Below are 72,089 nucleotides of genomic sequence, written 5' to 3'. Positions count from 1 at the left end.
GGTGCCCCAACTTTTACAACAGCACTTTATGAAAAATTCTAAAGTGAGAGTTAGAAAATCTGCAAAAGTACATAAAATGAAACAAAGACTGCTCCCCCTGATCATCACAAGGACAAGGCTGGATAGGATCTCCAAACGGGCTAATTTTGCCACGAAGGCACAGTAACCTTCACATTGTGCCTACTCTAAAGCTAAACAAAAGGGACCTCTCTCAGTTTGTGAGGGGTAAGGACACATATAGCGTGTGGGCTCACAAGCTTTGAAGGATCTGTATTCATTTAAGACACTTTGCTTAATTCAGATTTCAGCCTATTTACAGTACAATACACAAAAAACGAAGCTTTATTTTCAAATTGTCGCCACTTTTAATAATTACTGGAGCTGTAAAAAGGTCCTCCAAACCCAGTGAACAAAAAGTTCTGAATACATAGTTGATCCAGGGGATGGAACGACCCCTGTCTAAGCCAAGGCAATCCTTTATTATATCCCTGCATAGGAAAGTTGCCGGGTTTTACCATTCTCTAATCCACAACAGTAAGGGAGACAGGCTAACCCTAACCACAATATTAGGTTAAGCTCTGAATACATAATGAAACTTGAACTAGATAGAGGTTCCTGCAGCAGTTGCCGACAAATGAGGGATTCCTCAGTGTAAAGGGACCAGATATTATAAAATTCCTAAATATCGGTCCTATACATAGCAGCAGGGATGAACTGAGCATTGTAAGTATTTAGAAGAAGGAGAATAGAACCCTTCATTCCCTCACTAGGTAAATAAAATAGTGCACCAGCCGGTCTACTCAATGTTAGATGTGCTTGACACTCCTGGAGCTTCCAAGATCCCTTCAAATTAAAATTGACACCTAATTAGCTAAAACCATTAATGCTACAGAGACGAGCCCTTAATTATGAGCCTGGTGATATTACTCTTGCCTGGTCCACACGCATTTGTGTGTGACTTCCCATAATTAGTGGTCATGTCCAAACTACTCATAAAAGAAACGAAACGGTCAACAACATCCGTAGTGTGTTTGGAGTACGTGCCAGCAGCCCCATATCATCCACATATAAGAATGCCGGGATCTGAGTATGAGCCATTTTGGGGGCATCCTCGGTAGTCTGGATCAACTCGGAACATAGTTTATTTATACAAAAGGGCAAAACTAATGGAGCCATTATGCAACTCAATCAAACCCTTGTTTGAGGGTAAATTCAGTAGTCATATCCCCATGGGCATTCAAACGGACTCTAGCTCCAAGGTCTTTATGAAGCATATGCAGGAAATTAACTACCGGTAGATCCATCCCCAAGTCCAGTAACATCATCCACAGTTTGGTTTGGTTCATGCAGTTGAAAGCTGTGGAGGGATCCATGAAGGCCAGGTACAGTGGGACATGTCCAATCAGCGTGATTTTACTGAGTAGCAAACTCAGATTTAGACTTTGCTCCACCGTATCCACCCCCGACTGAAAACCAAACTGGAATGGGCACAGGCAATTATTTTCTTTAGGACAGGTGGAAAGGCGATGAAATACCACCCTACCAATAATTTTGACAGAACTGTCAATTAGGGAAATCGGTCTATAACATTTTGGTAAAGCACGGTGGCCCTTTTTAAATATGGGGACAATGGTAGTAGGGGCCCAGAAACGGGGAGTCTTAACATTCAGTGAAGTATTAAATTTGTTGGTAATCATTGGGCCTCACAGATCCACTTTACATTTTATGAGGTCCATTGGTACCCCATTGCTTTCCACCCCCCAACCCCCCGAACACTGCCGTAAGACCTTATCCACTTCCCATATGGAACCAAGAAGGGCTTTTGTAATTGGTTTTACAAATTTTATGAGCTATTTCATTCTAGGAAGGCAAGGTTCATGCTACACATCACATCAGCCTTTGTACCCCGTGTGTTAGACCTGGCATACTGGGCTTGGTTTCCCCTGTTTTTTTGCCTCTACTTCCTGTATTTTTGATTGTGTGCTGGATTTCTTTTCTCAGTTTTTTAGGACTCTGGACACTTTTCCACTGCATACCAGGGCTAAAGTGCAAGTGCTCTCTGTCTAAATTGGATTGATGATTGGTTTATCCATGATTTGGCGGCTCCTTTGACCTCCTGGTCAGCGTCTGTTCACCCTCCTCTGTGCAGCTCCACCAGTTTGCTGCTGCTGCCTCTGTCATGAGTGAACTGAGTCTGCCTGACTCTCAGATCGAGGCCTACTTCTACCTGCAGGTTCCTGTCTGAACTGCATCCCTGGTGGCCTAGGGGGCATCTGCATGTATGTATCTTGCTGTCTCTCTTTACTTCTGCTTTTTACATCTGTTTGTTTTTCTTTTTTAATTTTTTCTTTTCTTTCTTTCTTGTCTCTCTCCTTTCACTCTCCCTGCGCCCCTGCGGCCCCTCCCTCCCTGCAAAGCGCCCTCCATACTCCCAGCTGACTGGACCCCCCACCTCCCTCTCCTTCTTAATGGCATCCGCTGCGCACTGAGAGGGTGTCTCCTCTGAACACCTGGTCAGCATCTGTTCGCCCTCCTCTGTGCAGCTCCCCATGTTTGCTGCTGCCATTCCTGCGAGCTAACTGAGAGCCTCTCTGACTCTCTTTTAGAATGCCCACCACCTGCCTGCACCTCATCCCTGGTGGCCCAGTGGGCATCTGCATTTAAGTATCTTGCGGTCTCTCTTTACTTCTGCTTATTTTTCTGTCTTTTTAGTTCATTTGTTCTCTCCTTTCTTTCTCTCTGCTTTCCCAGTCCCTGCGTTTACTGCACCACTACTTCCCCCGTGGCCCTGCCCCCCCCCCTCCCTGTGAAGTGCTTAAACCAGCTGACTTGACCCCCGCCTTCTGGCCCTTCTTAATGGCGGCTGCTGGTGTGCACCAAAGGCAAGCCCGTCTGTGCCTGGGCTACACCCAGCGCCACGATACCTGGCCCTCCGACCTTCCATCGCTGCAACGCGAAGACCCTCCACGCACTGAACACAGGACAATCTGCCACCTGCCATCGTGCATCACCCAGAGACGCCCATGGACCATTCCCCTGCCTCCACTGCCACCGCACCCTTATTCCTACACCAAACACCGGAGCATCTTAGCTGCATCCTCCTCAACATTTGCTACATCCACATACACGCTGAATAACTCTGGGACCTACTGGCTCCACCCACCCGAACATCCCCTTTTTCACTGAAACTTGGACAAACCTAACATCTGCACCGGACATCGCTATCCCCAGCTACTACCAACTGCTCCGCAAAGACCGGCCTTCTTGCTAAGAGCGAAGCCTGGTCATCATACACAAATCTGCCCTCCACTTAACAACCAACACAGAAGAACACTCCCCCCGTTATGGAGCACCTCAATTTCCAGATACACTCCCCACCCAAGTCAACCTTCAGCAGTACACTAATCTACAGGCAACCCGGCCCCCGGCCAGCCTTCAGCGACTTCATTTTGACATCATTTCTCCTCACGCTCTTGCCTCCTCAAACTACTTCCTCCTCCGTGACCTCAACTACCACATTGACAACAGTGATGACACCAGCACCGCTACCCTGCTCGACAACCTCACCACAATAGGACTAAAACAACAGGTCACCTCGCCAACACACATCGCAGGACATGTGCTCTATGCCATTTATTTCCACCAGCAACAACATCACTGTCAACAACACCTCCACACTTCACTGGATCCATTTTACCATCACGTCACTGACCATCCACCTCCCAGCTGACTGGTCCCCCTGCCTTCCTCCCCTTCTTAATGGCAGCCGCTGGTGCACCAAAGACAAGCCCGTCTGTGTCCGGGCCTTGCCCAGCGCCAAGATACCTGGCCCCCTCCGACCTTTCATCGCAGCAACGCGAAGACCCTCCATGCGCTGAACCCAGAACGACCCGCCTCCTGCCATCTCACATCACCCAGAGACGCCCATGGACCATTCCCCTACCTCCACTGCCACCGCACCCTTACCCTACACCAAACACTGGAGCGTCTTAGCTGCATCCTCCTCAACATTTGCTCCATCCACAAGCACGTCGTATAACTCTAGGACCTACTGGCTCCACCCACCCGCACATCACCTTCCTCACTGAAACTTGGACAAACTCAGCATCTGCACCGGACATCATGCTCTACGCAACCGACATCTGCGGAAAGGCCCTACCATGGATATGCTCCTTCCCGTCGGGCTGAACACAGAGAGTCAGACTTTCTCCTTACTTGTCAGAACCTATGGAGATCAGCTGTGGAGTTCCACAGGACTTCTCCCTAAGCCCCACACTCTTCAAAATCTACAGGTCGTATCGGCAGTCCGCATTTCGGCCAGCCAGTCCTGCCGTGGCCACAACTTGTTTTACCTCGACCGCAGCGTGGCTTACGGTCCCTGTCATTTTTAGTACCTGCTTGCTGGACTTCTTTTTTTCTCTTTTTATTTTCTTCTTTTTTCTTTTTCTTCTTGTGGCCATATTTTCTTCTTCCCAGGTGTCTGTGTTTCCTTCCCTGCATGCATTTAACTACCTTTTTTTACAATGCCAATTTTTCCGTTCACCTGTATGTGGTTTTCCCAATCCAATATGGTACCTTTAGTTCTTCCTGCATGCCACTTCCAGTTTGTCAGCATATAAGCACAGAAGGCATTCTTTTCCTTGAGTGGCAAACACTTCCATCCTGGTGGTGCTTCTCGCTCCAGCTTCTGTGTTTTTGGACCTATCCTGTTTATTGCCTGCAGTTTTGTTGTTCCTGATCCTTTATTCTTGTCAGCTTTCCTTTTTGCCTCTTTTCAGGTGTTCCTGTAATCTGAGGTTTTTTACCAATTTGGGGTTTTTCCTCTGGGACTTCTGGGAGATTACAGCCTGCTAGGCATTGTATTGTCTGCCACAGACGGTAACCCAGAAAAAACCCAAAAGGGGGCTGGGTAAAGACTTGTTACAGAACTATGGGCCAGATGTATAAAAAAAATTGCACTCGCAAACGGCAAAATCGGCCGTTTGCGAGTGCAAAATAGTGGTCTGCAATGCATCAAAGGCATCCGCAGACCACAAAATAGAAATCGCAAAAATTGCGATTTTTTTGCATTGCGACCAGGATTTTGCTAATCGCAATTAGCGATTCGCAAAATCCAGGTCGCAAGGCAATTCTGCAAAAAATCGCAAATTGCGATTTTTCGCAGAATGGTATCTTGCACATGCAAAATACCATGGTCTGCAACCAGGTGGTAACCTGGTGCAAAAATTAAAAATGCTGTAAAACTGCATTTTTAAATGTAACATGTAAAGCACACATGCCCTTTTGGCATGTGTGTACTTTACATGTTTAAAAAAAAAAAATTGGGGTGCAGGAGAGGGGACCTTAGGACCCCAGCACCCTGCCCTTTTGCATTTCCAAAATTGCGATTTCTGGTTCAGAAATCGCAATTTTGGAAATGCAAAAAATGTGCAGCTATGGGCCAACAGGCCCATAGCTGCGAATGGGGCCAGTATCGCAATTTGCGATTCGGTAATTGCATTTGCGATTTTTAAGAAATCGCTATTGCCGATTCGCAAATGTGATACATGGCCCTTTGCGAGTCGGTAATAGCGATTTCTTGAAAATCGCAATTACCGAATCGCAATGGGCCAGAATCATACATCTGGCCCTATATTGCCCCCTCTGGGAACAAATTAAACAACATATACATCTATTATACTTTGCAAGCAGCATAGGTCCATACTAATTTGGAAAACATCCTTTATTTTATATACAAAAATATATTCCATACTCATATAAAAGTTCTAATTAAATCCCCTATCAAAACATCAAAAAGAAGAAGGACAGTAAAAAGTGCAAAAAGATCAAGTGCTCGTGATTAGAAAAAAGAAAAAGAGCATAAATGTCACACCTATCAATTCAAACACAGAAAATTAGAAGAAAAGCTTGTCGGTCAGCATTGAATCATTTCTATGATTTCAACAGTACTGAATCCTCATTACAGTCCTTCCTTCATTGTACGAAAAAAAATCACATCTAGGCACAACCACCATCGTCAACGTTTCGACCCTCTCTGGCTATCGGGCTAATTCCAGGCTCACACACGGGTCTTCTTCACGACTAAAATGATAGGGGACCTCTAAAACAATCCAAAAAGAATTAATCAAACTACTTAAACCCCTCATATTTTATGGAATATCACATTGCTGCAAAACTATCCTCAACAATACTCACGCTTAGTGCAACCTCTTTCTTGAGGCACCACTCTTTTTTGAGGCACCAATCTTCTCCAACAACACTTCTCCTCGCCTCAAATCTACAAAATATAATCATATGACAGACTATCTCTGTAAATCAACTCACCTAAATCCTAGGTTGTTACAACCAAATTCAACCAAAAACACACTCTTACCCAAAATATATAGGAATATTCTCCTTCAGTTATATTTCCACCAATTTCATTCCATAGGTCATTTCCTCAACTTTAACTTTTTCTTAAAAGTAAAAACAAAGACCTCATTTTTACATATTCATATAAACTATCTAACCTACAAATTCTCCAACCTATAAACATTACACATTCTATGGATATTATAACTCATTATTTATTCCCTCCCAGGGATAGCATACATCTCACTTAAGTTGTTCTATTACTTTTCTCTCACGTTGGCAAGTTCTCCAAAAATTGTACTACCAAACCCAATTAAATACTCCCAGAGAGATCTCAAATGTGACTTATCCAAAGAATCAAATCCATTTAGTATGTCAGCAGCTAGTTAATTCTACATAGCTTATCCAAAAAATCCAATACCTTTAATACGCCAGCAGCTCGAGGTTTCTGTGTCCACCAGGAAGTGCCGAGAGGTGTTCCAGGAGGTCAGGGGGCATACCATCACCCCTGCAGACATCCAACTTTTCAGGTAAGTGGCCCCGTCTCGACATAAAGCCAAACCACAACATACAGGGCTGCCTGGGCAATGGATTCCCCAAAGGGTACTTTCAAAGGTTTAGCACAGGCTTTACCAGCTGATCAGGATGCTCCATCTTTATTAGATTTAACTAGGGCCCTAGCGGGATTACAGAAGGAAGTTCTTTCTTTAAAGCAAGAAAACCTGGAGTTGCACACTGAACTACAGCGGTATAAACCACAAGACACCCCCTGTTGACGAGTCAAACTAAAACAAAGATCTCCAGTACTACAGTCCTCTCGGTTTGACCCGTCTAATCATGTTCCTAGACTTGATTCAGGCCCAACGGCTTCCACCACACAACCCATGCAGGTAATGGTCACAACACCAACCCCTGTGCCCTTAGCTCCTCCAGATAGGTTTTTTGGAGATAGTACCAAGTTCAACATTTTTCTTAACCAGTGCCAGTTACAGTTTTTGTGTCGGGCAGCTGCATTCCCTAACGATGCTGCAAAGGTAGCTTTTATTATCTCTTATTTGGGAGGCAATGCAGCTAATTGGTCTATTCTGCTGGTAGAGCACAAAGACCCTATACTGTATAATTTCAACCGGTTCAAGGAAGCCTTGTGGAAACTGTTCACCAAACACCTTTTCGTGCAAGCCAGTGACAATGAGTTGTTGAATTTGCGCAGGGAAACAAGGATCTACTGTCCTATATCACATCTTTCAATCAGTTGGTGGCGGAGACTGAGTGGCCCGAGTAGAAGAGGACTTCCCTCTTCTTTCGTGGCCTTCGGGACGATCTCAAGCATGTTCTAGCCCAAATTGTGGAACCTCCTATGGAGTGTTCAGAGTTCATTGACCTGGTGGTATTGGATCGCCGCTTGAGTGAACATAAAGGAGAAAAATTCCAGGGTGACACACGCTTAGTGGTGCTCAAAACTGAGAAAAAGGAGTCCACCATTCCCACTCATGATACATGATACACCTGAGCCCATGCTAATTGGCAGTGTGCGGGGCCCACTATCTAAGGAAGAGAAAAAACGTGGGAAAAAATTGAAACTGTGTTTATACTGCGGTAAGGCAGGGCATTTTGCTCGGGAATGTCCTAAAAAGCCTACTGCTCCAAAGAAAGCCATTGGACCGGTAACAGGGCCTGGATTCTCTCTTCCTGACCAGGCCGAAAACGAACTGGCTCGATAACCTCTGAGACCATTTTATCGAGCGCTTCTTTCAATATGGTCTCACATCTTCTGGCTAATACCACCAGACCAGTACCTCAACACCTAACTCTTATTGTGACGTTAGTATTGTCCCCTCAGATTAGTAAGGTCATTCCCATATTGCTTGACTCTGGGGCTACCGGAAACTTTTTAGACTTGGGTTTGGCTAAAACCCTAAATATTTCGACCGTCAGAAAAGACGTCCCTGAACCAGAGCGGTGGATGGCTCAGAATTGACCTCCGGGCTTATCATTTATCAAACAACACCATGGTCCATGCTTTGTACAAACAACCATACAGAACAAATTCAGTTTGACCTCATAAATACCCCAGTATTTGGAGCCATTTTGGGGGTACAATGGCTTCAGTTACTCAATCCCAAAATTGACTGGGCTGCAAGGACAGTGACAGTAGACTCTAAACATTGCTGGCACTCCTGTTACCAAGACAAACCATTACTGGTGACACCCTTGCATTGTGGGTCCACACATAGTACAGCTATCAAGCCGGATAACACACTGGCCATTCCTGCACCGTATAAAGACTTCCTTGATGTCTTTAGTGAACAGAAGGCCACCCAGCTGCCGCCACATAAGTCATACGATTGTCGCATAGACTTGATTCCAGGGGCAACGCTACGATGTAGTAGGGTGTATGGTCTTTCTGAGCCTGAGAATCGATACCTGCAAGACAACCTGGATGATCTATTGGCTAAGGGTTTAATTCGTCATTCAAAATCACCACTATCGTCGTCTTTGTTCTTCGTGCCCAAGAAGAATGTCGAGCTGCGCGCCTGTATAGATTATCGCGCAGTGAACAAACTTCACTTCAGTTGATCCCGATACTTTTAGATCAGGTACGTCAGTCGACGATTTATACTAAACTCAACCTCTGGGGCGCCTACCACTTGATCCGAGTGATAAAGGGGGAATAAGTGGAAGACAGCGTTCCAAACTAAATTTGGACTCTTCGAGTACACAGTGATGCCCATCGGGTTGTGTAACGCGGCTGCAGCATTTCAATTTTTCATCAATGAAGTGCTGCAGGAGTTTCTGGATATCTGTGTATTTGTATACATAGACAATATTTTGATCTATTTGACTTCCACTGAGGAACATATAGGGCATGTAAGAGCAGTTTTACAATGGCTTCGTGAGCATCATCTCTTCGCTAAGCTGGAAAAATTTGTTTTTCACGCTACAACTGTAGAATTTCTGGGATATGTGATCACTCCCGATGGAATTTCCATGGATAGGTTAAAGGTACAGGCCATCCTGGATTGGGTAGCCCCAAGATCCATCAAGGAAGTGAAACAGTTTTTGGGCTTAGCACATTTTTATCAAAGATTTACACCCCACTTTTCTACCGTGGTATCTCCCATAACTCGTCTCCTACGAAAGAGGGTTAAGTTCCTCTGGGATGCAGAAGCTGAGAAAGCCTTCCAACATCTTAAAAAACACATTCACTGAAGCACCCATTCTCCATCAACCCGACTCGGCTCAGACATTTTTCGTGGAAGCAGACGTTTCCCTAATGGCAGCGGGTGGTGTCTTGTCTCAACATGATCCTGAGTCTGGGCATTTCCATCCAGTAGCTTACTTCTTAAAGAAATTGCTACCTGCAGAGCAAAATTACATGGTGGCGGAGCGGAACCTTCTGGCCATCAAGCTTGCCTTCCAGGAATGGCGTCACCACCTACTAGGAGCTAGACACACCATAACTATTTACACAGATCACCGTAATTTACAGATTTTTCAAGCAACCAAGGCCCTGACACCTCGTCAATTACGCTGGCTTCTATTCTTTAATGAGTTTGACTTCGTAATCACTTATAGGCCCGGTACTACACAACAAAAGGCAGACATGTCATTTAGGATGGGTTTCTCCTCTGATGTTGCGCTAGAACAAGTCAGAAGCATTATACCGCCAGAAAAAATCATGGCTGTGTGCATTTCCCAAGAGTTCCTTGAGTAAATACGGGTAGCCCAACACAAGGTTCCCTGTTCAACTGATGTGTATGAAAAAGAGGATTTACTATACCATGCTGATCAGTTGTACGTCCCTACCAAAGAATTACGGGATACAGTGTTACATTGGGGACATGATTCTGTACTCGCAGGTCACCCTGGTGAGAAAAAGATGTTCGATCTCTGTCAAAGATGGTTTTGGTAGCCCACACTTGTGCAGGATATCAGAAGCTACGTCCAGACTTCTTCCACCTGTGTCTGGGCTAAAGCCCCATATACTCCAGCCACAGGATTGTTACTTCCCATGCCAATTCCGGTGGCCCTATGGCATACCATAAGTATGGATTTTATTTCTGATCTCCCAGCTTCCAATGGACACACTGTTTTATGGGTGGTTGTAGATTACCTAACTAAATGGCTCATTTTGTTCCATTAAAATGCCTCCCTACGGCTTCCAAGCTCTCTGATTTGTTTGTCCAACACATTGTACGGCTTCATGGGTTGCGCACCACAATTGTTTCCGATCGTGGCCCCCAGTTTATATCACGGTTTTGGCGTAGCTTCTGTTCCTCTGTTGGTATGGAAGTCCGCTTGTCTTCTGCATATCATCCACAAACGGATGGGCAGACGGAACGTGCCAACCAATCGCTGGAGCGAATCCGGAGTTGTTACATTGACACGTGGTCTACTGAGTGAGATAAGGCTTTAACTCTTGTTGAATTTGTATATAACAACAGTGTCCACATGGCTACAGGAGTATCCCCATTTTACTGTTTGTTTGGTCTGCACCCAAGAATGTTACATATAACTAGGTCCCAAACATCCACAAGAGTCCTATCAGTACAGAAACACCATAAAGAGTTACAGGGGATTTAAAAACAAGTACAACACCATTTAAAACTCTACCAAGCTCAAGTAAAAAGCAAGCAGACAAAAGAAGGAGACCTGCTCCCTCTTATCAGATAGGAGATCAGGTGTGGCTCTCATAAAAAAATCTCTATCTTGCAGGATCTAGAAAACTAAACCCCCGAATTTTAGGCCTTTCCCATTGCCAAAATCATCAATCCTGTGGTAGTAGAACTGACGTTGCCAGATGATTTCAAGGTACACCCCGTTTTTCATGTGTCGTTACTCTGTCCCTAGTCCCCTGATACCCCCGATGACCCACCACTTCCCCCGGTAAAAGTACACGGGCAATGGGAATTTGAAGTGGCCAAAATTCTTAACTCCAGGTGCGTCCGTGGTGTTCTACACTATTTATTGGCTTGGAAAGGCTATGGGCCCGAGGACAATTCCTGGGAACCCACATGCACAGATCATGCTCCACATCTTACTAAAAAAATCCATCTCCTGCACCCTTCCAAGGCCCGCCCTTTGAAAGGGTCCTTGGTGGGGAGGACTGTCGGGAAACCCCAAGGTGCCTCCTGCGTTATCTGTCAGCATCCCCAAGGATTAGGGTTAAATCACATCTCTGTTCTTCATGGTTCTAAGTAAACATAATGTGCTGTGTTACACAATTGGTTTTATCAATGCTTGTTTGCTAATGTGAGCAGGTGTAGACATGTGCTTCTAATTGGGTGTGGTGACTCATCCACATGTGGAAACTCAACTGCTTTCCTGATTGGCTATAAATAGCAGAGTGAAGCATGCCACTCTGCTTGGCTTTGTTTTGCTCCCTGATCTCAGCATCTGACTTGGCAGTCCAGCCCCTGCTGTCATCCTCGTATTCAGGACTTATGAGACAATTCTTTTCTTCATTCCTGTAACAGCTGACACCAGGCATTCCTCCAGCACTCCAGAAAAGACTGCAGCTAAGTGACTAGTATTCTCCAGGGAGTTTGTTCTTTGAGCGCCACGCTTTCCTAGAAAAGCTGGTGTATTTCAGACCTCGTATTTTGGCTTATCTTGAAGAGACAAATGCATTTCTGAACATTCTACATTATTATTGTAGTTACTTGCCTAAATGTGCTTCAGGATATCTGCTTGAGCTCAAGTACTACAAAAAGTGACAGTGCAAATTTAAAAGAGCACTTACCTGACTTTTCTTTCTCTAATAGCATAACTCTTGGATTTAAATTGTGTCATTCATGCCTGTGTTTCAGGTTTGAGGAATTTGCTTTTTGAAGGGTTTTTCACACACACAGTGAAACCAAACCAAACTGTGCCACCCTAACTTTTTGAACCCAGAGTGGACATATGTATTTCTTGGATTGTTTTAGTTTAACCTATGCATGCAGGAAAATTATATGTGATATAATGAATGCCCTTGTTTGTCTTTCTTGTGCATAATAAGTGCAACCACAGTTCTAATTGTAGTGTGCAACAGTGAATCTCTGTGAAGCCAGCCCTAGTGTTGCAGTACTTATTGTTATGGTATTCAGTTTGGGCTTTTGGTAATGCAGTGTTAGTTATTGTGCCAACAGTTAATATTATCCAAGAAAAGTGCAGGAGCATACCTGTGTTCTTCTACCTCTCCCGTGCCCATATCAGAAAGAGAGATTCAGTTTCAAGGAATTTGATTGCACTAACTCTACTATCACTCTGTCAACCACAACCTGCCCCCCTGAAGATACAGGGTGCCTGGCTGGACCGGCAAGGTGTGGCAGTGTTTTTTCTTTTTTTCTTCCACTCCCCCTTTCCTTTTGGGACACCTGCTGGGGTTTTTGTGTCCACCAGGAAGTGCTGAGAGGTGTTCCAGGAGGTCTGGGGCACACCATCGTCCCTGCAGACATCCTGCTTTTCAGGTGAGTGGCCCCGTCTTGACACTTGGTAGTTGCTGATGACTCTTTATTGTCAAACTATTCAGCCTTTATTAAGGCCTTTAAACAGATGTTTGAACGACCTGGACTGGAGGCCGCAGCTGAAGAAGCTTTATACGATATACAACAGGGCAATCAGGATGTCCTGAATTATATAACCTGTTTCAAACAGCTAGCAGCTGAAACCACTTGGGTTGGATGCACTTTTGTAACTCTCTTCCATCGAGGACTACGAGACTAAATAAAGGATGAATTGGTGTATTCCACTCAGGTAGAATCTTTGAAAGAACTGATGGATCTGGCACTAAATGTAGAGTACTGTTTACGAGAACGTAAGGTGGAGAAACGAAAGACCATGGTGCAGTCCCAGTCAGGAGCATTTCGCCCCTCAGTACATCACCCTGATGAAAATCGGTCAGAGAACCCAGTCTCTACAGAAGACGAACCCATGCAAATAGATATTGCTCGTGGACCTTTATCTGAATCACAGCGAGAAAACAGACGACATAAGGGCCTGTGTCTTTATTGTGGCAATGCGCGACACTTGATTCAAATGTGTCCTATTCGTCCTTCCAGACCTTCAGGAAATGCCAACTCCCATCCCCTGTGAGAAGGAAGGGGACGGGAGGTTTTGAGATACCTTCTATCTGCTCTTGAAAAGAAAATTCCACAGCTCTCTTTCTATTGTTTGTAATCCTACAGTGCCCTAATAATCAAGAAGAACAAGTCTTTGTGTTATTGGATTGCAGAGCAAGGAGATTTTTTTTAGATGAGAAATGGGCTAAAGAAAAAGGAATGCCGTGTGCCCCTAAAGAGATACCAGAACATGTCCAAACAGTTGATGGCTCTCCTCTAACCTCTGGACCAGTGGTTGATACCAGTCCTACCCTTTGTTTGCAATTCAGAAGACATCAGGAATACATTACTTTCGACTTGATATCTTCCCCTAATCATACTATGATTTTGGGCATTCCTTGGCTAACACAGCACAATCCATATATTAATTGGGAGACAAGAACTATTTCACTTTCATCCCAATTTTGTCAACAACCTTGTTGTTCGATGGACTCTTATTGGTCCCCTAAGGGTCCCATCCTAACCCCCAAAGAAGCCAGTGGTACCATCAAAAGGATGCAAAATGTGCCCAGCTGCCATCAAGAATACTCTGGCATGTTCCAGAAACCTATAAATCCCATTTTGCCTGCTCATCGGGAATATGACTGTACCATTCTCTTGATACCTGTGGAAGTGGTTCCATTTGGAAGAATGTATTCCTTGTCTGAAATAGAAAAGAAGGTACTAAAAGAATACATAGATGAAGACATACGTAGGAAATTGATTTCTCCCTATCCGTCACCCGCCAGGGCTCCTCTTTTCTTTGTGCCAAACAAGACTAAGGATCTACTCCCCTGCATTGATTTTCGAGAGTTGAATAAGATCACCATCAAGGATAGGTATCCCCTAAACTTTATTGAGGATGTCTTAGAAGCAGTCCAAGGACCCAAGATATTAACCGAGTTGGATCTGCGGGGTGCCTATCATCTTTTACGAATTAAGGAAGGTGATGAATGGAAAATAGCTTTCCGTACTCCTTTAGGCCATTTTGAATACTGCGTTATGCCTTTTGGCCTCACCGATGCACCTTCCATTTTCCAAATATTTATGGACTCCGTGTTCTCTGATCTTTTGAACCAAAGTGTCGTAATATATCTAGATGACATTCTGATATACTCTTGTTACACCAAACAACATACTAAGCATGTTGTTCAGGTTTTAGAAAAACTATGACAAAACAATCTGTATTGTAAACCTGAAAAATGTGACTTCAACAAGACTGAGGTACAATATCTTGGTTTTCGTATCAATCAAGTCGACATTACCATAGATCCAGAAAAGGTACAAGCCATTCTTGACTGGCCCTCTCCTTCTTCTATTAAGGAGACTCAGGGGGTTATTCCAACTTTGGAGGAGTGTTAATCCGTCCCAAAAGTGACGGTAAAGTGACGGATATACCACCAGCCGTATTACGAGTTCCATAGGATATAATGGACTCGTAATACGGCTGGTGGTAAATCCGTCACTTTTCCGTCACTTTTGGGACGGATTAACACCTCCTCCAAAGTTGGAATAACCCCCTCAGTGTTTTCTAGGGCTATCCGACTTTTATAGACAAAAAGGACTTTGCCCAACAACAAGGCCTTATAACCCAGACCATCAAAAAAGAAAACCTAAAGAAGGGTTTCACTTGGACTGAAGATGCATTAAGGGCCTTTCAGACTCTTAAACATGCCTTTACTCAAGCCCCGATATTACGTCATCCTGACACAACTAAGAAATTCTTAGTGGTCACTGATGCATCGGACAGAGCCATTGGAGCTGTATTACTACAAAGACAGGATGAGGATGGCTTAGAACATCCTGTCTTTTATATATCTCATGTATTGACAGATGCTGAATGCAACTGTTTTGTGTTGGAAAGTGAATTGCGCCTGCAAAGAATGGAGGCATTTCCTGATGGGTACTAAGGAGACATTTGAAGTCCGAACTGATCATCATAATCTACAATGCCTCTGCAGTTTTCACTGCAGATGGGCTTTTTTTTTCAGCCAGTACGATTTTATAGTCACATACATTCCTGGGTCCCAAAACCTTGTGGCAGATGCTTTATCCCGCTGTTATCCAGAAAGCAGGATTACTTCTTCCCCACATATCATAGAACCATGTCATATCATTGTAGTTGTACAATCATTTTGTGACCGCGTGAAATCAGAATATCAGAATGTACCTCTGGAAGAGTGGAACACTCTAAATCCTCCCTTACAAAAGAACCAGGAATACTATTATCACCAAATAACCTTGTTTTGTCCTACTAAGAAAGTTCAAACAGAAGCCTTGCAAATGTGTCACGACTCTCTTATTGCTGGACACCATGGAATCAAGAACATGCAGGAACTGCTCCTCCCTTCCTTTTGGTGGCCAACTATAAAGTCTGACGTTGAAGCATATGTAAATTCTTGCCCATATGTGCTCAAACCAAGATACCCCGAACTGAGCCAGCAGGTTTATTGATGCCCTTGCCTGTTCCATGGCATACGCAGTCCACAGATTTTATATGTTCTCTGCCATCTTCTGCAGGACACCATGTCATAATGGTAACCGTTGACTTGTTTACCAAAATAGCTCATTTAACAGCCTTGAAGAAATTACCCACAACTAAGGAAATGAGCCAAATCTACATGCAGGATATATTTCGCCTACATGGCCTTCCACAAGTAATAATTTCTGATTGAGGACCCCAATATGTCTCCTGTTTTTGGAGAGCTTTTTGTAACTTTGTACATGTAGATGTTGCTCTCTCGTCTGGTTTCTGTCCTCAGACCAATGGTCAAATGGAATGCCTAAATCATGGGCTACAACAATATTTATGCTGTTTTGGTAATGCTACTCAAAGCAATTGGTCCTCATAACTTCCATTGGTTGAGTTTTCCTATAATAGTACAGTGCAACAGGTTCCACTCCATTTTTTTCCACTTATGGTTTCCATCCTATGGCTTTTCCTAATGTCACTCATAAACATTCCACTGTTCCAGCAGTTACCTCATTTGCTCGAAGTCTTCCCCATGTACAGGACTTGATACATACTAATCTGTTAGCTATAAAGCGTAATATGAAGGAGTAGCTGATACACGGAGTAGTCCTGCACCATTTTACCAGCCTGGGAATAAAGTATGTCTTCTATGTTTCTGCCCTTTCCTTTGTCCCAGAATAGGTTCAAGCCCCATTACTATGGAATACTGCATGTGTTGAATCCAGTCTCTGTTCGACATCGTTTACCATGGACCTTGAATGTTTATCCAGTTTTTCATGTGTCTCAACTCAAGCCTTTTGTTCTTGATCCATATCACGAACATGCCCATTGTCCTCCTCCTCTTTTGGTTGATGGCCATCCTGAGTTATGAGGTACAGGAGATTTGTGATTCCCGCATTTTTTAGAATCCTCTTCAGTTTTTGGTTCACTGGAAAGGATATCCCATAAGTGACTGTTCTTGGGAGGATGCTTCCTCTGTCCATGCTCCCTGCATGGGGCGCAATTTCTTTCAACATTTGTCCTGACAAACCTGGAGCTTTGGGAGGGGAACCTACTGGGACGCCGCGGGGACCCGTGGCGTCCCACTTGCAGGCCGCGGTCGGTTCGGTCTGCATTTCGGGCGGCCGGTCCTGCCATGGGCCACTTTTTGGGCCACAACTTGTTTTTCCGACCGCTGCATGGCTTAGAAGTCTTCTCTTGGGCTCTGGGTCATGCCATGTTCGCTTTCAGTCCCTGTAATTTTTCTTACCTGCTTGTTGGACTTCTTTTTTCTCTTTTTCATTTCTTCTTTCTTTTTCTTCTTGTGGCCATATTTTCTTCTTCCCAGGTGTCTGTGTTTCCTTCCCTGCGAGCATTGCACTACCTTTTCTACAATGGCAATTTTTCCATTCACTTGTATGTGGCTTTCCCAATCCCAGATGGTACCTTTAGTTCTTCCTGCATGTCACTTCCTATTTGTCAGTATATAAGCACAGAAGGTCTTCTTTTCCTTGCGTTGCAAACACTTCCATCCTGGTGGTGCGCCTCGCTCCTGCTTCCCTGTTTTTGGACCTATCCTGTTTTTTGCCTGCAGTTTTGTTGTTCCTGATTCTTTATTCTTGTTAGCTTTTCTTTTTGCCTCTTTTCAGGAGTTTCTGTAATCTGAGTTTTTTTTCCCCCAGTTTTGTGTTTTTCCCCTGGGATTCGTTCTGGAGGTTATGGCCTGCTGGGCATTGTATTGTCAGCAGCACTGTGGCTACTGGAAAGGGTCGCCCTAACCTTGGTCAGTCTGGAACAAGTAAGAAACCAAGTGGTGCCCTGAGACTGGCAGACTACAGCGGTAAGAAGCGTGCAAACCGTGACAAATGGCCCCTCTCGCATTAATCGTCAAGGACCACAGACTGAACATCCTGTCCCATGCCGACAATCTCGTTGACCGAAAACCCCACTACTGCCAAGAAGAATTTCCACAATGGGATGAAAGCCGCACCGCCTGGATGAAGGACAGTTGCCTCAAGCTCAACTCGAACAAGACAGAGATCCTCATACTGGGACCATCCACATCAGCCTGGAAGGACAACTGGTGGCCATCGACACTCGGCACAACCGCCCTAACAAACCATGCATGCAACCTCAGCATCATCTTGGACTCATCGTTCACTATTACCCGCCATGTCAACTCAGTCACATCCTCCTGCTTTCACACACTTCGGCTTCTCCAGAACATCTACAAATGGATCCCAAATGACTGCCGCAAAACCCTAACCCATGCCCTGGTTACCAGCAGACACGACTATGGCAACACCATCTATGCCGGTACCACCCAGAGGAACCTCAAGAAATTACAGCACATCCAAAATGCCTCAGCCAGACTCATCCTGTACATTCTCCACCGCAAACATATCTCCATTCACCTAAGAGATCTCCACTGTCTTCCTATCGAGAAGGGAATTAACTTCAAGCTCCTCATCAACGCTTACAAGGCCCTCCACGACCTAGGACCCACCTACCTGAACCACCACATCACCTTCTACTCCCCTGCCAGACCTCTCCGCTCTGCCCAACAAGCACTAGCTACCATACCCCGCATACAGAAGACCTCGGATGGTGGAAGGTCCTTCGCCTACCGTGCGGCAAAGAGCTGGAACACCCCTGCACTTCAGGCAGTCATCATTTCTACCCCAATTCAGGAAGGATCTTAAAACCTGGCTGTTTGACTGAAGCTCAGAGGACAAACCCCCTTAGCGCCTTGAGACCCTTAGACCCTTACGGGTGAGTAGTTGCCTTTCTAAACCCTGATTTGATTTGATGATTGGCATATTTGATTTGCTAGTAAGTCCCTAGTATAGTGCACCATGTGTGGCCAGAGCCTATAACTCAAATGCTACTAGTGGGCCTGAGGCACTGATTGTGCGACCCACATGAGTAGCCCTGTAAACATGTCTCAGACCTGCCACTGCAGTGTCTTTGTGTGCAGTTTCAATCTTCCAGTTTGACCTGGCAAGTGTACCCACTTGCCAGGCCCAAACCTTCCTTTTTCTAAATGTAAGTCACCCCTATGGTAGGCCCAAGGCAGCCTCCCTATGTGCAGGGTGCAGTGTATTTAAACGGTAGGACATGTTTTACATGTCTTGGTAGTGAAATACTGCCAAGGCCTATCCCTCCCATAGGTTAACATGAGGATTGCCTTTAAATATCTTTTAAGTGCAGTTTTCCATTGGGAGCAGATAGAGGTAAGAGTTTGGGGTCTCCGAACTCACAATTTAATAATACATCTTTTGGTAAAGTTGTTTTTTAGATTGTGAGTTTGAAAATGCCACTTTTAGAAAGTGGGCATTTTCTTGCTTAACCATTCTGTGCCTCTGCTGGGCTGCTGAATCCACGTCTGGGTTAGACTGACAGTTGAGCTGTTTGTGAATTCACTCTAGATCATAACACAAAGGAAGCTGAGGTGTGTCTTGCGCATCCTGTTAGGTCTTCCTGGGTTAGAGTAAGAGGGAGGAGCTGACACCTGTAATACAGTCTCCAACCCCCTGGAGGGTGGCTGGGGGAGGGCAAGGAAGAGGCAGGGCCTTGAGTACTACAAAGACTTTCCTTTGATGTTTGCATACTTCAAAGGCAGAAGTAAGTGTAAGTATTGGACTGTTGACCCCTCAATTTCATAACATGTCTGGATCAAGAGGAACCGCTGCCACAGAGAAGAGCTGTGAGGAGGAGTACTGTCCCTTTTCTGTGTGTGCTTTGCTGGGTTGGTCTGCAGTTGCTCCTTCTGCCTTTGAGAGGACAAAGACTGGACTTTGCTGTATATCCTGCTTGTGAAGTTTTTCCAAGGGCTTGGACTGAGCTTGCCTCCTGTTAAGAAGTCTCAGGGACAGCAAAGACTTCACCTACCAGCCTCTGGGTTCCCTTGCTGTAGACCCCGATTTGCCAAGTGGTGCCATCCTAGTCCCTGGGACCTTGGAAGGAGAAGCTGGTAAAACCTGAGTAAAAATCCACGCACCGGAGCTAAGCTGCAGAAAATTCAACACACTACTTACCTCATAGCTTTAAAATCGACGCATTGCCCACATCACAGCTGCAGAAATCTACACATTGCCAGCTCAGTGCGAATTCATAGTTGCTGTGCGTTTGGATTTACCAAGCATCGTCCTTGGGCATCAAATCTTCAACATCAGCGGACAGACCTGAGGCTGCTTGTCTGGAAATTGAAGCATCCCTTTCCTGCGAGGAAAGAATTGACACACCTCTTACCTAGCGGGGAAGGAATCGACACACAGCCTCACTTGCGAGTAAGGAATTGATGCATCACTTGCTTTTCTGAAATGCCCTCACCCCTGTGGTTTTATTTTATTCTGTGTTACTATAAGTGTCTGTGCAAATATTTTACACATTGCCACTGAGATAAGCCTGAGTGCTTGTGCCAAGCTACCAAGGGGGTAAGCAGGGTTTATCTGTGCTGTGTATCTCCCTTACCCTGACCAGAGTGAAGTTCCCTACTTGGACAGGGTGTAAACTGTCTTTCAACTAGAGACCCCACTTCTAACAATGTGCAATCTGTACTTCTTGTCCAAGGCTGTTACATGCAGTATATGATATGCTAACTTGTTTTGTCAGCCAAGGATCCAGCGTCTGTCGCTGAGACACAGCATTACATCAGAACTGTTGTCCAAACGATGTATGGCCACTATATAAACTACACATAGGCCCAAGGAGAATAGAGGGCATTCTGGTCATGATCATCTTGGGACACGTACTACATGACAGACAGCTTTGCTGGCACTGACTTCTCATCTGTCCATACAACAGGCAGACCCTTGCTATTCAATTCAGGTATGGGGCCAGTGCTATTCCCTTAGGTCATGCAAGGTAGAGTATTACAACCACTATGCTCTCAGATATAGACAAAGGGTTTTTGGTTAGGAACCTCTAGACTATCTAGGATCATACAACATGCTGTGTCTTAATTTTGACTATAATATTGGTCGTCTTGTGTGGTTTTCCATCTGCCTAATTATCGCAGCACATGCATTTTATACCAGAATGTGATTGCTTGAATAAATTTATTGAAATCCAGTTTGCATTTTGTGTTTTACCTTAGCATGCATGAGTAACCGAGTGAAAGGGTATTAGGGAAACCCATTACAGCCTTGGAGCAATTTATCCAATTTATGAATACATCTCTGGCCGAGGGCATTATTCCTAAATCCTGGAAACTTGCCTTGATCACCCCACTGCTGAAAAAGCCAAACCTTGACCAATTTATATGGTCAAACTATAGACCTATATCTTTCTTGCCTACTTTGGCCAAAGTGTTAGAAAAAACAAGTAAATTAGCAACACATACACTTAACTAAATAGCCTACTTCGCCCTTCCTAATTGTGCTTTAGAGTTGGCCACAACACCCAGTCAGTCCTTCTCGGTGTTTCTGAATACTTGAGGCATCAGCTAGACACTGGTGGTGCTGCTGCACTGATCCTCTTAGATCTTAGTGATGCATTTGACACTCTAAATCACACTGCACTTTGTTTTAAATTAGTGGAAATGGGAGTACATGGCATAGCCATTTCTTGATTGAGATCCGTTCTGCAAGACCGTAAATTCCAGGTTCACATACATCATCATAGTTCAAAACCTCACTCTCTAATTTCAGGTGTGCTTGAAGGGTCCACCCTAAGCCCTCTTATTTTCAATCTGTATATAGGACCGTTAGAAGACTTAGTTGAAAACTGTGGTCTAACACATTTTTCATTCGCAGATGATACTCAAATCATGGTATCCCTGTAATCGAAGGATAATCACAATGCAAACACCTTAAACATCTGCCTCTCCCAGGTCTCATCCTGAATGAAGGTCAACTCCCTACAACGAAAGGGGAGCAAGATGGAGCTTCTGCATTTGGGCAATCTCCCCAGCCATTGGGCACCTCACTTGTGGCCCATTACCATGGGCAATACTCCCATCCCAGTATCAGTATTAAAAAACCTAGGTGTCTGCCGGGATGACAAGCTATCCATGACCCACCAGATTAACATGGTGGCGGCCATCTGTTTTGTCATTCTTAAATGGCTCAGGAAAATCCTTGCCTGCCTGCCAGTCTCAGGCAAAAGAACTTTAGTCCAGACCCTGGTCATTTCTAGAATGGACTATGATAATATCCTCTATTCGGGCATCTCAAAAGCCCTACTCAAATGCCTCCAGATAGTAAAAAATGCTGCTGCATGGCTCCTGCTTTACCCCTCCAAATTCACCCCTACAGCGAGCTTGTTTCTTGATCTACACTGACTGCCAATTGAACAGCACATTCAATACAAAGCTTTATGCTATATGCATAAATGCCTATCCAGTAATGGACCTTTGTACTTTAGATCCTTAGTGTCCTGATATTCACCAACACACTCTATGCACTACAGCCATCTTGATTTAGCTGTGATTCTAAGAATTAGGAAATCCCCCAAGGAGGCTGTGCTTTTTCCTATTTGGGCCCTAAGCTCTGGAACGCTCTGCCTTTGACGCTGAGAGCTTGTCGTTTGCTCACAGCCTGTCACAAATTTCTAATAACCTGGCTGTTCCAACTTCTGTGATTATCTTTAAATCTCATTGCTTTCTTAGATGGTATTCTGGTCTGATGCTTGTTTCCATGATGAGCCTATTGCTGGGAAATCTTTTTTAGGTAGCCAATTACGTATTATAATATTAATAATAATAACAAGGTTGATGCAGTGCTTCATCATCTTGGAAAGTGTTCTGCTTCTGTTGATAACTTTGTTCATAGTGTTGGTCTAGAACTTTGCTTTGGCTGATGATGAGCTGTCTACATGTTGCATGAAGAGAATTCGGCAACATTAGGTCATCAGGAGTTCTGTTTTTTACTATTTTTTTTCCTATCTGCAGATATGTCAGTGTCAGCAATGGCGTAAAATACCAGTAAACCAGAGCAGATTGCTTTGGTTTGAATTTGCATGGTTTAACTAGGTTGTCAATGTTCATATAGTTTTCCGCAGAAAGTGTTGAAGTTGTTCGAAAGATTGTTGGCGTTGGATGTGGAGCTGATAGGGTGAGAGTAGAGTTGAATATTAGGTTGTCTATGGAAAAGTCTTTGAATGATCTGAAAGGTTGATCTTCTCTTTTTTGTTGACCTTGCTTTGTTGGTAGGATGTTGAGCATGGAGATAGGGATAGCAAAGTGGTAGTTCCAGTCCAGGGGAACGGGAGGTTTCTACTGGATTGTCAGTATTGTTGAGAAGATGAGGTTAGGGATATGTGGCCTTTGGAATATATTGATTGTGTGGCATGCTGTACTACATTGAGTGTGTCGATGAGGTTGAAGAGAGTATCTCATCTTGTATCACTGGTCCATATTAATCAGTCCATACAACTTGAATTGACTGGATAAATACAATTAGGGACAGCCCCTTTAGGTAAGTTTCATGTGCCATGTGCTGGGTATGTTTTCTGGCCTGGCAGAAGAGAAAAGGGTGGGTGTAGATGGAAAAGAAAAAGAAAATAACACAGGAGAGGATTTACGAAGGAAGAGGGAGGGAACACAATGGTGAGAAAAGACATTTAAATGGAAACAGAGCGGTGAATTTAAGAATCAAGTAAGGATGAGCTTGAAATGAACTGAAAGAGGAGTGATAGAAAGTGAGGAGGAAAACAAAAGATGTTAATTACATATCATAGCGAAAATGAAAATGTTTGATAAAAGATGGAGAAGACTAATAAGTTTAAAAGGAATAAGTTAAGCACCAGGCAAGAGTGTTAATAAAGAGAAGCATAGAGAGCAAGAATTAGAAAGGGAGTCAAACGTGGGTGGATGTAGAAGATACACAGTTATTCAGGATTGACAGAGTATGGCTCCAAACCCATTACAAGCACATAAACGTTCCCCATTGAAATCGTTTGCCTACAGAGACATCACTAGTCCCTGTGAAGAATCGACGTATTTCAGTGAGAGGCACATGTGAGCTATAGTCTCGATCTGAGTTGGGATGGAGCTGATTCATCTTTTAACCGTGAACAGAACTGTAAAAAGGAATTAGGGTTGACAAATATGGCAATTATAGATATTCATATCTAAGGAGCAAATCTTACACAGTTTCACATTGTGTCTGCAATGCCTTTGAATCCTGTTACTTATGAAGAGACTGGTGTGCACATGGCATATTGTAATGTTTCTAATGGCACATTTCAATAATAAATCAATGCAGCTTTTACTCTTTGTTGTTCCATTTATCATGCAAATTACAATAAATATTCCTCTTTTGCACAGACAACCACGCTGTCATGAGTTGCCCATTGAATGGCCACCATTTGTGTTTCTGGGCGACTATGAGAAGGGGATTTTGCATCATAGGTCTCATGAACAACTCTATTGTTGCTTTATCAACACTTAACTTTAGACCGCTAGTAAAACGGTGATGTGTTTCCCAAAGTTTGGTGAGGAATCAAAGATGACAGAATGAAAGTGAAAACTTTATATTGTGAGATATGTTATTAAAGGGTCGTCTGGATAGCTCAAGAAGTAAAACAGTGAAGTCCGAAACATGGGGTGATCTAAGTGTTGCATGTTTGATTTTTGGTGAAGCTGACAGACTTCTGAGGTTAGTAAACTGAGTGCCATTACATTGGTTAATAGTAAAATATGTTATTTATGGTACTTTAAATGGCAGAAATACTGAAGAATGTGCTTTATAACAACAAGTGATAATGCTCAACATTTGTACAGCACACTTCTTAGATTTGTGTGACCCAGTAGTGCTTTGGGAGTAGGATTTGTCTTTTGTTGAGTACAACACTGCCTTTACCATCCTCATCAGGAGTGCAAGTGTCACTGTGGCTGCTAAGTAGGCGAAATGTCTGAAAGCAAAACGCATGCTGGAAATGGTGTGGGAACACTGATTCTCACGTAATTGCTCATTTCTGAGCGGATTATTATATTGACCCAGTATTACCTCAACCTAGTAATAGGAGGTCATTTGTTGATGCTGGCATACATATGCATTATTCTTGAAAAATCTATATTATTTAGAACTGTACTGTTAAGTAATGACATAAGCAAAAAGATAGATTTGCAGACTAATTAGAAACTATTATGTTACAGCAAGCTGCGAAGTGGACAGTGCTGATACTGGTTGTCCTTATTTACTATCATAGTTTGAGTAGCGACAAAACAAAAGATTAATAGCCTGTGGAGATGGTTATAAGCACAGGAAGGATATCTTACTACAGCCGCATTCCAAAACGTAATTGCAACGCTGAGTGTGTAGTTGCAAATATTTGAAGACTATAACATAATGCCAATGAACACCGCTGACAGTCCCAATTATTCGCCAACTTCAATAAAAGTAATGAATATTACCTTCCTAATAAGGAACTGGGAACAGGGTAAGATTCTGGGTTGGAATGATACCAACAGCAGCCTCAGAACTTCACAAAACCACCACTCGGTAATAATAACAAAACGGTACAAAGATTTTTGGAAATGTTTTGATAAATCAAATGGACATATGCACAACACTTTAATAGGTGGTGTGAGTAGCTTACCTCTCACCCAGCGTGGGAATATTGTATATATTCCCAGGCCTACCGGGATAGATGCTCACAGACAAAGAAGGTAAGGGGGTGTGTAGCTCGGATGCATGCTGAGGAAAAGGATACAGTAGGATGCCCAATGCTCAAGTAACGATTGGAAAGGTAAAATGTTGAGTCGTGAAGGGCAAGATCAACAAAAGAAACCAGAGTTTTGTGAGAAATGAGGCAACAAGGGCAAACAAGAAAACCATTGGCAAAGTCAATTAGTCTGCAATCTCAGAGCTATGAGCGCTGTCAATGTCTTTTAGCCATGTTTAGCTATAGTCCCTCTAACAATTCACCTTTGGACAATGTTTCAAGCTACTCAAAAACTGGGAGGATATGAAACTGTAAGGGCTTCAGTGACTTTGAAATTAATAGATAAAAGATAGACAGATGATAGATAAATGAGATAAAAGGTGATAAATAGCTAATAGACATAATGGAGAGATAATAGATAGCTAAATAGATAAAAGGTAGAATGATAGATAAACATATAGACTCATAGATAAAAGATTGATAAAAGATAGAAGGAACGATAGATAGATAGATAGATAGATAGATAGATAGATAGATAGATAGATAGATAGATAGATAGATAGATAGATAGATAGAAAAGGTAACAAAGCTTATGGGCTCGAGATGGGTGTTATCAACAGCCAGCCTTTCCTCGTTGAGTGCCTGAAGTCCTTTTCCGATGCCCTTTCGTTATGCAGTTACAGTAACAAACAGGTTGTTTTAAAACTTATTTATTCATTTTAGTTTGTACGCCCGTTGCTCTAATGACTTGGCTCTCAGTTTCCTCCTGATATTAAGTGGGGTCTAATACTGGCAAAATTTGGGGCTTGGGTACAACCGCCTAAAACCAAATGCATGTGTAAGTTGGTTGTTAGGGTCTCCTATTATTGAGCACATCCGTGCCTTATCCTGATACCCTTTGAACGAGATCTTTTAATTTGACTCTCGCTGTGTGAACTATTCTTCTGAGAATAAAGTAGAGGAATTCATCCTCTCCACTCACAATTACCCAAGAAATGGGGAGTTGCAAGAAAAAAGCCAACGTACAATTTTTCAATTGTGATACACTTTTGTTCTTGAGTTTTACTGCATTGAGATGATCAAGTAATATACATTATTCAAAGCTTCTCCAATTATGCCTATTGCTGATCGAGATAGCCAAGCTAGTTAAATGCAAACATTGCTGTTAAGCAAGGTGCTTTGAGACAACACACCTTAAAACTCTGCGTCAAAAGCGTGCGTACACGAAAAGCTGGCAAATTTGCCCACGAGTCACTGGTAGAAGTCCTGTATCGGTATCACTGGCAAATTGGTTGCAGTTTTGTAAAGAGCTCAGTCCCGTTTCGCCACATAAACTCAAACAGTACTGTTACCCTCGTTACTGGGCACTGTCATTGTACTACACATAAGGCAAAAACAAAGTTCATTTCACGTTTTGACGCCAGAATTCAAACGGCATATGCAGTGCTCGCCGTTGACATCTTATTCAATAAAGTGTTAAAAATGTAGGGCTTGAGGTTGTAAGCCAGTCCTACAATACAACACACACACGGGGAAAAGGTTTTGTTAAACACAGAAGATCTTTAATTTGGTTCAATGCTATATTTAGTTCAGTGAAAACGAAACTGTAACATACCAAGAGCCACTCTACTAGAACTAACAACATAGTGAAAAGGCATAACTAAGAATACCACGGGTTTTACTTTGCAGCATCTGACCTTACAAATCAAACAAGATATATTTTAGTCGTACAATGAAAACAAATCAGCTTCTTACAGTGATTTCAGAATGTGGTTACCTGCCTGGTTAAGAGCTCAATTAAACAAGGCGTCTGAGCTTGGAAGCAGTGGCGTATTCCATGACAGAGTACAGTGAGGGGCACGTGGGAGAAGCATCTCGGAGCTAAGAAATGACTAGGGGCATAGCTCCCATCGGTGCAGCAGGCGCGGCTGTTGTATTTCACAGTTTAAACTGCGGCCAAGGGGTTATTTTCATTCTTGAGCTAGGACCCATGACACTGGAAACGCCACTGAAGGTCCTTATTGCTTGGAAAAACACCAAAACAACCCTTTCACCATAAAAATACTCCAATTTGAAGTCCTGCAACCCTGAGCATCATGCTTGATTAACCTCACATCTCATTATGGCCAACTTGAAAAACAGAACCTCTGCGTTCGTATCTTTCACACAACAAGCCTTAGCAAAAATGTATTCACTGAGAAAAAGGAAGGTGAAATAGTAACTTGCAGTAACACCATAACCTGACCATTGATGGGCCTCAGGGACTCTGAGGGCACTCCACTTCCAGAACACTCTTATTCGAGCTGTCTCTGGCTTTAGAAATCTAAAGTCTCTTTAGTTCTGTGTTCCTATACTTTGCTCCTTCTAGCCGTCACTGACTTAGTGACTGCACGGCCTCCAGTGCATCGTGCAGACATAGTACTCTATGCTCTAGGAAACAACTGTCAGTGGAGATTCTCTTTAACAGAGAAAAAAGCCCAGGGCACGCAGACTCAGCCTGGCCCACGCCTATGAAACAGACAGCAGCAGTTTCCAAAATAAAGGCTGCAAGTCAAACACAATATTATTTACTTGTCGGTGTCAATGCATTGGTCTAACTTTACTTGCGCACCAGCACTTAGCACAGGAACCACGCCTCATGTTTTACTTTTGAGAATTGACCTAATCATCAGTTTCTTTTTGGAATATGGTAAAATGAAAAAAATTGCTTGCATAAGCAGACCACTCCTTTCATCCTAAACAAAAACAAGGCATGTTGGCACAGCTGAGATCTGCCTATAGGTCTGATTTGCCCCACTGATGCCCTCCTGCCCAGTGTACAGAGACAGCAACAAGCTGTGCCTGGGAGCACCCGCAGCATTGCAGAGGCAAGTCTGAACTGACGTTATGCACTGGTCAATGTGACAGGAAAAGAACAATATTTACAGCCATGTTAAGGGAGGAAGCCTGGAGCACGTAATGAGTCCTGAATTGTTAGTGATCTGGATGCTGCATTCCTCAGTCTGCGACGTGAGCTGTAGCTGAACACGCACCCATAAGTAACACGAACAGGAAAGAAAAATAGTTTCACAGAAAAACAAAACACTTAAAGAACAAAACCATAAAGAACAGTACTACGGCAGTTCTCCAAAGAAGACAAATTCACCACTAGCAAGTAAGCATTATTAAAGTACAACAGAAGGAACAAATAAAAAGCAGATGGGCGGGCTGTAAGTCACACAATATAATCACCATGTCTCGAAAGAGGCAGCACAAGTGCTGCCTAGCAGAGACCTAAAAAGGGAGGAGGAAAATAATCAAGTGTAGGGAATGCAAAGCCTGGTCTCGAGTGACAAACTGGTACAAATGCGGAGAGCCGAAATACTAAGGGACATTGCCAGACATCTACCCAGTACCTCAAGTCTTACACACTCACATTTGTCTGTAAGTTCTGCCCGTTAACTGAAAGTGTAGCAATACTAGCTTCCATATTAATTTCTATGTTCCTGTCTTCCGCTTTCCATGCCTGATCACTTATGAACTTATACAAGTCCTTAAAACCTTAATACCGCAAAGTAAATACCAAGCCCTATGTTCTTGTTACCTGATGCATCTGAATATTCCTTGCAGCCCCCCCCCCAAAAAAAAAGCATCTCTTCCCTAAGAGTTCACCCCACCTCCTATCCTCTCCACCAGAACGTATAGGAAGGCCCTGCTTCTTTGGAATCACATGTGAAAGAGGGACACTAATTTCGGGGCACTGCCAAACAAGGCCATTTTCCATGATTGCTCAGAGGCATCATGTTCCTTCCAAGGAATCAGACATTGCAACACCCCAAATCGAATGTGTGAATCTAAGATAGCCCTCAACTTCAAATTTGTGTGGCCTGTCTAGCAAGAAGAGGTACTGTTTCACCTTTAGATACAGCAGGCCTAATGCAGGAAGCCTGGAACACTGAATTAGTCCTCTATCCCTTGGGTAGTTTAGGGTTTACTGCAGAAGTCCCCATCATCCTTAGAAAAGAAAATGTACTCAAAAATCTAGGGTCAAATTTGGGATGCTGTAATGCTATCTGTATTTAACTACCGACTCCATCTTGACGAATGACTCCATTTTGTGCTTAGCTTAGCTTCAAATTCCATCACATTGGTGGTGCAGGTATTTTTCCAGGCACAGCTTGGTAACGTGTTTTCGCTTTTCTCATCAGGGAAGGGAACCTAACGTGGGGGATGCAATGTTGATAAGAGTGTACAAGAATGAGAAATTAGAATGTTTATGGCAGAGAAGGGTACAGCTTGGTCTTGTAAAGACACCGTGGGACCTGGCCATTCTCTTTCATGTTTTTTCAACACTGGCCGAGTACGGCCAACGCTTGAATTTCACAACTTACTCGACGGGAGGGGGGTTTCTATAACCTTTCTATTGAGTTTGTTTAAGGTATATAAGGTCAGAACCTTCACACTGAGGTAGCCGAAACTCATTTCTGAGAGTGGATGCATTGCTCAGAATAATCCTCTTGGGGTATGTTTCTCATGTTTCAGCTCTCATGGGTTCCATAACTTGACGTTGATAGACAAGGATGATGTTGGATTTGATCCCCATGGTGATGTATTTTTAATTCTAAATATCTAGCTTTACTTTGTGCATGCATAAATATACATAGTCACTCCATATGTATTCATTGTTGATGTATTGCATTTTCTCTGATTATTATTATCCAATTGCTGTGATTATTTTAGTAGCTAAACATGTGTTGCTGCATTCAAATTAAGAGCTCACGTTATTAATTTTGCAGCTTTGTATTAGAAACCTGGAAAGTGCCTTAATAAATTCATTACTCACGCTAAGAGAGCTGCATTCTTCACATTCTTTAGTTCTGTTCCCTCTCAGTATGAAGCCAAGCAGAACAAATTGGCATAGTTGGAAGTACGAGATGGAAGATTTAAAAGTGAAAAATGTTTGTCAAGAAGTCGCAAGCTGTTTCCCAGGTTCCAAATGAGATTCTAGTGTGGGAGAAAGAATCTTATAATAGACTTGCAAACAAATGGTCTTGTGGTGCAGGTTTATGCGAGAGCTGGGATGGATGTCTTAGCGATGCTGAGCCAAAAAATGTTTTACTCTGTTTACAGAAAGTACCTCTGGAACAGGGATGTGATTTATCTATTTTAGGCAGACGGGGTTGGATCCTGCTATCTGCTTATAGAAAATTCATGAAAAATGTAGCAGCTGAAACAATAAAAACATCTATTAGAGAGGCAGCTAGTTGAAGCTAAAAATAATGTAACCATACTGTCTTGTCAGAATACGTTATTACAAGATAAAGCAGATACTTATCAATCAGTAGCCTAGAAGGCAACTGTCAGAGTCGCTCAATACAGGTATCGGAAACAGAGGGGTAAAATCAATCAAAAGAAAGTTCATTTAGCTGTTGCTAAAGCAGAGTGTAACTGGGACCCAGAAATCTGGGATGCAAACATCTGGGAATCCACTGACTTTTTAGATTCCCATGATGATGCAGTTAAGAGATGGGGGGGCCAGCTTGAGCCAGATGAAACAAAAGTGTTTTGCGCACAGCCAATATTTAGAGGAAAGATACAGGGCACTCCACAGAATCCAGTAGGAACTGAGATGCACCCCCTAGACGATTACACCCAGCAAGAAGTTAATGATATTATAGACAGATTCAAGCAGATATCCGGGGAAACATTACTTACATGGATGGTGCGGTTATTTGACACAGGAGCCTCTGGAGTAATGTTAGATATAGGAGACGCTCTTAAGTTTTGTACTCTTAGCACTGACCCCATAATACCGGAGCAGTTCAGGGGTTATCAGAGTAAACAACAGATCACCCTACTGCAGCTAGCAGCCATGGGGTTTAACCATAAGTCTACAGAATCAGATTGGCCACAAAATGACAAGCCTTGGTACACCTTAAGAGATGCAATGCAGAGAATTAAGGAGGAGGGAATGAAAACTGCTATTTTCTTGAGTGATGCTCACTGTCTGTTAGACGGACGGCTCTCTGTGTCAGTGCAAAATAAAATCATTCACCTTGCTCCTCCAGCTTACAAGCAAATAATAATGACTCTCTTAATTAACCAGACAGGGCAGGCAATGAAATGTGGTAGATATAGTTCATGAGCTAGGAGAGCTCGGAGACTGGACAAAACCTGAGAGAGCCTTGAGGTCTGAGGGTCGCACAAATATTAACAGAGTATTTAGGAGAGACCTGTTTATGGCATTACTGAAGGATGGTGTCAACAAGGAACAGATTGATGGGATAGATACCAAAAGCTTGTGGGAGATGCACCATATGAGAGGGCTTGCTAGAAAGGAATGCAGCAGGAAAGGTAACAAGCAAGATAATAAACAATTGAATCAGGGCCAGCCACAGATGTGGGAGGACGGGAAAGAGAGGTAGAAAAATGTTTCTTCATGATAAAAAAGGAAAAGAAGATTTGTACAGCGATTGGTTAACTGCTGAGAATAGTGAAGGAGAGGAATTAGCTTGCAAATATGAAAACTCATATCCGGACCTGACTTCTGCAAACTTTGACAGGATTAAATCAGATTAGGAAACAGGCCTAGCTCCGGTACAGGGGATGGGCTCATAAAGATAGCAGACCCATGTTGATTAAGAAATAAACTGGAAGCACAAAAATGTTCAAAGGGTCCAGGCATTAGTCGACACCGGAGAGGAGGCCTCTTTAATTTATGGAAATCCAAAAAGGTTTACCGGTCAGCACTACACAATCACAGGGTTGGGTGGAAGACAATCCTCAGCCGTGCAGACTACCTTTCAAATGAAAATAGGAAGAACACCAAAAAGAGAATATAGTGTTCTGATTGTACCTCTTCTAGAGTGTATACTGGGAATCGACATCCTAGAGGGGATGACTTTATATTTGGATGATGGTTGGTATCGATTTGGATCAAAGAGGTACATTTCAGTGCCAGCAATGAGGGTGGGTCATTGAAGATACCCCCAATAAAGATGCCCCAGCAAACATGGTGGTTCGTTTGAAACAATATGGAATTCCAGGAGGGCAGGAGGAAATAAGTAACACTATACAGTACAGGAATTGATTGAGGCTGGTGTGGTGGCTCCAGTCACCGCTGAGTTGAATAATCTTCTGTGGCCCAGGTACTGACCTGATGGGCACTATAGAATGACCATAGATTACTGTGAATGTGTTAACGCGCCCCTGTATGACTAATTTACTCACTTTGGGACTCGTTTTAGGCCAATGAATCTTTTGACCCTGATTGAAGACACCTTAGGACGAGATAGCTGATAAGCATGTCAATTAATATGTCAATAACGTCATCAAAGTTCACAGTAATACGACAATTTATATTAGTCAAAGACATTTAATAAAACTTGAAAACCACCATGACCTTTCAGTCATGAATAACCACACCAGTTTAGCAGAATTTTGTGAAGTTTTTTCCCTATTGATTACAATTCTACTAATAAGTTTATTAATCTCAAAACCAAGAAACACTTAGCATAGTCACAATATGGCAACTCTGATAAGATTTCATCAAAGCAAGAATCACGAATATTAGAACATAACACAGCGTCAACATAGGTTATCTTTAGCAGAGTAACGCTAGCCCATTATTCAACAAAGCATAGATTCAGTCATTTGTCCATTTGCGTCAGTTTAGTGAATCCCTCTCCTAACCTCGAATTAGCATTGGCATGTTGGGCTTCATGCAAAACAATTTAGTAACACCAATTTAGAAAACATCTAGCTATGGTCTCTGTCAAAAGAAGCAGTTGGTACCTAGAAAGGAAAAGCAAACAGACAATTACAATTTCATTGTCATATAGTTACCCTCCGTATTGGGTCAGCACTCCGGTTCGGTCTTCGTCCTCAGGACATCAGTTGATTTGCCATCAGCCAGGATTTCAGCAAGTCAGGTAAAGGGCACTTCCCTCATAAGGAGGTAAAGTGTAAATGGGCAATATAAGACAAGAATGGTTTTCAGAACCAAACCGCAAAGTCTCTATGCAGAGTGACAAAGTGTCTGGGTCATAACAAAAACGTGACAGCATCTCCCTCTTATCTATCTCCTAGTCTCCTATTCTAATTCACTTCCTTGTGTCAAGGGTTTTTATCCCATTTTGTTGTACATTCCCCTAAGGTTTGGTTGAATGAGGGGTTGCACCCCACTATCTCCCTCCAATAGAGGTCCAATTATCTCATCAAATTTGTCACCCCATAACAGTTCTCACGTGTTTTATTGGTCCTTATGATTGACGTCTTTAGTGGGTGGAATGTCCGGCATGATTTCATACTCTTGTGGTCCTTTGCACATCTTCAGTCAGTGGCTCCATTGTTTGTACCGGTTCAGGCGACCTTGTACCTGCAAGTGGTTTACACTGTTGCATTCAGCAAGAATGTTTTACTAAGCAAGTCGAATTTCATGAGAACGGATCTACTACAGTTACATTCATCTTCTAGTTTGAAAAAAAACAAGAGTTCATGTCCTTTAGCAAGTCAGCACACTGCACGTTAGAAAAACACATTTTATATGAAACCAGGCAGCTAGGCCTCGACTCATGGTAACTAAGGCCTAATGACTTATTAACAGAATTCCTACATATAACCTTTCATTATTAGTACAAATCACGTTTCAATATAACATTTCATAATTATTAGTCAGTTTCATTAGTCCCCGTATATATTGGCGGCCACTCCCCATGGGCACATTTCAAGTCCACGTTTTATCAAAATACATTAATACATTTTCTATGCGGCATTATTAAACATTAGTTCCTAAGCATTTCATGTTAATATAGAATATATATGGTACGCTCTCTCAGTCCCTCCTCTGATGACACTTGTCATCACACAAAATCTTTCCCTTCTCAACCTTTCATTTTTCTCAATATATGCATTTCAACATCATCCCCCCTGTGTGATTTTTCCCAAATTTCTTTGAACATTTTCTTCTTTTCTTTTTCTTCATTTCTTTTGTTTCGTTTTGCCAAATTTCTTTTCATTCTTTCATTAACTTTACATGATAACCAAAATCCCAATAAACATATCAGGACAATCAATAGACCCCCTAATATTTTTGCAAGAACCCCGTTCCAAATATTACTAAACCAATTCCCTACTTTTGTAATCCCTTTCCCAACTCTTTCCCAAACTCCAGGTTCCTTCAGCTCCTTCAAATCTGCACTATCTCTTGTTAGGTTAGTAAGCATACCTCTAATCTTTTTACTATTGTCAGGAATGAACGCACAGCAATGGCGCTCATTAAGCATTTTACAGACTCTGCCACTCTTTGCTAAAAGAATGTCTAAAGCAAGCCGGTTTTGAAGATCCATAGCTCTTTCCGCAGCAGGTTCAGTATCCATCAGGAGTATAGCCCCTTTGAAGTTTGTAAGCATGTTATCCACAATAGTAGACAACCTTTGAATCTTTATGGCATTTAAGATAACCCCTACTGAAGGAATTATGGCTCCAACTATGTCACCTACGACAGCAGCCGCAGTCTCTCTCTTTTGTCTAGTATGTTGTAATTCAGGAATTTGCTTTATGTCATCAATTTGATAAATCTTTGGGAAAACTATTCCCAAATAACATGTCCCATACCATCCTTTAGGAAGACGGTAATAAGCATTAAGTCCACATATATAATAGATCCCAGGGATCGCTGGATCCTGTCCATTTAACATGAATGTCCACTTACTCTGAAACAAAAACACATCCCTGCATTCGCTAGTTCCCACAAATAAAGTGTCATGCTCAGATTTCGGCCTATATATGCAAAGCCTACCTACATGTAATGCATCTATAGCTAATTTGCCCTGTGTCTTTATTGCAGTGTAAGCGTAATCATTTGCAAGCGTGCATTTTTCTAATCCGTTTTCTAGCCTTTCCTTTAATGCCTTTCGTCTATCATCAGTGTGCTCTAAGAAGCTTTTTTCTACAGGTGTTAGTAAGCAGGTTAGATTATTGCGGTGTGCATAAGCTGTCCCAAATGTCAGTGTCAGCTCAAAGAAACCCCTAACTAATTTTATGCTATGTTCTTTAGCTAATTTGTTTAGAAACTCAATCACAGGCACAAAAGAAAATACCACATCTAAGTTAGAGAAGAAGTATTGTACATGTTCTTGATCATAGAATCTTGTTAACAGCAAACTACAGCTTATCCCGTAGGTTAATGGCAGACTATGGTAAGTAACCCCTTCTTGTACTGATGAAAAAATCTTTGTGCACACATAACAATTCTTTGCATCCATTATGTCAACATACTCATTCAGCAAGCGATAGAAGACATTAGTAGATAGTTCCCCCCCTTTGGATTAGTTCCCTCATGCAAATATTTAGCATCCTGCTCAAACTTCTCCCATGGTGTTAATGTAGCAGTCTCAGGATTTGAAGCAGCATTAGTCACTTTCTTATCCACCAATGGCATTCCCACAATCACACCTATAATTATTATTGCACATACAATAACCAGAATAGCACTCAACCAACCACACATCCTACCTTTATTACTATTACCTCTAGTGTAACTCATGATCTGTAAAGAATCAAATAGCAGAATAATACAAAGCAAACAATCAATTCGAGGATGATATAAAAGCTCTTTTTTTTCTGTGCAAAAGTCGCTCTCTCTGCGAGTATTTACAGCATTTCACTCACTCTAGGACCCCTTTGTCAAATCAGGTTAGCAGCTTGTCATAATTGGTTTTTCAAAGTCAATTCAGGTTATCAGTGTCATATCCGGTAATTTATCAGTCTCTTTTTCTCAGCTTCTCAGCTTTCAATTTTAATTTCAACTTAACACAGTCTCTTTCTAGAGTTGAGTTCAGGTGCCGTAGTATTGACCTAGGACCTCCCGATCAAAACAGAACGCCAAGAATTCTTGTTGCCATTCAGCTGATGTTGCATACGCTCATTCAAGACCTGCGTACCTTCTGTTTGCAACTCTTTCTTTTCAGTTTACGTTCACTTTGCAACTCTCCTTCACTGAGATCCTCTTTTCTGGTTGTGTCAACTTCTTCCTCTATTGTTTCACTAGGGACCACTTTCTCTCCTGCAGCTTGTGGCTTCGGCCAGTTATCTCCTTTGTTTTCTTCCTGCTTGGCCTTTCAGAACGTTGAACAGCGCCCTCCTCTTGTGCTATGGTGTTTTCTCTTGATGGCTCTGCAAGCGGCTCAGGAGGAGTCGGAACACCTTGACCTCCCTCTGCCTCTTCCCCCTCGCCTTCAGGGTCTGTTACGGGCTCAACTTCAAACACGTATCCGTCTGCTTCTGGGAGAACCTCTCTTTGCGTCGGTTACCCTGTTACCTCAACTGAGACAGGCTCACTGTCACCCCTCTGGAACTCGTTTTGAGTGACTATGCCGTCCTCAGCGGGCTCTCCTTCAGTCTCAGTTCGCCTTTGAATACTCTCCAGCCCTGAGACTTCCTTCTCTGCAGCTGTTGTTTTGGACACTTCCAGTTCCTCATCAGTTGGACACGTCACCTTCTTTGTGTGACTGGCATGTATCCAATTCGGAAGGCCTGCACATTTCACAGCAGTAGTTGTTGTCAGTATTACTTGATATGGCCCCTTCCTCACGTGTTTCTTGACAACCACCCAGTCACCAGCTTTCAGGGTGTGACATGGATCACTTATTGTGGCAATGTGGTAGCCTCCACCTGTTGAGAAAAAGAGTGGATGGACCACATCAGCCAGACCCTGCAGTAGTCCAACACCATATCATCTGTGATATTCACAAGAGCACTTGCAGGCACTGCGGGCAATCGCATAGCTCGACCCATTAGAATTTTGTCTGGAGATAGTCCTGTTTTCTTGTCAGGTGTGTTTCTCATTGACAGCTGTACTAAGGGCAATGCATCTGGCCACTTCAAATTGGTAGCTGCACAAATTTTTGCTATTCTCAACTTCAAGGTACCATTCATTTGTTCCACTAGTCCTGATGCTTCAGGGCGATAGCTACAATGCAGCTTCTGCTCAATGTTCAATGCAGCACGCAAGAGCTTAATCACCTCATTGTCGAAGTGTCTGCCCCTATCTGATTCTAAAGAGATCGGGAACCCGAAACGGGCTATTAACTCCCTAAGCAGCAGCATTGCTACTGTGAGACTGTCATTTCTATGTGTAGGGTAAGCTTCAATCCAGTGACTGAAAATGCACACAATCACCAACACGTACCTCAAGCCTCCACACACAGGCATCTCAATGAAATCCATCTGCATCCTGCTAAATGGACCACCAGCTCTCCCAACATGACTCATATTCACCACAGTCCCTTTTCCTGCATTCGTCTGCTGACAGATAATGCACCTGTGACAAATAACCTCTGTAGCTTGTCTGAATTTGGGATTCAACCACTCGATTTTGAACAACCTGATCATTGCATCTCTCCAAACATGTGCCTGCCCATGGTAAAACCTTGCAAACTGTGACAAAAGACTGTTTGGCAAAACCATTTTCCCTTCTTCTGAGACCCATAAGTCATCAGATCTCTGTACACATTGCATTCTCTGCCAGGAGCATATCTCCTCTTTGCTGGCACGTCCCTGCAGTGATCTTAACTCATCTAATGTGTCAACCGCTCTTAATACAAAATTTAAGCATGTTTCATTTTCAGTTTCAGGTAACAATTCCCACTGATCTCGAAATGATATACAGTTCAATGCACAAAACCTTGCGACTTGATCTGCATATCCATTTCCCATTGACACAAAGTCTTGTGACTTAACATGAGCATTGCATTTCACCACGGCAATTTCAAGAGGTAACTGAATCGCGTGCAACAAATCCTTAATCTTTTTGCCATTTTTCACTGGTTAACCAGAAGAGGTCATGAAACCCCTTTGTGACCATAAGTGGCCAAAATCATGTACAATTCCAAATCTGTATCTGCTGTCAGTATAGATAGTGACTTTCAAGTTTTCAGCTGCGTGGCATCCCTTAGTAAGAGCAATTCATTCAGCCACTTGAGCAGAGTACACTCTTTCGAGCCAGGAAGCTTCTAAAATACCGGTGATTGTACACACAGCATATCCAGCTCTCAGTACTCCTACTGAGTCTCTCAAGCATGTACCATCAACAAACATAATGTAATCAATTGGGTCTCTTTAATGTCAGGTCTTGGTTTGGTGCATAGTTCTGTTGCATCAAGACAATCATGTTCTACTTCCTCAGTATTGTCAATGTCTGCATTATCAATAGGAAGTAAAGTTGCCGGGTTCAATACAGTACATCTCTTAAGGGAAACATTAGGAGACCCCAGTATAATTGTTTCATATTATGTCAGCCTCGCATTTGTCATGTGCTGCGTTTTGGTTCGGTTTAACAGAATTTCAACTAAATGGGGGACCATTACTGTTAAAGGATGTCCCATCACTATGCCCTCACATTGGGTGAGACTTTGACCAACTGCTGTAACTGCACGCAAAAAACCCGGTAAGGCTGCTGCGACTGGGTCCAAAGTAGCTCAAAAATATGCTACTGGGCGGTTTGCACCTCCATGGACCTGTGTTAAAACAGACAAAGAACAAGCATCGCGTTCATGACAAAACAATAGGAAAGGCTTCGTGTAATCAGGCATACCTAAAGCTGGTGCCCTGCACATGCTTTCCCTCAATTCCATGAATGCCTCCGTCTCTTTCTCGGTCATGGTTATGGTATCCGGGTCATCCTGGACCTCCTTAACTGTCAGTTTCACCAATGGTTTAGAGATAATCGAGACGTTGGGAATCCACTGACGACAGTAGCCTACCATCCCCAAAAACATTCTGACATTTCTCTCAGTTGTCGGGGGATTCATCTGCAGTATGGCTTTCACTCTTTCTTTGGATATTTTTCTCGATCCCTTTTCAATTAGGTGACCTAAGTATTTCACTTCTCTCTGACAGTATTGCAGCTTCTTTGGGGACACTTTATGTCCATTCTTTCCCAAATGATTCAGTAAGTCATTTGTGTTATACCTGCAGTCATCTTTTGTTCTGGATGCAATCAAGAAATCATCAATGTACTGTACTAGAGTCGAACTGAAAGGCAGTCCTAATGACTTCAAATCCTTCTTCAATATCTGATTGAAGATGGAAGGTGACTCAGAAAACCCTTGAGGAATTCTGCACCAACTGTAGACCTTATCCAAGAATTTGAAACTGAAGAGAAATTGGCTGTCCTCATGAAGAGACACCGAAAAGAATGCTTGAGACAGGTCCACAACTGTGAACCACTCTGCATCACACGGAACCTGAAACATAATCACTGCTGGATTTGGCACTATGGGGCAGCATTTTACCACAATCTCATTTATTTTCCTCAAGTCTTGCACAATTCGAACCTTTCCACAAGGCTTTTTCAAACCCATTATTGGTGAATTACACGGGCTACTCAGCACTTCCTTCAGAACCCCTTGCTTCACAAAGTCCGCAATTATCTGTGCTACCTGAATGAGGACATCTTGTGCCATGTGGTACTGCAGTATCTGAGGAAACACTGCATTCGGCTTTACCTGTACTTTGACCAGTTCTACTCCCTTTATCAATCCTACTTCTTTTCCTGTCAGGTCCCACACTTTCTCTGTCACTGTTCCCAGCAACTCAGGTGGTAAGTCTGTTACTGTAAGCATTGGGAATAAGGTTATCAAAGGGTATTCCTCATTTGCGATATCCATCTCTAACTCTGGAAACTGACCATCGTCCCCTTCATCATCACGGTTTGTCTGCACCTCAATCCCTTCATTGGAACAGGAAATCGAACACCTCGTTTTACACAGTAAGTCTCTTCCCAGTAGGGATACGGGACTCGAATCACAGACTACAAATTTATGTAATCCCTGGAAGTTGCCAATTTCAAATTGGACTGGGTCTGTAATCAGATTTGTCAGGAACTGATTTGCTACTCCTACCACTCTTATGGTACACCCCGAAAGTGGCAATTTTGGAACCTCTGCACTTCTGACTGTAGAGCGTGTAGCTCCTGTATTGACTAGGAACGAAACCTTATGACCCATCACTTTTCTCTCTACATAGGGACCCCTCTGATCTACCTCTAGGGACGCTGCAAGCCCGCACTCCTCACTGTCTGAACAATCATCCGACCATTCATCGTTTATTCCATCCTCACCACGCAATGGGAACTGTTGTACTGTGTTATTTTGACTCATTGTTTGGCCTGTGCCCTGTTGAAGAAGCATCACCTGTTGCTGTCCCATTGGAGCTAATGGTATTTGCATTTGCTGTCTAGGTACCATCGGAACCTGCTGTTGTACCTGCTGCATTTGTCCTGGTTGAACACGCAGCATTTGCTGCACGGGCTGTAACCCCTGCATCTGAACCATGTTATTCTGGAAGTTCTGATTTTGTCCTCTCATTTTTGGACCCCTCACATTTTGAAAAGTACCGACATCATTGCTTTGTTGAACAACACCATCCTGCACCACCATTGGGCATTCCCGCTTCCAGTGCCCCACGCCCCCACACGCGTGACATGGTGACATCTTTTTCATCCCCTGCACATCATTTTGAACCACAACAGTATTCAAGTCTGGACCACGGTTCACAAAACCTCCTCGACCTCTTGGTTGTGCCTGAAACATGCCATTCCCTTGTGGTTGCTGTTGTACCACCTGTTGTATTGCATTCCCCTGCATTCCTGCTTGCGCTGCCTTAATCTGCATCACCATCACTTTCTCTTTCAACTTTCTCTGCTTCAACTCAGTCTCGTCACTACAGTATTTCGCATACTGCAACACCTCATCAATCGGCTTCGCTTGCCAACACATCAAATGATTCTTAATCATCTGGCTAATCTCTGGTCTCAGCCCTTCAACAAACCTGAACACAAGATGATTCATGTATTTCGGCTCAATGACCTCAGTGCCACTATAGTGTTTGAATGCTTTCAACAATCTCTCATAGTAAGCATGAATCGACTCTTTGGCTTCCTGTGCGGTTCGATTAAATTTCTGCCAATCAGTCACTTCCGGCGACACTTTCCGCTTCAAAAACTCAATCACTTTATGATAATACCTCATCACTTCTGCGGATGGTGCTCCAGTAACCTTATCTCTTGCCGGCTCCTCTGTCAGCCAGTCCACACCCCTCTTGCACTCAAACCATAAATCAGGTGGAACTATAATTTCAAACAAGGTATTCAAGTCCTCCCAGAGACATTTCGCAAGCTTCACAAACCTGTCCGTCTGCTGGTACCATTCTATTGGCTTCTCCCTCAACCTGGGATAATCATTTGTGAATGACAGGATGTCACCCCTAGACCACGGTGCATGGACTAAAACCCCTCCGGCTGTTTCTCTCATTGGTAACATTTTTATTGTCCCCATGTCCGGTGCGGCTTTAGCCTGTTTTGGTTCCGGACTTTCACCTTTCTCTTTATCTCTCTACTTCGCCCATCTGCCTTCCCACTTCTCTAAGGCTCCCCAAATTTGAACACTGCAGTATTTCTTTAAGATGCGCTTTCATTCCGGTAGATCTCATGTGCTCAAAGTTTTTAGACTCAAAATCTAATCTGTAGCTTCTTTTCAAATGTTTAGTATTTTCAATGTCTATGCCGTATTTATCTGCCAGGTTTGCCAACCTCTGATGCACCTTGCCCACTTCTTTAGTGATTTTGGGGCACAGATACCTCAATTCTGCTTCTGTGTACGACTCTAATCTGTTCACCCCCATTGTCCCTTCCAGTAGTTCCATGGCTTCCACATCCAGTCTCACAAACTTCAGGTATTTATCCCTCTCTGACCTCTCTGCTGTTACTGCAATAGTCTGTAGAGTGCTGAGCTTGTCTAACCACTCATTCAATTGTTGCGCTGTTAAGCCCTGCAACAAAATGTTTCCAGACTGCACCATTGGTGTCTGTGTTGTATTGGTACTCATTATCTGTGGGGTTAGTGTTCCCAACCCTGCTTGTCTCATTGTCTCCAAAGAAACCCCAATCGGACTAAAGTCTAACAAAGATCTAGGTCCCTCCGCTGTCTGTGTCATTCCTTGGGAAGTTCCTGTGAACCCTCCTCTTATTGCCTCTTGGGTCATTACTCCCTGATCACATATGCCAGGCTTACCTTGCACATACAGTGGTATTGGTGGACCAACAGTAATTGGCAATGATATGGCAGCTGGTGACTGTCCAAGTCCCAAACCCTGTGGAGTATTAACTCCCGTAGCTTGATTCATCATTGGTGCTGTAGCTACTGACTGCGGTCCTGCCACTGCATTGTAACTCGGAACCAGCTGATTCTGCGGCTGAGGCTGCAATTGCAGAGTTGGCTCAATCTGCACTAATTTTGATCTCGTATACATCGGATCAGGCGGCACCATCAGAATCGTATTTGTCTGTAGTACTGGGACATCTGGATAAATTCTTTGTATCTGTGGTGGCTGCAACTGTATCTGTGTCTCTGGTGCAGTGGGTACACTGACACCATTCTGTATCAGAACTCTGTGCTGGTTCTTCAGAACTCACACTAGTGCTCTGCGCGTTATCATTTATGGCATATGGTGGCGGGCGATCATGTAGCAACAGGTTAAGAAACTCTTCATCGTCTGAATCATCTTCATCTACCCAAGACCTCTGAGTATCCTTTGGCTTACTAGAGCCCTTGTCTGTCTTACAGGTGGCTTTCTTTCCCTGTGTCTCATCTTCTTGTGTTATTGCCGGGAACAATTTAAGTCCGTCAACTATTCCCCTTCTCCACATCTTGGTCTTGTTATCCCATCTAGCCTCAGCCAAAGTCTTTTCTGCTCTTTTCATTCTCCTTTCAAATTTCTGCTGTCTTTGTCGTATGGCCATTAAATCCCGAATTGCTAACGCCTCGTACTGAGCTGGTCTCGGATGCGGTTTTTGCACACTTAACATCCACCTCAAGTTCTCTAAAATTCTTGTATTAAACATTCCGCACTCTGGAAATGCTAAACATCCCTCCTTCTCTGTTAATTTGCACCACTGTTTCATCCAAAGGCATGGCGCGACTCCCTTTTCCTCCATTATGATATAAGATGGAGTACCTTCAGGTGGTGTAGGCTCCCCTTCACTTGCATAATATATGTATCTCCCTTCCAAGCACTCTTTAGAGCCTTGAAAAACTAAATTTTTGCGTCTTTTATTTTGTTCAGAATCTGATCAGAAAGTGACTTTAATTCCCAGAACACTCTTCACCCATCTTTCTAAACCAATTGCCTCTCACGGACGGCTGCCAATCCGTGCGCAACCCCTCTCAGCAACTGATCTATCCCAGCGCTGCACCACTGATGTCACATTCACACACACTGCAGCTGACAAAGTCTTGCGGTTTGTCCTCCTCACACAAAACGAATGCAATATATTGCGAGCACCCTTAACAACAAAACCCCTAATTTGCCGGTTTACTACAGGAAGGGTAACACATTCGCTTCAGAACTTTACAGAGATTTCACTTGAAGCCTCGGCCGCTACTCTCTCCTTCTCAGCTCCCGCACTCGCAAGCAGAATTCGACCCGCAAATCCTACTCTCGACTTGTCAATGGTTTGTTCTAGTGCACTTTAGAACTTGCCAAATTTCCATCGAAGGTTTCACTCACACAATTTGACTAAAACTCGACTTGTCAACCACGCCCGATTGACCTATTAAACCGCACAAATTACAACATAAACCCAAGTGTCTCCTACACTTGTTATTATACTCCGGAGTCTTAGACCACGACGGGTCCGTACATCACCAACAACCACGTGGATAATTTTTTAGCACAAAGCGCCACATTCACATGAAGTTCGCAGACTTCCCTACTTTCATACTGCGGAGTACGCCCACTCCTACTAAAACAACATTACCTGGCCTAAATCCACACAAACTTCACAAAACATCTGCAATATGCATAAGCTGAGCAAGCACAATTTCTATACCACACATGCTAAAACGCCGAGAACATAACCAACTCACTTAGGCGAATTCCGAGATTCCGGGAAAGTCATGGGGAATTTAGAAACACATCATACCTCCAATTTGCATTATCTCGATAAACAATTTAAACAATAGTCCTCCGTCCTAGGGCCCCAAAGGGCCTAAACCGTCGCTCTGCTACCAGAACTGTTAACACGTCCCTGTATGACTAATTTACTCACTTTGGGACTCGTTTTAGGCCAATGAATCTCTTGACCCTGATTGAAGACACCTTAGGACGAGATAGCTGATCAGCATGTCAATTAATATGTCAATAATGTCATCAAAGTTCACAGTAATACGGCAATTTATATTAGTCAAAGACATTTAATAAAACTCGAAAACCACCATGACCTTTCAGTCATGAATAACCACACCAGTTTAGCAGGATTTTGTGAAGTTTATTCCCTATTGATTACTACTAATAAGTTTATTAATCTCAACACCAAGAAACACATTAACAAAGTCACAATATGGCAACTCTGATAAGATTTCATCAAAGCAAGAATCACAAATATTAGAACATAACACAGCGTCAACATAGGTTGTCTTTAGCAGAGTAACGTTAGCACATTATTCAACAAAGCATAGATTCAGTCATTTGCCTATTTGCGTCAGTTTAGTGAAACCCTCTCCTAACCTCGAATTAGCATTGGCATGTTGGGCTTCATGCAAAACAATTTAGTAACACCAGTTTAGAAAACATCTAGCTATGGTCTCTGTCAAAAGAAGTAGTTGGTATCTAGAAAGGAAAAGCAAAAAGACAATTACAATTTCATTGTCATATAGTTACCCTCCGTATTGGGTCAGCACTCAGGTTCGGTCTTCGTCCTCAGGACATCAGTTGATTCGCCATCAGCCAGGAATTCAGCAAGTCGGGTAATGGGCACTTCCCTCATAAGGAGGTAAAGTGTAAACGGGCAATATAAGACAAGAATGATTTTAAGAACCAAACAGCAAAGTCTCTATGCAGAGTGACAAAGTGTCTGGGTCATAGCAAAAATGTGACAGCATCTCCCTCTCATCTATCTCCTAGTCTCCTATTTTAATTCACTTCCTTGTGTCAAGGGTTTTTATCCCATTTTGTTGTACATTCCCCTAAGATTTGGTTGGATGAGGGGTAGCACCCCACTATCTCCCTCCAAAAGAGTTCCAATTATCTCATCAAATTTGTCACCCCATAACAGTTCCCACGTATTTTATTGGTCCTTATGATTGACGTCTTTAGTGGGTGGAATGTCCGGTATGATTTCATACTCTCGTGGTCCTTTGCACATGTTCAGTCAGTGGCTCCATTGTTTGTACCGGTTCAGGCGACCTTGTACCTGCAAGTGGTTTACACTGTTGCATTCAGCAAGAATGTTTCACTAAGCCAGTCGAATTTCATGAGAACGGATCTACTACAGTTACATTCATCTTCTAGTTTGGAAAAAAACAAGAGTTCATGTCCTTTAGCAAGTCAGCACACTGCACGTTAGAAAAACACATTTTATATGAAACCAGGCAGCTAGGCCTCGACTCATGCTAACTTGGGCCTAATGACTTATTAACAGAATTCTAACATATAACCTTTCATTATTAGTACAAATCACGTTTCAATATAACATTTCATAATTATTAGTCAGTTTCATCAGTCCCCGTATATTTTGGCGGCCACTCCTCGTGGGCACATTTCAAGCGCACGTTTTATCAAAATACATTAATAAATTTTCTATGCAGCATTATTACACATTAGTTCCTAAGCATTTCATGTTAATATAGAATATATATGCTACGCTCTCTCAAATGGAATAAATATACACCCCTTTGACTGCTGCGGTCCCCGACAAAAATCACTGATTGAAAGAATAAAAAACATAAAGGGACATGGCTTGCAACCATTGATATTGCTAATGCTTTCTTTTCTATACCATTGGCCCCTGAGTATCAGGAGCAATTTGCTTTCTCTCACAGCAGCAGACAATTCTGGATGCTACGGCTCCCCCAAAGGTATGTACATAGCCCCACCGTCTGTCACCGGCTGGTGGCAGAACACCAGGATGAAGTATCTGTCATTCCAGGGGTGCAATTGTCCCATTATATTGATGATTGAGGGAGAGACACAAGAACAGGTGCAGACTCAGTTGGATTAGATTCTGGAACTCTTGCAGAGCAAAGGGTGGATGATTAAGCCAGAAAAGACACAATGACCCTCTTAAAATGTGAAGTTTCCAGGAATTCAGTGGAATCAGGGACATAGAGAGGTGTTGCTGCAAGCACAACAAAAGGTTTTAGAATTTGCAACTCCCTGCACTAAGCAGGAGACTCAGAGATTCACATGAGCCAGATGTTGGCCCCTTTGTACAAAGTGACAAGAAAGAAACATGAGTTTGAATGGGGAGAGCAGCAGCAGCAGTGTGCGTTTGACTTGGCAAAGGAGTCGATTAAACAGGCTTTAGACTTATGGCCATTACAGGAAGGAGGCATTGAGTTGCATGTAACCGTTCTGGGACAATATGTAAATTGGAGCATGTGGCAAAAACAGGGAAGAACGAGGGTGCCCCTGGGTTTCTGGACTAAAAAGCTACCTGATTTTGGAGAGCGAGATATTACCTTTGAGAAACAGTTCCTTGCTTATTCCTGGGCTCTAATGTATACTGGGCAAATGACCCTAGGTCATATTGTGATTCTAAGACCTGAGATTCCAATAATGCAGTAGGTGATGAGTTCACCTAAAGCTCACCACATAGGACATAGACAGGAGGCCAGTATTATCAGATGGAAATGGTACATACAGGTAAGGGCCCAAGTGGGACCAGCAGGGACAGCAGCTCTACATGAACAGGTATCACAAGCCCCTGTGCAGGATGATGAGAGGGTGCAGGAGGTACCACAGATAAGTCACCAGTGAGATGGAGTGAATCATTTGAATCCTTGTTCCCTGAGGATAGGAAAGATGCATGGTTTACCAATGGTTCAGGCAAGTATGTGGGGTCCAAAAGACATTGGAAGGTAGTATCATATAACCCAGCCACCAAGAAGTTATCTACTACAGGATAAGGGAAGAATTGCCTGGACTTGTCATATTTATACTGATTCTTGGTCTACCGCCAATGAGTTTGCCAGCTGGCTTCCCACATGGCATGCACATAACTGGCAAATACATTCTAAGGTTGTGTGGGGCAAAGAGTTGCAGCAAGAAATTTGGGGAATGCTAGAGCAAAGTACTGTTACTGTGTATCATGTAGATGCCCACTGTACCACCGACTCACTAGACCGATGGTTCAATTCTTTTGCAGACGACAAAGCCAAAATCTCAGAGGCTGAAGTGGCGACACAGGATTCTGACTTGGTGGGGATGGCTAAAGGGGCGCACCAAAAATGTGGACATCTGGGAGAGAAGGCCACTTACAGGTGGGCAGAGATTAGAGGGATGCACATTCCCCTAGACTTGATAAAAAACGTGATCATGCAGTGTCCTATTTGTCAACACACACAACAGAGATCTATCCCACAAACAGTCAAAGGTCAGATGGGGAGAGGGAAGTTGCCGGCGCAGAAATGGCAAATTGATTACATTGGGCCACTACTGACTAGTCCTGGGTGTCAATATGCTTGCACAGTATTGGACCCTTATTTTGGTTATCTGATTGCCAACCCTTGCAAACGTGCAACTCAGTACAATACCATCAAGGCTCTGGACTTGATAATGTTGCATTACGGAGTCCCACTCCAAGTCCAGAGTGACAACGGGTCACATTTCATAGGAAAAGTGGTACAAGATTATTGTTCACAACACAATATTGAGTAGATATATCATATTCCATATTATCCACAAGCTGCTGGATTGATTGAGAGAGTGAACGGCTTGTTGAAAGCCCAATTACGAAAATTATCAGCTGGAACTTTGAAAAACTGGAGAGAGCATTTAAATGAAGCCCTCCAAATTTTGAATAACAGATGTCGACCTCTTTAATGCAAATGTTAACCCCAGCATTACAGATACAACCCCATGTAGCGACCAACAACATCATGTACTGGGAAATAAAACCAGGAGCCTTAACTCCTTACTGAGCCACAAACTACTCTTCACGTCATGATCTACATACCTTAAAAGCCTAAGTATTGAAACCAAGAGACATGGCACTCTTTGAAACAGGTGTTGGAAAACAGATTCCCCCAGAGCAGATTGCTCCCAGATCTGGGTAGGCACTAAAAGGTATTCAGGTTTTGGGGGGAGTGATCGATGCAGACTGCCAAGGAGAAACCAAAGTCATTCTCTGGAGTAGTAGAGGCACTGACTTGATAATACAGTCTTGAGCTAGACTATCCCAGCTTCTGATTATCCCAGTGTGTGGAGGAATAGTGAAAAAGTGGACTGCCCCAGCCCTTCTTACAGTGCACAGCGAGGGAGGTTTTGGCTCAACTGGCAAAAACCCTGGTGTTAGGGTGTGGGTAGAATCCCACAAATCATCCTTCAGAACCAGCAGAAATCATAGCAAAGGGCAATGATAACGCCCTGCTAGTCATGAAACCAGGAAAGGAGAGATGGGAATATGTACCAGCAGATAAATGTTATTTGCGAGAATGATCATACTTGTCTCTTTTACAGATCACACTATGAGGTGTCTGTTCTAGCTGTTCTAGGTGGTCTCCCTTCGGGCATGTGCGGTCAGAACGGACAGAAAGCCCCCAGCACTGAAATGATTGACCAACCATGCTGATCGACACCTTTAATGCACTTGATCGAAAACGTTTGGACTAATCTGGCACGAGTCGTGCTCAACAGGTCGGGCTTTTGTATGAGTAATATGCAAAGTACTTTGTATTTTATCTCCACCTGTTTGGTTGGTGTCCCAACTCCTGCCAATGTTTTACTGCAGATCTTTAATGCCACCAACAATGATGGAGCAGTTCAAGAAAGTGTTGTGTTATCTCACTTTTCACTCTGTGAGTACTGCAGGTTTTGCCAAGAGGTAATGGATGAAAAATGGGACAATCTGACCCAGGTAATTACTTACAATATTACCACTGGTGATGTTTGTTACCACTTAACTTGTGATGCTCACAAAATTGGAAAATGTGCTTAAGTGCACCTAGAGGCAACAACTAGGTCTCCTCGAGATCATGTGGTAACAACACTGTGTCAGCATAGAAACAATAAACTTTGTAAGAATATGGATAATAGCATGTCTTGTCTGTACATTGTGACTGCTACTAGTCACATCCAGCTTGTCAAACTACCATTGGGATGGTTGTTCTCTTGTGGAAATACCACTTTTACATACATTCCTGCTAATATAACTGGTGGGCTATGTGCTTTTACATGATTAGGACTTATGATGTCTCCATTTCACTCTTTACATAGTCGCTATCCAAAGGAAACAGTTCAATTAAGCGAAGACTGTGGCTATGAAATTCAATTATCTCAATCAGAATATGTGAGTTTAAGCATTTCTATAATAGGAGTTCCAGGATTGGCTGTTTATAATACTCGAGTTATTTATAAGTTAGCATGTTTAATGGTTAAGAACATCAATCATACCTCCATTGCTTTAGCTGAGTACTTGCTAGATATACAAGGTAATTGAAAAGCTGCATTGCAAAACAGGGCCGCCATTGACTATTTACTATTAAAGCACAATCATTGTTGCTCAAAATTTGAGGGCATGTGTTGTTTAACCTATCAGACCACTCTAAATCCATTCAGTCTCATATTGACACCTTACATGAATTGGTAAAAGGAGTAAAACAAGAAGTGGACCAAGGGTGGTGGAACTGGTTATTTAAATGGTTACTTGATTTTGGGCAATTACGCAATATTTTAGGTGGGATACTCATAGTGATTTGTGTTATAATCATGCTATGTTGCTGGGTACAATGCATACCTAATCTACATACAATCTTTAAACCTAAAATTGTTACTTTTAAACCAGTATGTTATGGAAGTCACTGGTCAAAGTGTGGGGTGTAATGATATTTGTACTTATCCACTGACTCCATTTTGTGCTTAACTTAGCTTTAAATGCCCTCAGATTGGTGGCACAGGTACTTTTCCATGCATAGCTTGTTAATGTGTTTTCACTTTTCTCACCAGGGAAGAGAAAATAACATGGGGGATGCACCGTTGATAAGAGTGTAGAAGGATGAGAAATGGGAATGTTTATGTCAGAGAAAGCCGGCCTTGAAAAGACACCTTGGGACCTGGCCAATCTTTTGTGTGTTGTTTCAGCACTAACACAGCACGGCCGGCGCTTGAATTTCACAACTTACTTGAAGGGAGGGGGTTTTCAAGAACCTTCCTCTTAAGTTTGTTTAAGGTATATAAGGGGGGGAAACTCGACATTGAAGTAGAAGGAACTCATTTCTGAGAGTGAACACTTGCTCATAATAATCACATTGGGGAAGTTTACTCCTGTCTCAGCTGTCACGGGTTCCACAGCTTGACGTTGTCAGACAACAATGATGTTTGATCCAATCCCAATAAGGATTTAATTTTAATTCTTAATATCTAGCTTTACTTTGTGCATACATAAATAAACGTAGTAACTGTATATATATTCATTGCTGATGTATTGCATTTTCTCTGATTTTATTATCCAATTGCTGTGATTATTTCAGTTGCTGCATGTGTGTTGCTGCATTCAAAGTAAGTGCTCACATTATTATTTTTGCAGGTTTGTATTTGAAACCTGGGAAGTGCCTTAATAAATTAATTACCCCACACTAAGAATGCTGCATTCTTCACATTCTTTAGTTTTGTTCCCTCTCAGTCTGAAGCAAAGCTGAACAGAAAAAGCAGATATTGGTGGTCATTCTGACCCTGGCGGTCTTTGACCGCCAGGGCGGAGGACCGCGGGAGCACCGCCGACAGGCCGGCGGTGCTCCAATGGGGATTCCGACCGCGGCGGTAAAGCCGCGGTCGGACCGGCACCACTGGCGGGGTCCCGCCAGTGTACCGCGGCCCCATTGAATCCTCCGCGGCGGCGCAGCTTGCTGCACCGCCGCGGGGATTCCGACCCCCCCTACCGCCATCCAGATCCCGGCGGTCGGACCGCCGAGATCCGGATGGCGGTAGGGGGGGTCGCGGGGCCCCTGGGGGCCCCTGCAGTGCCCATGCCACTGGTATGGGCATTGCAGGGGCCCCCGTAAGAGGGCCCCTACATGTATTTCACTGTCTGCTGCGCAGACAGTGAAATACGCGACGGGTGCAACTGCACCCGTCGCACAGCTTCCACTCCGCCGGCTCGATTCCGAGCCGGCTTCATCGTGGAAGCCTCTTTCCCGCTGGGCTGGCTGGCGGTCTGAAGGCGACCGCCCGCCAGCCCAGCGGGAAAGTCAGAATTACCGCCGCGGTCTTTCGACCGCGGAACGGTAAGCTGACGGCGGGACTTTGGCGGGCGGCGGAGGCCGCCCGCCAAGGTCAGAATGAGGGCCATTTTGTGGAAAGTCATACTTTACCTCCAGTTTCAAAGCTGGGAGCAGGTGTACAGTAAAGATCTGCCTGTATTTTATAGTCGGTATCTGCCTTAAGAATAAACAGTCTTTCTTTCTCCCCTAATGTGGATTAATAAATAAGTAACTTAGGATACAGTGGTAGGAGAGATGCAAGCAGCAAAAGTGTGTAGATGAATGCCAAATGAGGAATAGAAAGTTATGTACCCATGGAGCAGTGGAGGGAGGAGTTATATGGCCTGTCTCCGATGGCAGATGCAAAAAGAACAAGTGATGGACGGAATGCTGAACAATGTCAAACATTCACCCCCAGTACAGAGATCTGGGCCTAAATCCATTGTTTGTTTGCTGCCCATGCCATTCCAGTTTGGACCCAGCCATATGCAAATCAGTCTTGACCCTGTTCCCCATGGGAACAGTCCAGCCCGAACTGCCAGGCCAGGTCTTCTCTGGACTGGAAACAAGCATCCTGGGACCGGTTTAGGGGTTTCACCCTTCATCAGCCAGGCTAACTTGAATCCAGTGGCATGGGAAGCACGGGACCCACGTCTGGGCATACAATGCTGAACAATGTCAAACATTCACTCCCAGGGGGCGTGGCCTGGCCGCCGGGCAAGATGGCCGACACCAAGTGAGGCTCCGCCGGGCCTCGGGCTAAAACTTTGTTTATCCTGTGGACGGCTGCGGCGAGGGCGGACCTGGCGGTGCCTCCCCGGGAGCCCCAGAGAGCTGAGTTCGGCGCCGCGGTCGGGCTCCGAGCGGGTGGGCCTGGTGCTGTCCTCCGCCCCTCGCGCGCTTTTGTGGCGGGGGAGGAGAGGGACTGCGGCCGCTCCCGGCGATTGTGCATAGCCGGGAGCGAGAGTGTACCCGAGGGTCTGGTGGGCACCGGGCGGGCCGCGGCCCAAGCGGTTTCGGTGCCCTGGCTGCCGGGTACCCCTTGGGGCTTCCGAGGCCCCGCACCGGTGGAGGCTTTCCCTTTTGGATGCACCGGCCGCCTGCTGAGGATGATGGTGCCTGGCCTGGGATAGGCCGGGGGAGCGCCTGGAGCGGGCCTACGTGAATGCTGGTGGGTCCTAGGAGACGGGACAGACCCGAGAATTGCAGCGCCTGGGAGCCTTTGGCGCAGGAGAGCGGACGACTGGGGAAGGCTGTGGCCTAGCTTGGGGACGCTCCCCTCGGATCCCCGGGAGGGGCTGGCGGGCCACAGGGGAGCCTCTGCTTTATTACACTGGGAAGGCCTGTTTGGAGTTCCCTTAGGCTGACTACTGGACAAGCTTGGGGCGGCCTGGCGGAAGCGAGTCGCTCCAGCGTGTGGAGACCCGTTGAGAGCCTGAAGCTGCGCTGGGCCCTTATATCGCAGAGTCTGGGCTCGATGGGTGAACTGAATACCTACTGTGATGCGGAGTCTCTTGGCTGGGATTAAGGGCCGGTGAGTCGCTTGTGGGTGCCAACGTGATTTGATCTGTGGTGAGACTCGCTGTGGGCCTCGTGAGTTGGACTTCGACTGGGGCTCGGTGAGGCAAGTGGGGCAGCTGGGAGAATGGTTTTTGCGGTAAACGCCCACTGTCCTGGTCAATTCTTGATGCTTTGGTGCGGTCGGGAGGCCGTGTACGCTGTGGGGACTATGGGCAAGTCTGATCACCGACAGGCGAAACTCACCTTTGAAGGTGGGAAAAAGAGAAGTGCTGCCTCTGCTCCCCAGTCCAGTGAAGTTGATATTGGAGAAGAGAGCCCGGAGGTCTCTGTGCGGTCCATGTTTCTAGAACTCAAGACCAGTCTGGCTGGCATTGACACCAAGCTGGACCATGTGATGGAGTGGTTAGACCGCAGAAGAGCCCGGGTTGATGATCATGATTCCCGGTTTGAGGCATTGGAGTCACGCACGTCAGAGATAGAGGATGCGCACCGGGGAGATAGAGACCAAATCGCACAAATGGAGCGTATCCTGGAGGTGATACGGAATAAGAACGAGGACTTGGAGGCGCGATCTCGGCGTAATAATATCCGTATTGTAGGCCTTCCGGAGGCAACTGATATGGGTCGTATGGAAGACTTCGTTGAGAGCATGTTGTTGGAATTGTTTGCTGACGAACTCTCCCGGATGCTGGTGTTGGAGAGGGCGCACCGGTCATTGGGGCCCCGTCCTCCACCGGGAACGCCTCCACGGCCAATTATCGCGCGCCTGTTGAACTAAAGAGACCGAGATGCTGTCCTTCTGGCGAGGGAGAGAAGGCCGCTAGTTTACAAGAACTCCAAACGTAACTTTTTTCCAGACTACACCCCTGGTGTGCAGGCTCAGAGGCGCACATTTCTGCCGACCAAACGGCTGCTGAGCCAGGCTGGAGTCAGGTTTGTTCTACTATATCCAGCCAGATTGCGGGTGTGGCACGAGGGAAAGGTGCTGTACTTCACGGACCCAAAGCAGGCGATTAAGTTTGCTAGGCGTTTGCCCAGAGAGCGCGGGGCTGCGGGGTCGGGAGGGCCGGGGGCCGAGGATGCTGATCTAAGTGACAATGACTAACCGGCTGTGATTGTTTCAAGCATTGGTTGGGGCTGCCGGGGGGTGCGCGGGGCCGCTTCTTGTGCGGTTATGTCCGTAGTGTGGTCTGCTACTAGGCCCATGGGCCCCTCTCCCCCTAGTGTATTCTGGGTGGAGAGCTGATGGCCGACTACTGCCCCTGGGATGAGTCCTATTACTTTCTGCTTTCGATGTTGGGGGTGGGTCTTGGGGTTGAATGGGCGGGTTACTGTAAGGGCCCGATTGGGGGGCCTGTGTGGGTGGGGGAGGGCTCAGATCGCTGTTGATAGTAACATGTCGGGTTCTACAGTTGTCATGGTTGGCCTTTATTTCTGTTTCTGGCAGGTGGAGGTGTGCTTGCTTGTGATGTTATGGGTGTCTGTGGTATGGGATGAGGGGTGATGATGTGACGTTGATTCGTTGTCTGACGTGGAATGTACATGGGCTTAATGATTGGAGGAAGGCTCGTTTGGTGGCCGCATATGTTAAGCGACATAACATTGACATTTGTATGTTGCAGGAGACGCACCTGGTAGCGACCACGTCGGGTAGACTGAAAGCTGGGTGGGTTGGCGAGGTACACTGCTCCACGTACTCTGGGTACGCTCGAGGAGTCGCAATTTTAATCCAAAAGGGGTTACAGTGGCGCACGCGCAAAGTTATTGCAGATCCAAGTGGCAGATACGTCTTGTTGAGCGGTACGTTGCTCGACAGAGCCTGCCGGCTTGTGGCAGTGTATGGACCGAATGTTGATGACCCAGAGTTCTTCGTGGAGTCTCTGGGGGCTGGTGCAGTGATCTGGGGCGGTGATTTCAATGTGGTTTTGGACGCTCGGATGGATCGCGAGAGTGTGGCCAGAGTGCAGCATGTCTCAGCTGCAAAGTCCCTGGCGGCAGTAATGCGGAGTGGCGAGCTGGTGGACTTGTGGAGACGGAAGCACGCAGATGTGAGAGAAGGAACGTGTCTGAATTATGTTCATAGCAGCTGGTCTCATATAGACCGTTGGCTGAGCACTAGAGATGTGGAGGTCTGGACGAGAGCGATAGATCACCTCCCCCGCACATTGTCGGACCACTCGCCGGTGAGGTTGGAGCTACTGATACCCAGTGAGCTGCGTCAGATGACTTTGTGGCGGTTGCCTAGTGGTGCGCTACGAGATGAGGTTTTTCGGGGGGAGGTCAGGGATGCAATAGTTATTTTTTTCTGAAAACCGCGGATCTGTGAGCTCAGTGGCCACCGTATGGGAGACATTCAAGGTTGTTATTCGCGGAGTGTGTCTTTCAAAACAGCACGGTATTGTGAAGGCCATGCGACGGGAGATGGCAGATATTGAGGGAAGGCTTGTAGAATTGTAGAGGCAGTTGGCTGCCAGTTGGTCGAGTGAGGTGCTCGCTGAGATTCGACGTGAGGTGTCCCTGTACGAGGAAGCCTCTATGAGAGAACTATGCTTTGCTGGGAAACATGCCCAAGCTCGCCGGTATGGAGAAGGTGAGAGAGCGGGGCGAACACTCGCGGGCATGCTCCGTAGGCCTTGGGCCAGCAATTACGTCACAGAGGTTGTTGACGACGGTGGCGGAAGTGTGACTGGCTCGAATGGTATCATGCAGGTGTTTACTGAATATTTTGTGCGTCTCTATGCTGCCCCGGCGGGTCTAAGCGGGGAGGCTGTACGGACCTACTTTGAGGACATTGATCTTGTCTGGTTTGAGGAGGCGCACAGGGCGTATTTAGATGAACCGTTCACTGTTGAGGAATCGGCGGCGATCCGTGGGTTGCCAAGGGATAGATCTCCGGGGGGGGATGGCCTTACCCCGGCGTTTTATAAAGAATATGTGGATATTCTCGCCCCGTGCTTGTTGGAGGTGTATATGGAATCCCTGGAGGCGGGGTCGCTTCCGGCCTCCCTCCGGGAGGCTTTGTTTGTAACAATTCTGAAACCTGGGAAAGACCCGACTCGTTGCGACTCGTACCGTCCTCTTTCTATTATAAACATTGACAATAAAATTCTAGCAAAGATGATTGCCGCAGGCCTGCAGCCTCTTCTTTCTCGGCTGGTGCTACCGGACCAGTCCGGTTTTGTTCCTGGAAGGTCACAATTTGTGCACCTTTTTTGCGGTGGCGGGGTCTTTGGGGGCTGGAGATAATGTGGCTGCGGTATTCCTTGACGCCGCCAAGGCCTTCGACTCCTTGGCCTGGGATTATATGTTCTCGCTGTTGGGCCGGGTGGGACTCAGAGCTCGTTTTGTGAAGTGGATCCGTCTGTTATTTACTCTCCCTACCGCCAGGTTGCGTCTCTATGGAGGCGTGTCGGCTGCGTTCCCAGGTGCGCGTGGTACGCATCAGGGGTGCCCGCTATCTCCCCTCCTTTTCGCGGTAGCTATGGAGCCTTTGGCAGCGAGTTTGCGACAGAAGTACAACGACAGAGGCTTGCAGTTTCGTCAACGGCCAGTTTTGATCTCGTTGTACGCTGATGATATCGCGTTGTATGTGCGGAACCCTGGTCAGAACCTGGATATCTTATTAGATGAAGTTGTGCGCTTTGGCAGCTTCTCTGATATTACTATCAATTGGTCGAAATCGATGGTATTGCCTTTAACCCCCAATGCGATGCAATTTGATTCTCGATACCCTCTTGTATGGGCAGAGGGGCGAGTGCGTTATTTGGGCATCCATTTGTGTCGAGATGTTGACACATTGCGACAGCCTAATTACGGCACTGCTCTGGCATGGTTGGAAGAAAAGGTTGAGATCTGGCGCGCTCTGCCTCTCTCGCTAATTGGACGCATTGCCATAGCTAAGATGGTAGTGCTCCCTAAGTTCTTGTACTTGTTTGTGAATCTTCCACTCCCACTCGCTAGGGGCTACCTACGGAATTTGCGATCCGCGCCAATCTGCTTGGCGTGGGCGGGACGACAGCCGCGCATTTCCTGGGAAAGGCTGACATTGCCGTTTGAACAAGGTCCGGACCTGGAGCTTTATTACTATTGTGCGCAGGCATACTTTGCGTATTATTGACTGAATCCGATCCGTTATATGCCGCATTTGGCACCTGAGAGTGACTCCGTGTGGCCAGATGGCTTAGTGCGTATGCTTGGAAACCGGGTGCAGTCCCGGGTTATGGGAATTGATACGGTCGCGTGTACAATGAGAGCATGGGAGGTGCTGAGACGACGCTCTGGGGTTACTGCTCCATTTGCCCCCTCGCTGCCCGTCATGGCGGTTGCAGACGCTAGGATGTTTCGAGATGGCGGGATGCGTAGTTTTCTCTGCGCTGCTGGCTTGACTGAGTTAGGAGATTGGCTGGAGGACGGACGTCTTCTTGACGTCTCGGATGCTCTGGCTGGCTGCGAGGGCACGGCGCTGCAGCGCCTGTGCGCTCTTCGAGTTCGAGCTATGCTGCATGACCGATTTCTTAGCCTGCCCGGAGCCCCGTCAGAGTTTCGAGCTCTGGAGGTGCTCTGCAGTGCGCGGTCCCCCGACAAGTTTGTGACCAAGCTGTATAATTGCATGCAAGAGCAGAGAGATGGTCTTGGGGAGTCCTCCAGAATTGCCTGGGAGGAAGAATTGGGCGAACCCATTACTGTGGCTGTGTGGCGTGGGTGCTGTGCGCATATGAGAGCGTTGTCCCCGAACTACAGGCTGCGTCTGCTGCACTTTAAGTTCCTGCATCGCCTCTATGATACACCCAGGGGGCTTCACTCTATGGGCCTGTGTTCGAATGCGTGCTGTGCTCGCTGTCGGGCTCCGGATGCGGGCTTTTTGCATCTGGCATGGGAATGTGCGGAAGTACATGATTTCTGGGTAGAAGTCTGGCAAGCTATCACTATCATGGTTGATTTGGTGCTTTCTCCCTATCCTAGGGTTGGGTTGCTTGGATGCGTGGATGAAATCCCGGGGCCGCACAGGCGTTTGGTGGGTCTGCTTTTGCTGCTGGCTAAGAGAAGGGTTGCCATGTGTTGGGGTAGGAGGAGGGCTCCGCGCAAGTCTGAATGGTTACGAGATGCTGCCTACTGCCATGAGCAGCTGGTGGTCTTTTGGGATCTCATGCCTGGGGGGTCTCGCCCTAGAGGCATTTGGGCCCCCTTCAATAGCTACCTGGCTGCTTGCAGTGTGTAAGTGATGCGGTTGGAGATTCCCACGGGAGAGACTCATCCCCCCCATGGATTCGGTATGATCTTATGCTGCTGAGACGGATTTGCGTGGTCTGTTCAGTGCTCCACCTACCTATTTGAGTGTTATGTTTTTTGTCATTTTCTCCCCTCTGCTATGTTCCGCTAAGTTTCTCTGTTGCTTATGAACCTCTTTTAAGCTGGCACTGGTGACCTTGTTGTTTGGTGACTGATGAGGAAACTTGCAGATGCGCCCCTCGATATTGATGCTCACTGTGAGACATATTATTGAAATTTTTTCTTTGCTGTTTGGGGCAGCGATGAGATGAGAGGGATCACTATATTATTTTGTTATTACTAGGATGAGGGGACCTGTTTATGTTATTGTATGTTACATACCCTTCCCACTTAGGGCGACAAATGCAAAAAGAACAAGTGATGGACGGAATGCTGAACAATGTCAAACATTCACCCCCAGTACAGAGATCTGGGCCTAAATCCATAGTCTCCGCCGTCCGCCAAGGTCAAAATGACCCCCATAATGTCTCTGCCTTTGAAGTTTGTTTTCAGGGGTTGTCCACTTTAAGGTACCCAAAGAGCCACCTGTCACAGCAGGAGTGTCTCCACACTTGATTGCCAAAACAAAGGCCATGGAAATGACTACAAGATTAGGCCTGGATGTCAGCCTCAGTAATATGTGTATCGAGAGGTTACAAAGGCCTCCAGCCCTAGTCTATATCACATTCTTATCAGCCCATCTCTACCCTGAAATGTGTCCAGCCCCCTTCTACAGTGACCTCTTTCAGAATAAAAGCGCATGGCTGAAGTCTACTGAAGAGCCTGGCTCTTCCATTCCCCAGTGTATTTACCCTATCCAACTCTTAGCATTAAAGCAATCACCAAACCTGGAGGAGGTCTGGAGAACTCTCCTCTACATCCATGCTTCTCCTGCAAGCAGTGAGGCTCCCAACAGGGAAACCACAAGCCCTCATGCACGGAATCCCTTGCAGGCACTAGTCCATCCGCAAACATGCATATTGACCTCCATGTCCTACATAACTCACAGGCACCGAAAAATACCAGTGCAATGCACAAAAACCCACACCTGCAGGTGTCCGTGTACAGTAGCTCTCATAGGCTCACTAGTGCGGTGCAGTCATACATGTATGCAGTGTCTTCACAATGAGACCAGAGATTAGCACATAGTAGCAAAACATCTTTGAGTGGGCCAGTAGACCCCACTCCCATGAAACACGTAAGAAGGCCTGGCCATAATATTTGATCACTCCCAAAAAACTCTATGCTGCCACCAATGTGCTTGTACTACTAAGCTTCTGGTGAGGACAGTAGCCTTCACCACTTTGAAGGTAGTGCGTGGTACAGCCCTACTGGTCTAATCAGACCACAATTTGTGAGACAGGCCTAAGTCATGGTTCAAACGCATGATCTGTGTTCTCTCATGACCAAAAGTCATCACCAAGGATCCAGATATCACCACAGTTGGTGCACTAAAGGCAGGGTTCACGTCTGCTATCATGCCCAGGACTTTTCCATCCCAACAGGTGTCACTCCTAGATCAGACTACCCCAAGCCAACTCCTAACCTGGAGAGATTGGGTTGTCAGATCAGCAAAACTGGCAGTAAAGTCCATCAGCATTCCGTTGATTCAATTCATGCTCTGTACTCCACTAAAAAATCTAACTCTTGCAAAGAGACAGACCTTCTCAGCAACTTGCAATTATCTCCCTCCGTTGCCATCAACCACTTCAGTGGCTTATGATCTGTTTGCACTACAAACCTAATGCCAATCAAGTATTGGCTGATCTCACACAAGGCTCATACTTTTGCAAAGCACTCCTTAATAGCTGTACAGTTCTGTTCCCTGGGTACTTCCTAGTAATAAAGGCTACCGGATGTCTACCTTTATCATTCAGTTGAGCTAACATAGTGCCACTCCTTTGTCAGAAGCATCAGTCTGCACATTGAAAGGCAGGCTATAGTCAGGTGCTTTCACTAGTAGAGCATTGCATAATGCCTACTTCAGTTCCGTAAATGCCTTTTGACACTGATCAGTCCAGATCACTCGTCTGGGCTGCTTGGGAGGTCAAAGCAGTCTATGGAGCAACTATACTTCCATAGTTCACCACAAAGCTCCTGTAATATCAGTCGGTCGTAGAAAGTCCCTCACTTCAGTTTGGGTAAGTGGTACCTCTAACACAGAATGACTTTTTTCCAGTTTCCCCACCTTATACCCAAGGTATACTACAGAAGACCGCTCCACCTGACACTTGGTTCCCTTGATGGTTATTTTAGCCTCTTGGATCCTGGCCAAGGCCAGGTGGTTCTGCCATAAATGGTTAAATACAGAAGTATCATCCAATAGGCCACACAGACCTTCCCCAGCCCTGCGAGAACATTGCAAGCACCTGGCACACCATGATATGTGACTCCACGTAGCCTAGCACTACACCGTCACATTAGTCACCACCAGCTTCATTTTGCCTATTTTAGCATTAGCCACTGCCACGTTAAAAGCTGAAAGTAGTTTTCCATGTTGTACTGTGCTCATGTTTTTATTCTTCGTGTTTCTTCCCACCAAGGGCCTAGGTTGAAAAGAATGTACTCAGATGGCAGGGATGGTCTTGTTTTGAATTGGCACCTTGGGATTGTGGCAATTTTTAAAGCAGGCCTAAAGCAATCAGCATTTTTTGAATAAATAAACTTCTGCAGGGAGAGGGAGGTTCTAGACTTTTCCTCTCTTGTTTGTTCAAAGTATAAGAGGCCTTGACCAGATGGACCGGGGCCCGAGAGTGTTTGCAGATCTCAGGCACATCCAGGACGCTGGAGTGTGCCATCCTTCCCATGAGCATAATTGATCTCTCTCTCCTCAATCGATTCTGGGATCTGGCGATCTGATGCTGAATAGGAGGGAGATGAAGCAGTGATGCCCTTTTCTCATGGTGATACATATTTTTTAATTCAGTATTTGCTTTCCATTATAATATACATACATATATTTGCTGTGTATATTGCAGTGGAGAATCATTTGTACATTCTTTCATTTTATTGCTGTAACCATTTTTTAACGTGTGCTTTCAGCATGCTAATCTTCTTTTAGGAACCTTGGGTAGTGAAACAACAAATGTCTTCTTTGGACTAAGAAGCACATTCCAGAGGTTTTTGTCAGTGCATGAGTATTTCAGCTTGGTCATTAGTGAAGCAAAACAGTGCTGAAAAGTGGCAGCAATATTTTTCAACTGAACAGTGGGCATCACCTTAAACTGGCAGAACCCATTTGGCATAAAACAATGCTGTCTTCTCTTGGTACATAGTGCCAAGGCATTCTGTCAATACCTACTGGTAAGAACAAAGGTGCTCAAGCACTTTGCAGCACTTGATACACAAGCTCATCCACTATTGTGCTTGGGTGAGCTTCTGTCTTAGGCACCTCATTGAGGACTTGGTAGTAACATAGAACCACATGTAGTAGACCCTTTCTTTGGTACTAGTACCACAGGACTAGAACATAGACAATCTCTCAATGACCCCGAGATCTAACATTTTGGCAACTTTCACTTTAATGAATCCCTCAACTTGGTCAGACATTCGGTACATTCTGCCCTTCGCTGGAAGACTGTTTCCTGTGTTTGACATGCACACACACACAGGTGTCAACCCTGGAACCATCAAAAGAGGTTGAAAATCCCAAGACCCTTTTATACTCTGTTGCTCAGGTGTTAAGTTTGGAACTAACTGAACCCCTTCCACAGCACGATCCCTCACTTCAGTAAGTCAGGGAAAGGCTTGTGTCTTCCTCAACTTTCTCTGCCATAGCAATTATATTCACTGTGTAATCTTTCCAGAGGTCAAGGTTCAGCCTGTTCACATGGAACATCCTCTTAACTACCTTGTATGGTCTACACTGTTTGTCCTCCAGAGTCCTGGGGCAAATTTGCTTTAGCCATAACATCTCATAAACTTCCAGTCAGTGCAGCTTTCTGGTAAAAACACTCCTTTGTAAGCACCTGGCTACCCTGAAGGTTTTCCTTTGCTCGATTCCTAAAAGCACCATCAACTTTCTGAGGCTAATCACATAGTTTGCTACAGTCTTCTGTGGAGAATCTGAGGCTCCTTCCCACCCTTCTATTACTAGGGCAAGTGGACCATGAACCAGGTATCCATACAGAAGCTCAAAGGGGCTGAGCTCCACTCCCATCTGTGGAATCTCTTGGTAAGCAAACAAGAGACATGGCAGGAGAAGATCCCACTTCCTTTTGAGGTTCTCTAGCAGAGTTCCCATCATGCTCTTCAGTGATTTGCTAAATGGCTCCACCAAACCATTGGTTGGTAGGTGGCATGCTGTACAGAAGTGGCACAGCTTGCTCCCACATCTCTTGCATTTAAGACAAGATGAAATTGGTCAGAGAGTACCATCTGCAGAAATTCAACCTTAGAAAATATCCCCAGGATAGCTTTCGCTACCACCCATGAGTAATGCTTCTCAGATGTACCGCTTCAGATACCTGGTGGCGTGATCCATCACAACCAAGATATACTTGACTGCAAAGGGGGGTCAAGTGGACCAACTATGTCTCTTCTCACCTGCTCAAATAGAACTACAGCTATTAGAGGTGCCTTTGCACTCCCTCCTGTCTTACCACCGAACTACGAACAGGTTCTATAGAACTGCTCTGTGGCTCCACACATCCCTGGGCAGTAGAACTGAGGATCTAACCTGTCATGGGTTTTTCTAATACCCAAGTGTCCTATCAAGAGTACTCCATGGACCAGTGACAACAGAAAAGTCTTGGACACCTATGACTCTCAGTAGTCTCTTGCTAGATCCTGGCTCAGGATATACCAGCTCATTGTACAGTAGGCCCTTCTCCCAGCCAACTTAGTGCTTCCGGATCACTCATTTGCTGACCTATTCCTATGCTTCCTTCTGAAGTCCAGCAAACATAGATCACTCTTCCTGTGCCTTATGGAAATGTTCTTCATTAGTCCCCTGCAGCTAGCACACCCTGCAGCTCTGGAAGCAAACTAGTCTCCAGCACCTGGTCTGCTTCAGGAGCCTCATCCTCCCCTCCCTCTAGAGCCAAAACGATGACCTCCACAGTCAGTGCCTTATCAGAGTCTCCCCATTCCTGCGAACTACCTTATTCTTGCAAAATCGGGAATGGTTCCAGTCTCCCCAACCGACTGACGTGCAGCCAGTGCTCTGGTCAACACCGGTGGATGTGGTCCAAGCCGTAAAGATCCTGGCACCAAGGCTGGGCAATCAAATCATTGCCCATGAGACAACCAGCACCTTCCTTTTCCTCTTACCCAAACATTGACCATGGCTGCCTTGTCATTGAGCTCAATCATAGCCTGTGTAAGCAGGTGCTCATTGCCCTTTCCACTAGCTACTAAATCTGTATCCTTGGTATGAGGCATAATCTCCTATGGGCTAAGGTACTTTCTCTCAACCACTTTGCAGAGGGCTCCAGTATGCCTCTGGGCAGGTACATTCCTCCCACTGATGCTAATTTTCTGCACAAACCCAATTGTGTTAGGATGAATGTGCTTCAGAGCAGGTGAGTCCCTCCCTCAAATGCCCAGAGCCACTAGTTTGAGAGCAACCGGTCCCTCCTGGGCCCCTTCACCCATGTAAAGCAAACTCACAGTCATTGGTGCAACTAGTTCAAGGTCTTTTACCTGAGAGTATCTTTTGAAGTATCCCACCTGACTGCACTTGTAGTGAGTCACAAATTGGACTTGGATAACTTCTGTGTCTTCCCTTCTCATGTTGCTTCTTACCGAACACACCATTACATTTTTCCTGGGCCCTCCGTGTGTCCCATGGTCATAGCCCTGGCCATTGCCCTCAGGTCTAGTACCAGGCTAGTGAGAGATATTCTCCCTCTTTGGCTTAGTAAAATGCTTTTCCAGCCACTTGTCAGTCAACACTGCAACACCCACTGGATCGATCTCTGTTTGATCTGACATGTGTTGCCTAATTAAGGAAGAAAAATCCTCCTTGAGTCGCTCCGTCACGATCCTTGGTCTTCACTCCTCTCACCCTGTTATTCTGATATTGCAATACTCCATGTGTCAGGAATCCCCAAGGTGCCTCCTGCGTTATCTGTCAGCATCCCCAGGGATTAGGGTTAAATCATATCTCTGTTCTTGATTAAAACTTCATGTTTCTAAGTAAACATAATGTGCTGTGTTACACAATTGGTTTTATCAATGCTTGTTTTACCACTGCTTGTTTGCTAATGTGAGCCGGTGTAGACATGTGCTTCTAAGTGGGTGTGTTATATACATGTGCTTCTAATTGGGTGTGGTGACTCATCCACATGTGGAAACTCAATTGCTTTCCTGATTGGCTATAAATAGCAGAGTGAAGCATGCCTCCCTGCTTGGCTTTGTTTTACTTCCTGATCTCAGCATCTGACTTGGCAGTCCAGCCCCTGCTGCCATCCTTGTATTCAGGACTTTTGAGGCAATTCTTCTCTTCATTCCTGTAGCATTCCTCCAGCACTCCGGAAAAGACTGCAGCTAAGTGACTAGTATTCTCCAGAGAGTTTGTTCTTTGAGCGATGTGCTTTCCAAGAACAGCTGGTGTATTTCAGACCTTGTTTTGTGGCAGAGTGCTTATCTTGAAGAGACAAATGCATTTCTGAACATTCTACATTATTATTGTAGTTACTTGCCTAAATGTGCTTCAGGAAATTTGCTTGAGCTCAAGTACTACAAAAAGTGACAGTGCAATTTTAAAAGAGCATTTACGTGACTTTTCTTTCTCTAATAGCATAACTCTTGGATTTAAATTGTGTCATTTATGCCTGTGTTTCAGGTTTGAGGAATTTGCTTTTTGAAGGGTTTTTCACACACACAGTGAAACCAAACCAACCTGTGCCACCCTAACTGTTTAAATCCAGAGTGGACACTTTTATTTCTTGGATTGTTTTTGTTCCTTTTAATTTAACCCTATGCATGCAGGAAAGTTATATGTGATATAATTAATGCCGTTTGTCTTTCTTGTGCATCATGAGTGCAACCACAGTTCTAATTGTAGTGTGCAACAGTGAATCTCTTGGAAGCCAGCCCTAGTGCCGCAGTACTTATTGTTATGGTACTAAGTTTGGGTTTTTGGTAAAGCAGTGTTAGTAATTGTGCCAACAGTCATTATTATTATCCAAGAAAAGTGCTGGAGCATCCCGGTGTTCTTCTACCGCTCCCGTGCCCATATCAGAAAGAGCAATTCAGTTTCAAGGAAGTTGAGTGCACTAACTCAACTATCACTCTGTCAACAACGACCGCCTCCCCCCCCTCTGAAGATACAGGGTGCCTGGCTGAACCGGCAAACGTGGCAGTATTTTGTCTCTTTCTCTTCCACTCCCCCTTTCCTTTTAGGGCACCTGCCAGGGTTTCTGTGTCCACCAGGAAGTGCCAAGAGGTGTTCGAGGAGGTCTGGGGCATACCATTGCCCCTGCAGACAACCTGCTTTTCAGGTGAGTGGCACCATCTCGACACCATGAAGCCGTGTCTCAAACGAAACACCATCTCTCTTGCATTCCTTTAACTTTTAATATGTACTGAGCTGGCTTCAGTCCGAACCTTTCTATCAAAGCTTCCTTCATTTGCTAACAGACCATCTGGTCAATCATGAAAGCCATGAACTCCGTGGCCCTCAGTCACCCGTGTCCACATCAAATCTACAACTTAGGAGGACCTTTGATCAGCAAATTCCTCATGCACTTCAACACCTCCATCGATTCTGCAGTAGGAACATGTTGCAGTCATGGCCCTCCTCAAGAATAATTTGGCAGACCCCAAACAAGTTGAGCAACTTCTGAGCCATCTCCCTACAACCGTACCAGCTAAAGTAATAAAGAAGACAATCAGCCTTTAACTCACCAACAACCGGGAACTCAACAATCTTCTTGACCACACCCAATCCAGTTTTAGTGGAGACTACAGCTTGGAGACAGCACTCATCACTGTCACAGACCAGATCCGCACCCTACTGGACTGTGGGAAAATCACCACCAAAAGTATTACAGACCTCTCCACTGCTTTTAACATAGTGTCACACTCCAGCCTCATGAAATGACTACACGCTAAAGTCATCCAAAGTCCATCCCTTGAATGGATATGCTCCTTCCTCACTGGGAGAACACAGAGAGTTAGACTCACACCCTATACATCAGAACCCACCTGGTGGCTGTCAGAGCTTGGCCCAGCACCTACACCCACTAACCATGTAAGCAACCTGGGACTCATCTTAGATGACAGAGTCAACAGGTGAATGCTCCTCCTGCTTCTACATACTACGAATCCATAGAAACATTTTCAAATGGATCTCAAAGAGCAACAGGCGTACCATTGCTCAAGCCCCAGTTACTAGCAGACTAGACTAGACTAGACTATGACAATGCACTCATCGCCTGAATCTTCAATGACGTACTTTACCAACTTCAGACTATCCAGAACACTGGAGATAGACTCATCCTGGACCTCCCACAATGCACACACATCACGCCACACTTCAGAGAACTCCTCTGGTTAATGATTCATGAACGCTGTCAATTTAAACTCCTCATGTATGCATACGAGTCACTATACAACTCAAGATCAGCATACTTCAATTGCTGCCTTCACTTCTACCAACCCACCAGACAACAACGCATAGCCTCACTCTCACACATGCCCTCTGTAACTACAGACGTAGAATGGATGGCCTAGCCTTCTCCTACATTGCACTCAAACCGTGGAACCTCCCTCTACACTTCAAGCCACATTTTTGCTTTTTGAATTCCACAAGAGGCTGAAGACCTCGCTCTTTCACTAAACACAAGTAGACAACCCACCTGCACAGCTGCTCCAGCACCTGGATACCATTCAGGTGATGTCATGTTCTATCAATCTAAAAAACCTAACACTGCAATTGGAGTCACTTATCCATCCTAAACTTCTCCCTTTCTAAGGCAAACCTTTCCATCTCCAGCTCTCTTTCCCATGCCTCTTCCCACTCCTTCCTTTCTTTTAGTTTCTCTTCCCTTTCTGGCAATTTCTCTTCCTAGGCTCATTTCTCCTGTCTACCCCACTTCCTTTTCTCTTGTTCCTGGTGATCTAGTATAAGTTTCTCCCTCCCAAACCACCTAGCCTCTTTCTCTTGCTCAGCATTAGGTTTCTGGAGAGCCATCTGTAAGGTAAGGGTCTCTGCTAGACTTAACCCACCCAAAGGATTTGTTCCTGGAATTGGTGACTCCTGGAATTGTTGATAGTGGTATCCTATAAATACGGGTTGGTGTACACACCTGGGGCATTCTACAAACTAAATAGGAGTGTGCATCTGGGAAACTCTGTAAAGTACATTAGGGGACACATTTGACATGTGTCTGGATAGATCTGTGTTATGGGACCTGAGATCCTGACTCCACTGCACCCTCTCCTCCTGGGATCCTCCCACGAGCCTACCACAGCCTTTCTCTTTCACCCTGTGTCTCAAACTGGTCCCTGATAAAATAATCAAGAACCTCTCTTTCCCAACGCCTGGGAATCCTCTGTCCCTACATGTGTACAGATGTTATGCATAACACTGGAATTTTGGTGTTATTCGTAACCTATGCACACGGCTGGATGGTGTGCGGCGGTGCTGACAGACCAAAATCTCAGACTCTGCTTCTGGGATCCATTCAGAACGATCCTCAATGGACCTTGTTCTCTCCAGGCACTTTCCTTCGCTTCACAGGGTCCTCTGATCTTATATCAGACAGATGTTGATGCTCAAGGCTCCAGAAAAGTGTTGTTGATTCTTCTGATTTCTTTCGGAGGGTGCTCCCATACCACCACATGTTCCTTCAGCAGGCCCTGGGGCTCCCAAGTGGGAAACTACAGACCTTTATGCAGTGTACCCCTCACAAGCCCGATCCATCCACAAAAACACGTTAACCACCATGTCCTGTACAACTCACAGGGCAAACGCACATACCAGCATGATGAACACAAATCTGCATGTGCAGTCAACAGATACAGTAGCACTCACAGGCTCATGTACATACCACCGCAGTGCAGTCACACTTACACACAGTTCCCATATACTGTAGCACTTTTAGGCTCATGTGCTTACCAATGTAATGCACTCAAACATGCACATGCTTTCACTACATATTACTGGATGTAGGCCAAGGTTGAGCTGAGCACACAGCAGCGGAACATCTGAGTGGGCCAGTTGATCCACTCGCATGGCATAGGACTGAAAGCCTGGCCAAAATATTTGATATCTGTCTATAAAAACTGAATGCTGCCACCACCCCACTCATGCTACTAAGCTTCCGGAGAGGATGGTAGCCTCCACCACTATGCGTTTAGATCGCAATCCATGAGACAGGCTGTTGTCATGGGCCACTTATATGAACTATGTTTGCGTATGACCAGAAGTTATTACTAAAGATCCACATATCACTGCAGTTGGGGCACTCGGGGCAGGGGTTTCATGTCTACTACCATGTGAGGTACTTTTCTGTCCTAAAACTCCACAACCACCAAATAAGTAGGAAATCCTTGCAATGGAGGTAACTCAACCACAAAGTTCACTGAATTCACAGACCAAGGTTGGGATGGCATTGGCAAGAGTGGTAACAGACCTTCAGGGTCGAGCTTTCATACATTGGGTTTCAGCACAAATAGCACACTGTCTTATAATGTTCTTTAGAAATGTTGTCATAGTAGGCCATCAAACTGTCTCTAAATACCTCCTGCATCTTCAGATACTCTAGGTGCACAGATAAAGACAAGTTGTGACACCATGACATGACCTAAATTTGTAGGACCTTGTGGGGAAGATATAAAGCCCCCTTTTTGCACAATTATGTAGCTAGAATCTTTCTCTTCTCACGTTCTTTCTAAATCCACTGCTGTACATCACCTTGTCTTTCCCAGTAACCTGCCAAGGAATTTATCAATTGAATCTGTTTTACTGGTGGTAACAGAAAAAAGTGGGACCAGTGAAGGCTTTTTCTAGATCTTCTTATTTTGATAAAGCATCTGCTTTCCATGTCAATAGGTATACTTCTCTGTAGGTAACTTAATATTGAAATCAAGAGAAGAAGAGACCATTGAATGTGTTGTACATTTAGCCATTTTATGAACCTCAAGCACAAAAAGTGTTTATGATCTACTATATCATATTCCCATGAACTACCCCTGAAAGATAACATCTCCACTAAGTAAAAGCCTAATTTATGACCAGTAATTCAGGGTCATAGTGCAGATGCATTGTGATGAAGACATGGTTCGGGAGTAATAATCAACATGATGAAATTCTGGACCAGTTGTAGACTGCCCCTATTGCAAAGGCCAAAGTATCAGTTTCTACGATGAGGGGAAATTGCAGATTTGGATGTCTTAAAATTGGGGCAGTAGTGGAAGCTATCCCGGAGTACCTAAAAGGCAGTCCCTGATATTCTCCCTAAGTAAATGGTTGGTCTTTTTATTTAATGGTATGACCAATACTCGAAAAATCCTTGATAAAATGTCTGTAAAAGTAAAAAAAAAAATCCTCAACAATCTTTTACTTTCCTTGGTTGTTGTAGGTTTTCCTCAATCTTTCACAGTTTTGACCTTATCCATCTATTTCCTGAGATCTAGAATCATACAAACATTAACTGTGCTACCTTTCATACACATTCCTCACTTTTGCTTTTTAGGAATGCTTTTGCAGTCAGGTAAGTACTTCTCTCATGTGCATTCAATATTTTCTTAAGGCGTTAGAATATCTCAGGATGTCATCAATATACACAATCATGAAGGTTTCCAAAGGATCCTGAAAAATAAACTTAACTAATTGAAGTATAGCTGCAGAAGTATTGTAGAAATCTAATGGCATGACCATAGTGGATATGGAATGCAGCCTTCCATTCATCCCCCTTACAAATGTTTATTAAATACTAACGATCTCTGCAGTCCAGTCTCAAGAAGCCTTTGGGCCTCTTTGATATGTTCTATAAGGAAGCATAGAGGGGGAGAGAATATTTATGTCTTATATTTATGTCTAATAGTGATGGTGTTCAACTTGCAATAGTCAATGCACGATCTGTATTATCTATTTGGTTTTGGTATGAAAAATATTGGTGCCCCTGCAGGTGGAGTTGAATGACAAATGAAACTATTTTCCAGGTTCTCTTTTTGATACTGTTCTAATGTTTGATCTTCCTAGATGTAAATGAATATATCATTCTGTGAGGAGTACGAGCCACCGGAACCAAGTCAATAACACTGTCATATTGTGGGTGAAGACTGTCAGCCCACTTGCAACTAAAGACATCTGGAAGCTCTTAGTAGAGTGTAGGGATCTTTTCTTCACCGTCCTTTTCTTCGCTGTGGTTGTATACATGACTGCCTTTTTAAGGCAAAACAGGCTAAAAGTTGGATCTCTGACATATCTTTTTGAAGACAACAATTTTCTTGGCCATAAGGTGCATAGAAATTACTTAATAAAACTCCCCAATCAATTTTAAGGTCGTTAAGATTGTTTCTGTGGAGCAGATTTGGTCTCAAAGCAATTGAAAAAGCTGGGTCAATTATGCCAAATTTTATGGAAGCTACATGTCCTCAAAAAGCAGACGTAATTAAAGCGTTGATTTCTTTACACATGGCTGTGGAGGTAAGAGTCGTACCATTGATCCCTTTGATTGCTTCAAGTTTTTCCATGTTTTGTGTCAACATGTTTGCCTTTCTCGGGAAAATGGTGTCCATGAAACAAACAGTTGCCCCAGAATCTGTTGAGGCATATATTTCAACTGGATCAGTAACAACTGGCATAAATACATTCATACAGAAGTGAGATTTCACATTGACAGACTAATTGGATATATTTTAACATATCCTCCATCTGCCCATTAAGGACAAGGATTCTCCTTTTCCAAAAGTGAGGCACAGTTCTTTACAAAATGCCCTTGCTTGCCACTATGAAATCGCATTCCGTCCTTAAGCTTTCTTTCAATTTCCTGCTATTTATTCATCCTATTTATATACGTTCTTTTCCAGAGGATATAGACTTAGTTTCCCTCATAGGAACCGTCCACCAACATCTGCACTGATATTTCTCTTTTCTTATTCTTACGGTACACTTGTGCATCTATTTGTAAGGTGTATTCAAAAAAGAGGCTGTAGTAACTGGTCTGTTGACAACCATAGATAAAGCACCATTTCATTCTTTTAAACCTTGATATAAAGCAGCTCTGCTGATTCAGCTCTCCATATTGCTTTCATTAAAAATTGTGGGAAAATACTAATGTAGGTAATTAGATATTTAATTCCTTGTGAGAGTTTGAGAAGACCTATTTGGGCATCTTGTTTAGTTGCCCCCTGTCCAAAAACTGCTTAAAAGTATTTCAAGAATTATTAGGCCATGGACTTTGATTTATTAAAAAATCAGCAGTACTGCACACTTTAATGTGTCACTAGCAATAAAATCTGAAACAAAGAATGTTCACCAGTAAACTTGTCAGATGGTGACAAGATGTTCCTAGCTCAACTCACTATGCCTGTGTCTGTTTTAAACAAAGCAAAAATAGCTTGATACACTTTCAGTGGACATACTGAGTTTGTAAGAACGAGTTAACGGTGTACACT

This window comes from Pleurodeles waltl, chromosome 2_2, assembly GCF_031143425.1.
Source record: "Pleurodeles waltl isolate 20211129_DDA chromosome 2_2, aPleWal1.hap1.20221129, whole genome shotgun sequence".
In the NCBI taxonomy this organism is placed as follows: domain Eukaryota; kingdom Metazoa; phylum Chordata; class Amphibia; order Caudata; family Salamandridae; genus Pleurodeles; species Pleurodeles waltl.
The sequence above is the reverse complement of the archived record's forward strand: the minus strand, read 5'-3'. Positions refer to the sequence as shown.